The sequence below is a fragment of the Typopeltis vanoorti genome, chromosome 6 (assembly GCF_054136105.1).
Source record: "Typopeltis vanoorti isolate ZY-2024b chromosome 6, IOZ_Tvanoo_1.0, whole genome shotgun sequence".
In the NCBI taxonomy this organism is placed as follows: Eukaryota; Metazoa; Arthropoda; class Arachnida; order Uropygi; family Thelyphonidae; genus Typopeltis; species Typopeltis vanoorti.
Genome location: NC_143554.1, coordinates 73,596,559 through 73,668,647, shown reverse-complemented (window position 1 = coordinate 73,668,647; position 72,089 = coordinate 73,596,559).

Sequence of the window (72,089 nt, the reverse complement as noted above, 5' to 3'; positions counted from 1 at the left end):
GAATCAAACTTTACAAAGAAGTGCCTTTCATTGCAGAGGTTCTCTCAATATCAGCACCCTCTTCTATTCTAATATGAGTAGTATTTTGAAATATATTGTACATCATCGAAGATTAAAGGGCATCAAATCCCTTTGAACTGTCAAAATTATCTGCAGTAATAAGTTACAATGTATCTACCAATGAGTGTGACATAAACAGTTTTTATCTGTTAAATTGGTGGCATAAGCTAAACTGTTTGCGTCCTATGTCTGCCAAAGTTTTGATATTATTATCATACAAACTTGGGTATAACGTACACGATTTCTAATGCTGATTGAAAACCTTCCGATAAGTTTTCATTCCGTTTGAATTCATTGGTGTGAAGAAGAAATAATAGTACTTAGAAAAGAAGCTGATAATCCAGAACATCGGATCAACCTACATTTAGAACGTTTGCGATTTTCAGAACAAAGCCTCATCATAGCGTTTGTTGCATTCTCTGTACGTAACTTAGCCATCCCCGGTGCTTTCATTTATATTATAATACAAATCGTAAAGAGGGATTAGACATTAATGATTTTGTGCCCAAACAGTTTCACTGTTTCCATTTTTTAAGAAAAATTTTAGTGCATTAATCTCTTATTTAAAAATAATTTACAAATGATGCTTCCTTTTTATTTTTTGCACAGATAATGGCCTTATGTTTATTCTTCTCCCTCTCATGAATTACATGAAGGCATGCAAACAAATCACGAGATATATTGAAACCATGAATATAAATATTATAACTGTTCGCAAACATGTACATAAATAAAAAAAAACGTATATTTTTCTGTACTTTTGTCATATTTAAAAGAATGAATCTACATTATTCATCTTTGCACATAAAATGTACTAAAAATTCGGTAACAAGTTCTAATACAGATTCAGAGACTTTTTAGGATGTGTATGTTAGTAGCAATGTTTGATTCAAATTGATGATGTCTCCTCTCGACAAAGTTTAGAGTACTTATACATATAATTATCATCTGGTTAACTCTTAATGAGAATATTTTGCTTAAGATTTGTTCCAAGAAGTGCCATTAAGGTAGCGCTGCATGGGCATGGAAATAATGTTGAAGTCCAGAGCTTGAGATATGTTGGGGAGTCAAGTGGTTATACTAAACAAGAAAAATTTACCCATCAAATCGTTTCGAGTTGTTAGTAAAACTTGTCGATAACCAGTTGTTTCACGTAGAATTTGCTAATTAATTTTATTGTCTTTCGGTTCTTGTAGTTTTTAATTTAACCACATGTTCTTCAAAATAATGAAAGGACGAGGTGAATAAAGTTAAATGATTATACTCTGCTCACATACCGATAATTAATATTCTTTATGTTAAAAGTTAACATCCTTAAAAGATTTAAATTTTAGGATATCCGCATAAAGATAAGCTTTTTATTTACGTTTAGTAGAATTCTCACCGAAAGCCATTTACGTAATTTGGTATCTATTAAGTCGAAAATTGTTTAAGTCGAACGGGCCACGAAAGAAGAAATGTTTTATTGATTTGTTATCCTTAAATTCTCCGAATTAATTAGAATCTACAAAAAAGAGAACAACTTTAAATTAGAATATATACTATATAGAATTTTCGCTTTCTTTCCTGAATATTGTGTATTAGAAATGAATTTTTAAATCTTCGTACTGCCTCGCAGGAAGGGCGAAATTCTTCAGTAATATGTGTATCTGCCCAAATACACTCCTTTGAAGGTTGTAGACAAAGTTTCACATAAATACAGGGCGCCTCATAAAGAATAGCTCTCTAATAATTATCTCCTAAATTATTTAAGAATAATCAACAATCACACACCACTAAACAGAGAAAAATTTTAACCATTTTAATTCTATGTTAAAATTTTAAAAATTTTAACATAGAAAAATGTTAACCACTAAACAGAGAAAAATACCAAGTTTTGCTTTGCAAAACTTGATATTTTTCTCTGTTTAGTGGTTAACAGTTTTCTATGTTTAGTGGTTTCTCTGTTAAGTGGTTCTCTGTTTAGTTATTATTCTTTGTATTTAAACGTTTTCCAGACATATGTAACATATCCATATGCACTGATTCAATGGCTTCGCGAATGCGTTCTTTCAGTTCATTAGGTCTTCTTGAGAAGAGTAGAATGTAAACTTACTTGATGAAGTCTCGTACGTGAAGGAATTGGTCCTTTTCTTGAGATTGCACATTTTCTTCTACAGTAGCCATTTCGCATAACTAGCGGATGCTGCTCCATTCTTGACTGGAAGGAGAATTGATGCTTTAGCTGGGAACTTGATACTTACCTTCGCCGTATGACGTTTGTTTTGTTGCCAATTGTGAAGTAGCCTTAGAGGTATATAAACATTTGTAAATAGGTCTATGTTCCTCAAACATCCTGCTGTTTGTGGAAATGAGAAGCAAACCTCTCATTTGAAAAGTTCCTCCTTCGAATCCAACAAACCATGAACTTTTTTGTTGTTGTTCTCGTTGTTGTAGAAGGTGAATTGCAATCTCACAGAAAGCATTGAAGGACGTAAAATGTTGATTTTAATAAGAGACCGAATTTAACCATAAAAACTGGTATATGTGATAACGTTGCATATCGTACCATAGTACGGTCTTCTGATTGGCAATAACTGCTATAACAGTTATTGCCAATCATAAATATCTCTAAGGCTAGTTATATCAGTTATTGCCTGCTAATCTCTTCTCCGTGCAGTGCATGGAGAAGAGAATTAGCAGGCCTGATGAATGTAAGAGAATGGGGGGGGGGGGTTCCTGAGAAAACTCATGAGATTAATATAACGTTTTCACTGATTCATTGAAAACTTGTGACAGAAGGGTCAAGAAATCGCAATTAACGCCACTGGATTCTGCTGTAGGCGAACTTATTATTCATGTTTATCATTTCCAGTTTCAAGTGCTTTTAACGTTACAATAATTACTGAATTTCTGCATGTTTAGTTGAATTTTGGTTTATTGCGATTCTTACGACTTATTTGTTATTAAAATCGTTGTGTGTGTGTTTTAAGATATCTTCTTAAATTAATACCTCCTTACTGTGGTGATTACAGTTGTTGATTAGAACTTTATATATGAGTTGCAGATTTATTTGTTGTAAATAGTTCAATGAGGGTGCATTTTTGCTTCAGTATATAAAATTCCAACCTTTGAACACACACACACACACACCAGCACTACCAAGAAAATAACAAATAAGTCCTAAGAACGACATCAGATAAACCAAATTACGTAGCAGGAAGAAATGCCTCACACTTTTTCTTGAGAAACTATAATAAAGTCGTCTCTCTCTGCGTGTAGAGTGACGTAATCCTGCTGACCAATTTCATAGCTTCCTAAATGGACCAGATTAATTCATTTTAATGAGGTCAGATCAAACCTTGATGGGTACCAACCAGCCACGCAAGTTTTTTCCGCCTGAAGGCTAGGATTATAGATGTCACTTCTTCGATTAGACTGTGCCTTTGCTTTGACATCGTGTGTGGGCTAAATTAACCACTCGATGATCGAACGACTGGACGGCATGATCTACACAAATACAGGAAGAAAATTTGTCTTTAAAACTTAAATTTCATATACTATTTTTCAAAATGTAAGAATTGACTTTGAAATATAATTCCTGTTTCTCACGAGAGGTATTTAATCTGTGACACGCCTAGGTCGGTGTTATAAATAATTTTTAGCGTCAGCTGCTCTGGTTTCACATAATAAATACATAAATATCATTTAAGCATCTGAGCATATGTAAAATAGTAGAAATAGGCTAGATTGGAGTAATGTTAGTTTACAAGCAAGTATATTGGTTGTATTTGGGTGTTTTGAGCTCTCTTATATCAGTAGTGTCAAGATGTTGAAATAGCGTTCTTTATCAGGTGATTCCTTATAGTATTGATTGATTGCCTTCGCTGTGGTAGTGGTGACGATTAGGAAAGAATCTCAAATATAATTCATTGCCTAGTCTCTGTTCACACTCTGTATTCTAATCTGAAGAGATTATCGTTGAAATATTTAAGATGTTATCTTCAGATGCTGGTGGTACCTTAACTTATATTTTCTTTTTTTTTTAATGATTAATATAGACTGAGAACATACTTCTAATGACACTGCTTAAATAATATATTTCTTTAAGTAGTTTCATTAGATATATGCTTTTTTTTCTAAATTATTCACCATTAACGATACTACCAGAAAAAGAAAAATTTGCATTAAGTGACACCTTCAGATATTATTTGAGCTATTTCAATGGTGTTCTCTTCAGAGTAAAGAGTGTTGCCGCTTCTAATAGTGGTTCACCGACCTTCTGGTGCCCGTGAGTGAAAATCTAATAATACCGAACAGCGGAGCCGCTAGCCGGGTGTAAAAACCTGTCTGCCGTTGTCGCTAACTGTCACCTCTTTAGCCAGTCCGGTCTCTCGAAAAAAAAAAAAAAAGGTAGCTACGAAAACAATCAATTACCTCTGACTTTTGTGCAGGGGTCAACGGCCACTCATACACAGAAGAGCAAATGCCAATAAATTACCGTTAGTAGAATTGGTGTGATTGTTTTAATTATAAGTATTTCTTTATATTTATGTCTGTTATCCAATCAAGCTGTGATTGAGCTAGCTCAGGATTCAATGGTGAAAACTTAAAAAAAAAAAAAAGTCTTTCCATACACCAACCATAATCCTAGAATAAGACGTTAATTTCTTTTTTCTTTTCTTTTTCTTTCTTTCTTTTTTTTTTTTTTTTTTTTTTTTTTTTGTCCACATCTCAACTTCGGCACTACTGCCACCATCTCTGTACTAATACAACTACTTCCTACTTCATTTTTAGACTATCTTAACTATAAATATGTATTTCGATCATATATGTTTTTTAACAACTCATAAGAACTTTTGAAATATGCAGTATTATGTTTGGATATAAAATTTAAAAAAAAATTAAACTAGTCAAATCAGCTTAATATTATTCCAACTTGTTTCATTTTACTTCCCAAAAATGTTATTATAGGCTATATTTCAAAGTCTGACGATTCCCGTCCAGTTCTTGAAACAAGGAAATGGATTCGAACTCCATCTTTGATTAAAGAAATTTCTATCCCTCCCTTCCCCTGCAGTCATGGCTATTATGTGTGCTTATTGTGTATTTTCACATACGCTATCCCTGATATGCCTTCCAGACATTGGTTAAAATCACGTCACGGTTCGAGAATATTTTTAGGCCTTTTTAGCAGCGATAAAAGATGCTGTCCCGTGGTTGGAAAGAGTGGGTCGAAGAACTTTATGAAGGGACTTTATATGGGCTTTTTAGCTGAAAGTGAGTCTCAGACGATGATGGCAGGGTTTTTCTTTCCAGAAACTTAGGTTTTTCATCCTGTAAGAGATAAACCGACGCAAATAATCACAATTATCAGACATAATGCACTACCGTCATAGCGAGTATGCTGTATCTGTTAATTGCCACCAGCCTTTTCAGCTGAAGCCAAATTACTTTATCTCACATGGGAGTAGTTGATGTTTCTCCTTCCTCTCCTAGGCAACGTGGAGTTTTCCTTCAAAATAAGCGAGCGACGTGAATATACGTAGCTGAGAGACTTTAGGTGGCTTGACGTTAATTAAAAGTAACCCATCTCCTCCCCCTCCTCCTCCTTTAAACGAAAAATTCGCTTACAAAAGTATTTTAAAACCCTTTCTTTTGATTTGACGTTCGTATAAAAGTCTCTTATATATTGCTATATTATGTATGAAACGCCCATCGGAGTTTGAACGCTATACTTGTATTATTTGTCTGTTTTATACTTGTTTGATGCAACATATGTAAAGAAATCTGAAAATTGTTAGTATTTCTGTTTAAAATATTTGTTTATAAGTCCAAGTGCGATTTGTTGATAGTTGCTTATTATTATAACAAGGCAATGATATATTTTGTCTATAAATTGCTCTCCGTCTGTTTTGCATGTTGTAAAGGATGAAAATCTGAGATTTTGGAATGAAACCTTTCACATCCGTATAAAGACCAGTTAATCACTTTTGGTTGAAAAGCCGTTGTAAAGGTTCTTTTCTCACTGTGGGAATCGAAGCCACGTCTTTCCAACCAAACGGCATCATTGTCCTTGCTCCCGACTGTGCCGTGGAAACACACCGCACGGTGTGATGGTTACCTGAAAGATTGGATTAAAAATATACTAATGAATAAATATGTAGCTGGATTAAACTAAATTTGTAGTGACATTTGCTAAGCCAAATGGCTGTTTAGCTTAGAAAATATTATCTTTAGTAAGTAGTTCAAAAAAGTATCCGCAGTATATATTAATGAATATTAGCATGAGAACATCCCCCAGGTTTTGAATACACTCGTTCTAGCAGCATGTGTGGAGTTGACTAAACACAAAATCGGCCAGAGCAACTGAAGGCTCTGAGGCCAGGATCTGTTAATTGCGTGTTTTTTCCGGCCAGTTTTTTTTTTTTTTTTTTTTTTTTTTTTTTTTTTTGTTGTTGTTGTTGTTTTGTTTTTGTTTTTGTTTTGTGGATGAAAATCCAACGTTCCTGGAGCTAGAATCCTACCACCACCGTAGAAGACTAGCGATGAACATCGCTTGATAAGCCCTTATAAAGGTTCCTTGTGTTCTAGACAGAAGGTGAGGGACAGTTCTAGCGACTGTCCTATGGATGTGTTATCACATATGAACCACATACTTCGCTTGTTGATTTCTGTCGGAATGGTTTGTTTCAAAGTAATTTTCACACCCTAGAAGTAACTGTCCAAGAGCAAGGTCTGGAAAATCTTGGAAAAACGAGTTTATCTTTAGTATGGTATCGGGCATCGTCATGCGACCATACTACACGTGGTGTCAGCATTCTCTGACATTTCACTCTAAATTGCTGAGCAATTTATCCCGCAGCATTTCACCATATATTTCAATGTTTATTGGCGTACCTAGTATCTGCCTGATAATATTAAAAAATTGGGCTTTGTAAATTCCTAAAAAACGGGAACGTTGTAATATGAACTTTTTTTTTCTTAATATCTTCTGTTCCAATTTCAAACTCATTTGTTTCCTCTTCGACGAGTAGTTATGGATACATGTTTATTACCAATGACAGTATGCTCCAGGAAGACTTCACCTCCCTCATGGTACAGCACGAAACGGATCATATTCCGTTTCGCCACGATCACTGTTCAAATATCACGTGCTGATTCAGTATTATTGTTGGTTTCGTTAGTGCGCTGCTTGTATGTGATGAAAATAGCAGGAAAGAAATGCTCTGATCACTCAACAGTAACTTTTATTGAAGTGTGCGTGACTTTAAATTCGTTATGAAACATTTGAATCACCCTATTATAAAAATGAAAATTGACGTCATACAGTTGGAATATGAAAAAACAGAGTGCATAGTGCTAATTCATCTCTTTTCATATTGCATTCTCTTATTAGCGTTTAAAAGAACGAAATTTTTAATTAACCCTCTGCTAAAAATTGTATACATCAGTGACAAAGAATGCCAGCTGCTTTTGAACTCATCATATATAGACAATATTTACATTGTCTATATGTGATTTTTATTCCGGATTTTTAAGTTTTGCATTCTCATTAATTCTTAAGAATCCTAGAAGAATTCAAAATAATTTATGCTTGCTCTTGCAAATATGCACCACTTCTGTTGCATTGTACATAACAGTTCCGTTGTAAAATATTTGAGAAAAGGAAACTGCTATCAAAATTTAACATTTTTATCTTGCTTTACTGTTTGTCTTCAGAATTCAATGTGGACTTATTAATTTTTATTTTTGTTATATTACTGACCATTGGTAAAAGTAAAATATCCGTATTTAGTGTTTTTTTTTTAGCTTCCATTAAAAAAAATGAAACCTGACACAAACGTTCGATATTACGCGTATCATCACTAAAAGTGGAACCTGTCGTTATGGATTCTTGACGTTAAGGCCATCTGTAACCTCAAACGAAATCATGTCATATTATTATTATTCACTTGCATTCAGTTCTTCAATGTGCGAGCTAGTATTCCTAATGTCTGAACTACTAGCACATGCAACTGAAGTGTCAACAAATTCAGGTTGATCACATTATTGCAAAAGAATCAGAAACAAAAATCTTCCAGATATTAGGAAAATGTGTTCTTTATAAATCGACAAACAGTTGTCCGTTTTAGTCACTATGAGATTTAAAATTCGGTTATTGGGATGAACGTATTATTGAGATTTTCTCTCTCTCTCTCTCTCTCTATCTCTCTCTCCATCCTTTCAGACTCTCGTCATTATTAAGTTTCATATTAATATTTTGACACTTATATCGCCTGATTCATTTTAGACAGTTATACCTACCATCTAAGGATACGAAATATTCTTGCGTTTTGAAAAGTACATTATGATTTCGAATTATTATGAAATTATAAATATACTCATTTAGTTCGGTGTTATCGAAGCTCTGATCCACAGGCCGTTAACATTATATAGGTATATAATACTTATATAACTCAATCGGAGCGCAGTGTGGTCTGAATGGCGAAACACTGATTTAGTACCTTTTGAATCTGATTTTGACAACATTCATTAGCGTAGCTTTGGAACTTTAATCAATTAATTATATCACCGAACAATAATTACACGCTTTGCTGTATTAAGCAGGGTAGTAAAGCTATACTCGAGAAGACTTTTGTGTCTCCTTGAAAACATTGTTACGCTGTACACGTACTATTTGTAGTTACTTTCCTATTCTCAGATTGGTGACTCATACAAGAAAGTATGCCATCAGATTCTTGGCTAAGAATGTTCGAAAACTATGCTACATGCAACCCAAGTTATATACGGCTATTATCCAAACTAAGTACTAATCTGCAGTCATTGTCTCATAACTGTATTGCTATGTGAATTCATTTTGAATTTTAAAAGTGATATGACAAGATAATCTTTTCCCATTATGCAAACGGAGTTGATTGCTTTAAATCCAGTCTTGGGCTAGGCATTGCGTAATATCGTGAAATATTTCGAGTGTGTGAGTACACACTTGGAACAATCCTGAATTTGTACTCTGTGTCTTCTAGTTTTTTTTTTTTTTTTTCCTTTAGTGACTGACTACTAAAATAGTGTAGGTAATCAAAGCATTACTTTAAGTCGTATGTTTTTGTCATTGTTATAAAGTAATGATGACAACATTTAAAGACATTTTCATCATTGTGTTATAAAAGAAAAGAAGTAGATTAACAGTCTTAAGCATTTCACAAATGCGACTCTACAGTCAATTGTTAAAGGCAGGGTCGAGAAATTAATCTCGACTCTGCTGGCACGAGTGGTTAGCGTATCCACTCTCCATCCAAAAGGCTGTGGGTTCGAATCTCCTCGTGAGCATGGATGTTTGTGATTGTCTGTGGAAATACGAGTAGTGGTGGTCGGCGGCAGATGGCGTAGTTGCGATCAGTTGGTGGATTGAATGGTGGAGACAGAGTTGTAGAGCAGATTCCCTCCCTCGATGAGTCCTTGGACTCTCTGGAGGTGTCAGTTAATAATAATAAAATTTAGTGAAGCGAGTGATGGCATACCATGATACATACACCTCTGATTTATTTATATATATATTTTTTTCTTTCACGTTTGTCCCTTTTTTGTTTTTAAAACTACTTAATTTTGAGAAACAAATATAGGCAAGTCTTAGTTCGTGTTCTACAGATTGCGCACTCTTTCTCTTCAAATAATAAAAGCAAAAATGCGTTTTATTTATTTTAATATAAAAAGGTTTCTTTCAAACTACAATAATTTAGATTTCTCTATACGACAGAATAACCACCTAAAAACCTAAAAAGCAGAGAATATTACAACATATAAAGATAAGAGACGTTGTTAATAGTCAAATAGCTCCAAAACAGTGCTTTCGATTCCGCTAGTACGATTCGCAGTAGCCTGACAATTATCATGCTGTTGTTTTGTATAACTTATAATCTGTGCAGCTAATCTCAAGTAATACAGGAGGACTACATATTAAAAACAGTTTATGTCGAACTAATAATTTTGTTCTTAATTAATAGGCAAAAGTTGGCACATTTTTGACATCTCTGCTTTACTTCTTGGAAATTCGGATTTTTCATCCACAAAACAAACAAACCGACTGTATTAAATTAGCCTCATAACCTTTTATTGCTTCGAAAGTAAGTCAAAAAAAAAAAAAATCAATCCAACTCTAGATTAAAAGAGATCGCAAAAATTTCTCTCCAACAGTGTTCAGAGGTATCGCGAGCATTGTCAGCATACCATGAAGAAGATACTTCGTCTAGACTAGAGAGTCCGAGCATTGCTCATTTTGTTATATTAAATCAAAAACAAAAAATTAGTGACTGTAACAGTAAATTAGTATTCATATGTGCAAATGAATACGAATTGATGATATCGCTATGAAATATATTGGTGATCGTTTTTTTTTTTATGTGTGCTAATTTATTTACATCAAACTATGTTTATGCGACACATTTTTTTTCTTCTACTTTTTGAGAATTCATATTTTAGTCGGTCGGTCATATTAAGAATGGTCTTATCGAACGCTTTTCGTAACTTGATCTTTGTTATGATAGGATACATAGTTCCCTTCAACCCATGTGATGGCGATGCTATAACCTTTGAAGTGTGTCCTTCTTGGAAATGGATTTACAGAATAGTAATAAAAAAATAAAATAAAAACTTCTGCCAGTACAGCAATTGCGAGAAGCCATATTAAGCAAGTCGATACTTTTCTACATATTTTAATTATCAGCTTAAATATCAATTTTTTTAGCTGTCTTTATTTGATAATAGCGATTAAATTATTATTTAATTATTATAATACTGTACTATATTTGATTGCTGTTATTATCAATAGAATTACAGAAGATACATGCTGAGTATTGGAGATTATAATTGATTGCGTTTCATCTTACGATTTGGTTATTTCTGTACCTTACATTTAAAACATTTACATTTCAGGCCACACTACACGCAACTAGAGCTGTTATAGGCTGTTCAACGTTTCACGTGTTAGTGAATATATACATATTTCTCATTTGTCATTGTTTTAAGAACATTTGTTCTTTTCAGCTAGAGTAAGAACTGTGGTGCCGAAAACAAAGTATTAAAATAACAAGTTTTATTTGTGACATCAAGATGATGTTAGTTCAAAAGTCGGGTGTTTCCATAAAATTTTTTTTTGCATGTCAGTCTTCTGCTTCTTTCGCAAACCTTATTTTCCGCCATGCTGATTTATGAAGGAGAATAGAGGTCAGCCAGTGCGTGACCCGATTTCTCTCAGCTTTAGATATACAGGTATATAAATGATGACATTTCAAGGATGGTTAACCTCGCTCGGTGTTTCTTATATTCCAACTGATCATTAGTGCTTATTTTTGATAGCAATCTCTCATTTCTTTTTTCTCTTATATTTCGTTATCCTATGGGAATATCTTATTTCTCGACGGTTTTCCTACTAATGTTTCTCTCCATGGTAATTTTTTGTGCTGATTTCTTACTAATTCTTAAAAAAGAAAGAAAATAATTATTTTCATCAGATTATAGACAGCTAGACTATAAAGACAACTAGACTATATTGGTAACTATTAAAGGGCTGTTAATACAGAAAGTTGTAATGATACTGTTAGAAAGTTAATTAAGCGCTGAGATCAGTATACTAGTAAATTGGTGATTAAGAAACTACATGTACGTAATGTTTCTGCAACATTGGGAATTAGCCACAAACAAAATAAAATAAGCGTTGCGATATAATATTGTCATTACAAAATGGAATTACTTTCGGTTTTAAATATTTAAAAAGCTTTAAATCTTAATTTCAGACACCAGTGAATCAGTTTAGAAACAGAGCACTATAAAAAGGTAATATCATAATATTTCTTTGTGTTTACGTTTTAGGTGGAAGCTTGATATATTCATAGAATATTCTAAAATTTCAAATTCTCTCTCTCTCACACACACACACACACACATCAAGCGGGAATATAATTAGAAGTTTTACGCAGAACAAGGCGCCAACTACGTCTCGTGCAGTGCATTTCATTGCTGCTGTAACACACACACACACGAAAAAAAAGTTTCTCTTTATCTCTCCCTACCCCCAGCACGCACAAAAATACCCTAAGGCCACGTGACTTAAGAACGAACAACTACCACTTGTGACACGCCTGCAATCCAGAGGACTATTATTTCCGCCAACAAGCTCCATACGTTTGTCCCGCCATTCTTACGGGGAGGAGAGCAACGCTTATTACGATCGCGGTGTTGCGGGCGTCAGCAGGTTGCTGTGCCAGGAGTTTGAAGAGCCGTTGGTACAATACATTATAGTTGCAAACAGGTTAAGGAGCGAAACACGATATTGCAAACACGGTACATATCATAAAGCGGCTCTCGGAAACTAATAGACTTAACATAATTTTAACTAGTAGACTAATTCCCAGGATTTGTGTTTCCTCTCTTCTTTACTTTTGCTCACATCCATAAGAAGAAGAGAGAAAAAATAATCCATATACAGATTTTAAGAATTTCCACTACTTCAAAATATATAATTCATAATATCCTGATACAAAAGTGGTTATTAAAAAATTTTGCAAGATGCAACCTTTTAATTATAGGTAAAATTTTCCAAATATGTCTAAAACTCAGTATTGTCATTTGAAGCTCGGTTGCAAATCCTATACATATATTTAACTTTTAATTCTGAATTTGTTACATTTTATTAGTGAGGAAAATTCTCTAGAACAAACATAGCTGTTAAGATTTAATTAAAATCTCGTTAAAAAGAGAAGAGAAGTGGCAATAGGCTTAACATGTTAACATGATTGCAGTTTAGAAAACAGGTAAGACATGAATAGTTTTAAATTAGAAAGAAATTAACTTTTTTTTTTCTTTGTAAAGGCTGTATGAGTCCTTCCATGTTCTCCAACTATGCAACATTTAATGAGGTCAAGGAAATAGCAAAAATAAATTTTAAAAAATTTAACTTCAAAAATGCTACTCTATATTTTAAATTAGATATCTGTTTGACTTATTAAACTTAATGGATTTCGTTGATCCCCTTATGGTTGCAACTAAAATTCTCGCTTGTTCCTTTTTTGAACTATGAGCAAGTGCACACTTGTCGTAGCCTTTGAGATATAAATAAAATTTTTAATAATATTTATCTTGATTTTATTAGTATACATTAATATTATTTTAACTTTTATTTATATCTCAAAGGCTACGACGAAGTGTGCACTTGCTGATAGTTCAAAAAAGGAACAAGCGAGAAATTTAGTTGCAACTATAAGGGGATATCTACGTAATCCATTAAGTTCTATAAGCCAAATAGATATCTAATTTAAAGCTTTATATATCTTATATACGATCCATATAAGGTAAAAATATTAAAAAATAGAAATACTTGGGCGTATATTATTTGTTGTACGTTTCCATCGATGATTTCATTTAAGAGTCGTACCAAACTTCTCAGTAGAATTGTTTCTTGTAATGCTATAACATAAAACTAAATAAGGTAGAAGTAACTATCTTTATAGCTCTTTGTAAATATTTCTCCAAACAATCCTGTTTTTCTTTCATTTCTCTATCAAGTTTTTCTAAAACAATTTGACACCATTTTGCAATGAAAAGATTAACACACACCCTGTTTCTTGTTAGACCACCATGAAAGTAGGACTTACAGTTTATTGAGATTAGCCAACTTCCTTAGGCTTTAAATGGTTTATTTAGCAATGGAGTTGTCATTTTATGACACTCAAGTATTCCTAGAAATGCGTTTATCTACTTTGTCTTGTAAAGATAACCAAAAAGTCTGGAATCTCTGTTTTGATAACCGTATAACCCGCTTTAAATTTAATTAACCACTGGAAAGGATTTCTTACTCCTGCCCCCCCAGCCTTTTTCCCTTATTAGCAAAGAGGAAAAAACCTTCCGATACTGAAAGACGCTAGAAAGAAAGTAATTGTTGCAACTTCGCTAAATTCTATGATTCTTATTCACGTTTTTATGATGAATCAATATTGCAATTACTGTAAGCGCTAACATAATTATGGTTTTTTTTGTGATAAACATAATTTCCGATTTCCATCATCATGTTAGAGATAATCTTATTAGATCATTATAAATATTCGCTCTCAGTATTTTGATGTTAACAAGGTGCGGAGAATAGAGCCGTGAGAAAAAAAAAAATCAAAGTATAGTGATAGTAATGTTTAAGGGAATTCATCTTGATGGAGCTAATTTGTATTAAGCGGATTTACTGTTAATTGGGATTTTGAAGTGAGAAAAAATTCAGTGACCAGAATTTTTTTTCCAAGAACAATGAAATAAAAACTGCCCCATCAGCGTTCTTCACTGTGGGAATCTCTTCATTAAAATTAAATGTCACGAGAAATATTTGTGAAAGTTAATATGGAATGCAGTTATAACGGGCAGTTCAATTGTCTGAATGAAAATCGTTAAAAAATCTTTCGCCGTGGTTTCAGCTTTGTGGCGCAAAATCAGTAAGATTCAAACTTCTTGGATGGAAAGAATCAACTGGATTACTATTAAGAATTCCAAGAATATTTCAACCGTACAGCCGGAGACAGTTTTTCTTCTTCACAAGTTCTGTTTCTGAGAACAAACATAACACATGGGCACATCCGTTCAAGTCATTCTGGGCGCCAATCAAGTTTACTAATCTACTTTCAGTTTCATCATACAGCGAGAAATGCAAATAAAATAGAGCGGTATACTTTTACGGCTTTCCTAAACCGATGCATGTGTTTTTTGGATTCTAAATACTACGTAGTTACGACATTAAGTTATAAATTGGACGTTTTGAAAGTTGGACACTTATTCATATTGCCGTCATGATGTGTACATAAATTGCTATCGATGCTCGATATTCCTGAGAAATCTTGAATTTGTCGAAACATATTGGTTTGTTTGAAATAATTGATTTGAAGTTTCAAGCTTTGAAGAAAAAAAAACGATGATGAATATATTCCATTTTATTTGATTTTTTCCCCTTTTCGTACAAAATTCATGTTATGAAGCTACCGTCACGTGATCTTTTTTTAAATCTCCGAACTTCAATATATTTATTTGTGCTGATTAGCTTATGCTTTCCTATTATCCACTTCATTTACGTGTGGCTATCCAGTCAATTAGAATAATTTATGTTTCTTTGTTATCGTAGTTGTGCTCTCAGTTTTAAATTTGTGATTGTGGGTTTTCCCTAGACAAATATGTTTTACATATTTATTTATTTATATTAACCCTTACTCTCCCTCCAATGAAACATGAGGATTTCGAGAGTAGCAGTAGATGAGTATTCTGCTTACATACCAAGGAATTCTATCTTCGCTTTTTCGAATAATTCCGGTGTTTTATTTTCATTTTTTTATTTTCACGTATCACCCAGAATTCATTTGCTTCTTCTAACACTGAGTCATTCGTTAACAGTCCCTTTAAACTGAATTCGGTGTCCATAATTTTCTTGGTCCGTAAATTGCAAAACATTCTGAAAAATAATATTAACTATGTGTGTTTCAATATTCACGTTGTTACTCCCGCTGCAGACGCAAATATTTCTCCCTGTTGATTGAAGAAAGCTTTGGAAATTTTTGTAACATAGCAGATCCACATAATTAGTTTATTTTTTGCATAAATAAATAATAAATAAAGGAAACAAATCCTTTACTTCATTTTTCATTCTTCAAAGGGCCAAGCTGCATTGTTTTTAGCCTGAACATTTTAAAAATCATCAGGTATTCGATTTCTATTTTTCATCATCGCCACGGTTCGGTGCATTTCTTCGGAGTAAGAGAATGTTATTAATGCTGACTAGTATTTATTTTTATGTATCAGCGTGTGCTTTACATTAGATTTTGGTCTTTTGCGATTAAAAACACGAGTTTCTACCTTGAGAAAAAGCTCTACCTGCCTACACTAGAGGTCAACTAACTCTGGTATCGGTTTAAAAAAAAAAAAAAAAGGCCTAGAAAAGTTTCTCAGATTGGTGACTAGAATCAAACTTGTGTTTTTTCTTTTGCATGTCAATTATATCTGTTTTCATAATGATTCTATTCTAAATGACCATATACTGATAATTTAGACTCAAATATAAGGAGGTTACAGAATAATTTACAATATATGTAGTGGCTTGTTACCTTTGAAATAGTATAAAACCACTCTCACTTTACGTATGTCAAGAAAAATAAAGTGGTCTTTCTTAGTGAGCTCAGTCAATTCAGTAATGAACAAAAATCCCTAATCTTTAGATTCTAACATAATCACATTCATTTAGACCATCTATCCAAACAAAAATTGCTTCTTTTTTCTTTTTCTTTTTCTTTTTTTCAGAATGTTATTGTTGGTGCTGTTACGACTTCCTAAAATATAATGTAATGTATTATAAGATTGGTAATGTTAAAACACTAGGATAAGATATAGTCATATGTAATGTTTTAATGATAAAAATAAAAACAAAATATTAGTACTATTCTTACACTTTCCGGACAGATATTTCAGGAAGAGAACAAACAGAACATATAACTCTGATTGAGTAAAGCACTGAGATAATCATTTCTGTAGTAGAATATTTTATCATATATTGTATTACTTATTTCTAATACGTAATTTATTGTTAATTTGATATCAAGACGTTTACTGGCTTCCAATGACTATTGTAAAATACGCATGATAAATGTCATATAAAAAAGTAAAAGCATAGGGCAGTTTTTTCATTTGATATGTGTAACTGATTTGTTGGAATCCGTGGTTGTAATGGTATTTACTAAGTTGTTTAAATCATCTCTATATTAGTACAGGATTTTTTAATACATCGTTTCGCAACAATGGATTTGATCCACTGGAATCTCATTGCATCCTACAGAAATTGCGGATTGTCTTGGAAATATCACCATTAAATTTAAAAAGAATTTCTCCAGTAGTAATTACCGGTTATGGATAAACTAGTTTTTGAAATCTTTCGTTTGGTAGTAAGCAGGTTCGAATCTATATTTTAATCTTTTTTTTTTTTTTTTTTATTTCTTGCAAGTTCAGTAGAGCAGAGGATTATGTTTTCCTTTATAATGAGTTTTAAAACATTTTACAACCCTTTGAATATATATTTTTCTTATCTTAATATTGATAAATAGCTAATCTTTTTTATAAATAATCCTATTCCTCATAATTTATGATTGCCTTAAATGATATGTAATTATATAATAACGGCAGATTCATGATATCTTCTGAATTAGAGTAAAAATAAAAACCATCTTAGAAAACTTTTTAACGGATTAAGAAAACAAATGTCGTTGATTTTGGGAAACGAGAAGACTAAACATTTTTTGATAATGCTTCCCGTATCTTCTGTAACCATATGATATTAATACGAAGTTTAGTGCAATCATACGTGTCTTCAGAATTTCTACGAAAGGGAGGGAAAAGATAAGGTATATCAATATATTTAAAGAATTCATTTTGCTAATCGATGCTTTGCTTATGTAAAATACTCACATATTGATAACTGTAACTTAAAATATATTTTAAAAATGTCTTATTTTAGTACTCCGCACATTTTTTTCAAATTACGGAGATTTTATTAAACTGTCAATATCTGCAATTTCTCGTTTTGAAATATTTACATATATCATGTATAGTTGATTTGTATATGTGGGACGTTTTTAACCAGATACTGATAATTTAGAATCAAATATATGAAGGTTACAGAATAATTCACAATATCTGTCGTGGCTTGTTACATTTGAGATAGTATAAAACCACTGTTACTTTACACATGTCAAAAATAATGTAAAATGGTCTTTACTAGCTTTGTCTTTTAAGGTTTTTTCGTGAATTTTTTATAATTCACGAAAAAAAGTAAGGTTGGGTGGTGAATTATAAATATCATGCAGATTTTAGTAAATAAAAATCAAAGAATAGACCCATCGCCCTCATAATGATTATTCTCTTTACTAATGTTTTATGGCAGCTTAGTATATCCTCTTCTAAAACTTGAATTTCTTCAATAAATGATGCATACAGATTTAGATTGTGACAGATATTTATACAGTTGTACAGGTTAATAATGCACTCAGGTAAGGTTGGGTGGTAAATATACTTGGTTGATTGAAAAAAAAAATCATTTTATATTCAAATTTAGTGTATATAGTTCAGCAAGCTTTGACAGATCAATATAATTTACAGATCCGAGGATAACACACACACAATACGTCACAAACCCTATTTGTAACCCATGGAAGATTTAGACGAATCTTTGCTTATTCACACATTTATCACGAATTGAAGATATCTGCAATAACTTAGGGCTATCATGTGTAAATAAATTCTTGCATATGAATGATATGCAAAATTTGTGTTATCTGTGAGATAGAGATTTCTCAGTACCCTATCTGCTGTAATATTTAGCCTATCGAAATAGATATTTTCGGTGTCGCTCTCACTTGCATTTTCTGTATTCTTTGTACTGAAGGAAAAAGTGAATTAAAAAAAAAAAAAACTATTCATACCAGAGTTTTTGTTTCATTTTTCAGTTTTTCTTTCATCTTTCAAGTAAAAAATGAAAGTTTACACTTTTTTTTTTGCTTCCAACAGTAAATAAACTTCGGTACACATAAGTACACATTTCACATAAGTATATGTGAAACGATTGCTTATTATTCTATATATAAGTTCACTTGTGATTCTGATCTGTAACTAAAGCAAATCAATTTCAGGAATGTCTAGACATCCTTTATCTTATAGAAATTATTACTTAAGCAAAACAATTTCTCTTAGCTGTTTTTGGAAGATCATCCTACATTCTTGTCTATGATTTTTGACCTTTGATTCTTAAAAAATTTTACTAGTGTGTATATGCTGCGCTGCATATACTGAAAGAAGTTTAAATATGTATTTCTAAACATGTCTTATTTTAACGCCTGCTGCGTCCGTGACTGAAGCATGGGGTCACTAGCCTCTCCTCTATTCTTGACTTTTCACTTCATTTGACTGAAGTTGACGAACGTCCCCTTTTGTCTTCCCCCCCTCTTAAACCCCTTTAGCGGTTGTGTATCTAGCAAAGGTACAACCCTTCCGGGCAGAGGAAATCCCGTTTGGGTGGCTACTGGTATGTGGAGGAACAGTGTGCTATAAATCAAGCAAGACTGGTTGTGCCCTGACCGGCTTCACCATCGAGGTTGCTTCCCAGCATGAGGATATCACAGCTGATACTTCAAGACAGGAGAGCATCTCAAGTGTTTTCATTAAGCTATGCTCCTTTCGTATTACGGATGACTTTGGCAAAGCAAGGCAGTGTTTATGAGGTCAGTGTAAGAAAAAAGGAAGTTGAGATATTGAAGTGGATGAAGCCTCAAACTTTCAGACTGATATTAGAAATCTTTCTTTCTTTATCACATTTCATGTATTTTCTTTGTGATTGATCAAAATAATAAAATTAAATTCCATTACTATATCTTCAAAAAATAAGAAAGTAGTTACCTTATAATGCATTTATTTTCTGAGGTACTAAGTGTGGACTTACAAAGTGCCAAGTGTGAACCATTCAGACTGAATCGGATTAGAACTATTTTCAATCACATAAGTACTAGGTTATAAATGCTTGTTTGAAAAGGCATGCAACATCTTTTCTAAAGGCGTGACGAAATCGAAGTCGTATTAAAATTTGTATAGGTTTTCTCTGATCTTTTCATGAAACTTCTTCACCTGAACTCCTCCTCCACCATATTTGGACAATGCAAGAAGTGCGTTTAAACATTAGCGGTCTAAAATAGGAGGTTCTTTTCCTTTCTGGAATAAGTTTTTTCCCTCATGATACGATCATTCAGAATTATGAGGAATGAATTCTACTCGATTCTGTAATCATCCTCCAGAAGAATGAAAAAAAAAGTGTATAAATATGTATATTGAAAAGTTTTTCAAGCATTTAAACCTCTCTCTTCTGGAATAGACATGCTGACACTCGACATTTACTATACATAAACGTCGCTATTCGAATAGATAGCTGCATTTATGTATGTTAAATGATTTGCCGACTCACATTTTTCTGCTGTTATTTTAAAGTTTACCATAGGCCTGTTCAAAATCACAAAAGTTTTAGTTATTTATTACATTTCATGAATTTTAAGAATGAGTTTGTGTACGGTTGTCTGTGTCGCTTTCAATTCTGTGGTCGGAGAAGCGACACAAACACTTTAGTTGAAAAATCTGGGATAGAGTCCCGCCAAGAACATGAAGAACTTTTTTACGGTCTGTTCACTCAATCGAAGCTGATCGCGAAGTGTAATGTCAATATATCTTACTCCCGAAACTCAGGTTATGCCTTTAGTAGACGACACCAACCGTGGCTACAGACATGCATTTCACAGATATAATATACGGGCTTTTTGCAGCCTTAGTTCAATGCTAATTCTAAACAGTGAGAATTGCCATAGGTCTTACTGTGCTGTTCTGTTCTGAATGTCGGCTTTAGTTTACAGTCGCTGACGCAAAGAATGGCTTGCTTTCATTACAGCATTTTTGTTGACGTTTTCCTCCATTATTCTAGACCAGTACGCTATAGACAAAAATTGCATCTTTCCTCCTCCTGTTAGAAATAATAAACAGATTTGTTATTCCTTTAACAAATAAAATAATAACAAATATTCCTTTTTTTTCCCTTTTCTTTTGGGGGGTCAGGGCCCTTTGGCTCCCATTCCCCTGGGTGCGCCACTGGATTCATTAATTCTCACAAAATTATTGCAAAAATTAGCAATACAGCTTTCTTCAATTAGTCTAGAAATCACTATTTTTAATGATTTCTATTAGAGTAATACTAGCGTCGCATGGTCTTTGGCCTTTAATCGATGAGGCTTTCTGGTCTCCGCTCAGAACAAAATAAATTTTAAAATGACTGTGAGATCAAATTTTTCAAGGCTTATTTTGTTTTCATCGTAAATATACAAAATACGAAATACTATCTAAAATACTATCTTTTAATCAAGTGCAGCATTGGAAATTGATATCTAAGGAGTTATTCATTTATTTAGTTTATGATGATACACCATCCATCAGACCCATACTGGAAGGTACGGCACGATCTTATTAAACCAATATACTGTCGAAGTAATTCTTGGTCGCAATGCAATTTTCTGTGCAAATCTTGTCTATTCTTTAGCTGATTTGCTTATTTTGCGGGATGAAAAACATGGTTTCCGGGAGGAAAACCGTGTCCTCCCCTACCCCCCTTTCTTCCATAAGACTGGCTAATTCACCTTTATAAGGAATTTGTGAACCGCTGTTGTTTTATGAGAACTCGAAAATAATTATAACAATTTATAAAAATTATTAATAATGGCAAACAATTTTTTTGCGATTATTAGATTATTTGGGAAACGGGTAGATTTTCTAACGCATATTATTACATTTTGCTAACATTTTCCGAAAACAAATCAAGGAAAGCTAATTGAATAATTAGCTTTCTTCGTAATACTAGTTGGGACTTCATTATAAGTAATTCTGATTTTAAAAATGTAATTATGCATAAAATATATATAAAGCAAAAAAAAAAAAAAGATGCACATAACAGTGGACCTTTTGGTCTAGTATGCCGTTCCTTATATAATGTATTTTCATATTAACAAAATACTTTTATGAATGAAACTGAGTTTTGTAATTTATGTCATAGTAGTGTGGAGTGGGCGACATCCCTCGACGAGGTATCGTGCAGAAACAATTGAATAATACCGGCTGATTTCATGTTCTTATATTATTCGTTTTTTTTTTTTTCTTTTACTAGCTTCATACCGAAAATTCCGTTTTTTTCAGACACTTCTTCCATTCCTAACTTATCTCTTTCTATCTTACCTCTAATAAGTTAGAAATCTGACTTTTTATAATGTATTTATTTATTTAGTTTTACGAATGCACTCGTTTATTGACTCGTTTTTATACATTATCAAAATTCTTTGATAATGTATAAAAAATATAAAATAAACTCGACAGTTCATTGTTGATTGTGACAAAACTATTTCTTAGCGCTTTTATTGGTTTCTTCTGTCAAGTCAGACTCACTCAGATTACACTGAACGAACTCTGCAGTAGTTATCCTGCTGTCCTTAGCTGCTGTATATAGCAGCAGGGGGGAAAACGAATTGGGTGTCGTTCTTTTAGCCAAAAAGGATGGTTGTGGTTACTGCGGGCGAATGTATCGTTATTTGATGGTATGGGCCCATCAGGGGCGAGAGAGAGAGCACTGTGCGTGTATGTGCGGATGTACGAGTTCCCGCAGTGTTTGTCATTACATGTAAAAGTATCCCCTCCCCGTCCTCACTTAAGTCTCAAGCGATTATAGTGTGATCTAAGACTAATGTATGCCTCTGAATGTGTTGCAAAATTATAATATTAAACTATCCACAAATCCTCGTCCTTCCCTAATTAACTGATGTACTGTTTGTTTGGTAAAATTATGACGTGAGTTTCAGTACTGTTCATTCATTCATTAAATAATAATAACTAATTAAATAATAACAAGTAATTTTCTATAAATAATTTATAACTTTTTTGTCCATATATACAATGGGAAACAGTGTTGACGATCTACTGAATGTCCCATTTTCGGTCAAAGCTTTCTCGGATTGTATGATTACAGTCGAATGAGGTTGGAACTTGTGTATAAATAAGTAAATAAAACGAGTTATTTCAGCCTTTCTTTGGTTCAATCTGGACAAATTATAATTTCCCAAGTGATTACTTTTCCGATTTCTGTGCGTATTATATGGCTGTATTTAAAAATCGCATCAATATTCAAATTACCCATTATTTACTCTAGTATTTGCCAATGATAATGTAATCTCACCACTAAGTATAAAACCTTTGTGCTTCTCACATAAACGTCTGTATGACCAATTAAGCGTTGGACCAATTACGCTGATGCACTATCAAAACTTTCATACATCAATAAAAATGCAATCATACGGTCAAATTTTATAGAGCGGGTGGCATAAGCCACACGACAGTCCACCCAGCTTAAATGGGCACGCGACGGCACTGGTACAGAGACTCTAGATGTGAGTACAGAGTCTAATATAATATAAGTATCATTCGGTGTAACACACTCAATGTAAGATTTATCTTGGGTTTCTCCCCCCCCACACACACACAAACACCCCCTTCCATTTTTTTAACAGCTTGCAATATTCTGTATCTCATCTTCAGAAAATCGGTGTAGGAGATATACAGGGTGTTCGGGATAAATTTGACAGTTTCGTAAGGAAAAAGAAAATCTTCTTTGTATCTATTAAATTTAATGAATTGACAAAAAAACATTACAGGCAGAGTTAATTACAATACTATCAACAAGATTTACTCAAAATAACCACCATTAGCATCGATCACAGCTCCAATTCTGCTTCGGAACCTCGAACAAGCTGATGCTACAGTCTCCCTGGGAAGGGCCGCAAAAACTGTTTTAATTTTATCCATTAACTGGGCTTTTGTATTACTGGAAGTGCGATTGGTGTCTTTTTCAACTGCGCCCCATACAAAATAATCCATGGGGTTAAGGTCTGGGGAGTTTGGAGGCCAAACATTTGGACTGGTGAAGTCGTAGAAATTTTCAGACAACCATTTTTGACTTTTCCCAGAGGTGTGGCAAGGGGCCGAATCCTGCTGCCATACATACGGCCTACCATTGGCTACCCTTGTTATCCAGGGCTTGACTACAGTTAGCAACTCCACGAACAAAGCCCGAATTCCAATGCCAGGGTTCTTCAACACCTGTTCCTGCAGATTTGCGAGGAATTCTGCTGTACGAACGCAATCAGATCGTCTGCTAGGGATCTTTCTTCTTGCTACATCCTCGTAGTCACCATTGCAAGTCTCTAGTTCATGCCTGATTGTTTTTACTGTATTCAGGGAGCATTGGGCAGCAGTCGTAATATCCTTATTTTGATGGCGGGCACGAATCATCATGATACAAGTTATTCTCTTCCATGATTCAGGTGGGTTCCAGCTGTCCATCCTTTCTGACATCTTGTATATGAATGAAGAAGGGTCCAAACTTTTAAATGAAGAGAAGTGTGTGTTAATACATGTAACTTACGGAAAAATATAATTAATTATAAATATGTCAAATTTATCCCGAACACCCTGTATATATGCCCTTCCGCGACGACCGAATTTTTTATATGTTCTGCTGTATCTGTTTTTCCATCAGCGATTGAAAATAAATATGTGTCTTTATTGCGAAACTCCTTGATATGTCAATGATTTCTGAAAAATACTTACATAAAATTTAAAGAAACATGAATGTTTACATATGTAGTCATTATAGGTATGTGGAAGACATTGAATTTATCTATCAAATTAATGCGCTCTTCGCTTTTTGCTTCTCTACGTTTAAGACTGTTTCGCACTACAAAACACAGGCTCTTCTGAATTTAGACATTTTCACAGCATGAAATTATCCTTTAAATAATATAATGTAATTATCACATTGAAGGAACTTAGCAATGAATATGGAATGCTGGTAGAAGTTTCTGAAGAAGGCCAGGGCCCACACAGGGCTGTAGTCAATGAAAATGATAATGATGATGATATTGCGTTGCTAAACGGTAATACACAAACTTTACAAGCATCACATTTCTAACACATGGCCTGATAATAGTATTATTACTACCAACTGCCAAAAAAAATAGAAATATGCAGAAAGGTGATTTGCTTCATGTTTTCTGCTTCCATTTACATTGATACATATCTTCCTTCATACAATAAATCTTCTACATTTAAACTACATATATGTGACATTAATAGAAATTGTAACTATCACTTTCTTTTTTGCATCTTCTTTTTTTCCCCCCCCTTTTGCATCACTTTCTTTTTGCATCTCTAAAATAACTCCTATTAATTATATATAATGTGCATTTTGCAACAATTTCCTCTCTCCCTTTCTTTTTTTAGCCCACACATTCATATATCATTGGCCGAACAATGATATAAAATATCAATTCAGCGTCCATTTCTTGAACAAAAATGTGCATTTTCGACATCATGTGTTTTAAGGAATGAATTAAAATCAAAAATAAATTATTGCGTGCCATTTTTCTTTTTCTTAACTTTTTTTTCCCTCGTTGTTTTCATAGATTAAGTGGTTCCAGTTATTACTTTGTACACTTACGAAGAACGTCTGCCATATATCGCACTAAAAATAGCCTACGTTTAATTTTAATAGTTAATTTAATGATTTATGTGTTACTGCATAAATTACAATAGTATTCGTTTTCAAAATTTTATGTGAATATGTACAAGTTTTCTCCTGGGGTATTCTTTAATTCAGTATTTCCTATTCTTCGTTTTCAGTAACTTTTCTACTTCGATCGCTCAGTTCGGTAAGCCATTTCAAATGAGGTGACGCAACTTTGTGTTCTGCCATACTTGAATCGACTAGTGATGCAAAACAGTTATAACTTTCTGTCAACAATACGCTCACTTTTTACTCATCAATTTGGCAAAGACTAAAGACTGAGACCAAAACTGGAAGATACTTCATACATAATTGAAAACATAAACTGCCAAAAGACCAGGTTATATAAACTGGCAGAAATATATTTCTCGTTTAAAAGTCCCGTAAGAGAAGTAAACAAAAGAGTAATATTAAGTAAATTTTTAAAATATAATTTTTTTTTTGGTAATTCCATTTCTCCTCACTAATGGTTTCTCTTCTCTCTCTCTCTCTCTCTCTCTCTCTGTGTGTGTGTGTGTGTGTGTGTGTGTGTGTGTGTGTGTGTGTGTGTGTGTGTGTGTGTGTGTGTGTGTGTGTGTGTGTGTGTGTGTGTGTACAGGCGACGAAATACATACACAACAGGTGGACGAAAATCATCTACCATTTTAAAGATTTTTACAGTGGCAATTACAGTGGATAGCATTGCCTTGTCTGACCATCAATATGTTTTACGTTAAATACGATTTTATTTTTCATCACTTACAGTAATGTTGAGAACACGCATCAAGTATAAATGCTGATTTTGTGTTGCTGCACATTTGGCTCTAAGTAAATTCCAACCTAGCGTCATAGATGTTCGATGTCTGGCCTTAAGTTTCTAGAATAACAATACAGTATTATCAAGAAATTGTTATTCTTTCTCCAACTGTGTCTTTGCAGTGGCATCCGTTTACACAAATAGCGTCTGCTAGCTGCATACCAACTTTTAATATTGCCACTGCTATGAGCATATCGTCTCAATAAATATTTTCTACTATGTTAAAGCCGTTCTCGCGTCGTTAAAATCTCTTGAGACGGTATTAAGTTTGGAGTCTTCGTAAGTTTGTTATGCATCTTAAATAAAGTCGTTAAGTTAGCATGCAAATTTCTGCACAGAAAGTTCTCCAAGACTCTTGATAAGACTTTTGTACTGTTTGCACAAAACTTGGATATAATGATATCCAAGTTTCGTATTTAGTTGAGTTTCATGTATGCAGTAGCATGTCTAGCTTATGCGTAAATTCGCCATGTTTTCGGCAGGGTTTCTGGATTATATGTAAAAAATAAATAAAAATATAAAAAAGTATATAAAATTAATTTTAAAAAATAGAGAAAAAGCCTTAGTCTACCCACGCTACCAATGTACTATAGGTGGCTGGGAGTCACCTAAAATTTTTTGATTGCATAGTTTTCCAAATAGACGAAAAAGAGGGAATATGATAGACATGTAAGTTGGTGGTGATTTTACAGTGCGGATTTTTCAATAATTTAATAATTGTTGTACTATCATTTTTCTGGTTTAAGCCAATGCAGAACACAATTTAGTCGGCTAAGTTCAAAATTACCAGCCAATCGTCGTTCATTCAGTATATGGATAACTACTAATGGGGTGCACCACGTGAAGTTCAGGATTGGACATTAGGTCCGAAGCCAGCCCAGTCTGTTCTCCGCATTCCTTGAAAGCTATGCGAGAGTCTCCTCCCAGTTATCCGACTTTGACCTTTAATCGCATAGTACCGTCCTGGTATACAGTACACCCCTAAAGAGTATGGGTATATCAGGAATTTGATTATTATTATTTTTTGAAATACGTGGTAGTGGATGGACAGAGCAAGATATCACATAGAAGTTCACTAAGAGTATACTTAGCAGGGGGGGGAGTGAACAAAAGAATTTTTCATGCTCCGAGTGGTGAGTGAGCGATACATGTTGCCTCATGATGTGGTGAATACACTATTGGCAATGACTTTTAAGATAAGTTCGGCTGTTATTATATCAGATAAAATAGACCTCCGTAGGACCATGAAGATACCCGATTAAAATGGGGATATAATTTTAATATTAGATTATCAAATAAAATCTTAAAATTGTATTTGATAATTTGGTTAACCTGATAAAATTCTGCTATCCAAGTGATTGCGTTTTATTATTTCTGTTTTTTTGAAGAAGACGCTGAAGATCAGCACTTCCTTTTCTTTCTACTCAAGATTAACAAGACTCGACAAACAAAAGAAACCAGTCGAGACGCGACTGGTTTGCTTACACATTCACTTATTTATAATGATCCATCCAGACATAAGTTTTAGTTTCTGATTTACTCGTATCACGAAATGATCATATGTTCATAATATTTTCAACTCGTTCATCACAGGTTTGGCAGCGTACTTCCATTATATCCTTGCCTTCCTTATTAGTGTATGTGTGTGTTAGGGGAGGGGTTGGAATTAGTGTCGAAACAGCTAAGGGTGTGAGGTCAGTGCATTATATCTATAACTTACATGTGTTTTTCTCGTTGGTTTCTTTGTTTTGCGAGATGAAAATCCTGTTACCCCGTATGAGAGAGGCTAACTCACTTTTAGACGAAAAAAGAAATGTCATTGTAAAGGTTCTTCGCATTCTAGACGGGATGGAGAAGAAATGAAATTCCCATGCTAAGTGACTTACAAAAAAAAAAAAAAAAAAAAAAAGAAGTGAATAACATGTAAGGTTATTTTGGTGCAAATGACCTTCAGTAGTCTTCAGGCAAGTTCACAATAAGAAGGATACCTTACCGAATGGCGGCAGACACTGTTGTTAAATAAACAATAGCAAGTAAACATAATGACGAAAATCTTTTTTCTTAATTTCAAAGATATCGCTTTCCATTTTCTGAAATCTGAATAGCCTCCTCCTTCTTCTTCTTCTTCCTATTATGGATATTAGGCCAAGTGACTTGTTCCGGTTCTCATGCCATCGCTTTCTTGGTCTTCCAATTCTTCTTTTGCCATTTATTTTATATCCATATAGTATTTTTGGCAATCTTTTTTATGCTCCATGTTTCACTTCCATGTAATAAAGGTTTAGACAGTACGTTATATAATCAGATTCTGGTGTGTTTTTGTACCAGAGATGGCGTAAATAAATGTATTATGCCATTTGCTTTAACAAAATTTTATATTTTAATGTCTATATCTTTTTCATCTTCATATGATCAGTCACATTTTAGATATTTGAAATATGACAGTTAAAGATTTTACTGATCTTTGTAAATCATCTTCTGATGAAATTAATATAGGTTGATCATCTGCAAATAATAGACTTTCTTTATTTGAATACCATATAGGTTATGCTATTTCCAGATTGTTACAATTTTATTTAATCCTTGCCGTACTTCTCTTGATATGTCTTTCCATTCTGATATATGTTCTAATTTGACTTCTATTTAATTCTTGTATATATTTCTTGAATAGACTTGCAGGACCTGGTTTGGCATATTTAGATCGGTCAATATTATAAACAATTTTTGTCTATATTAATTATAAAATGCATATTTTATAAAACCTTAAAGTACAAGCCATTAGGAAAAAGAAAACCAGGACGTGCTCTTAAACGATTCAACGATGACTTCTAGGCCGGAACAGGCCACGCTAGGCCTAAATCCTTGATACGCATGATGATGATGATATTTTATAAAAATTATAAAATATATATTTCGTACGTTTGCAAAACATCCACAATAAAAATAAATTCATTTATTTTAAATGAATCATCTAAAAAGTAATCTTCTGGCAAGTATATAACGTTTGACAAAGTAAGAAAATTAGCGTAGAAAGGGTACGTTTCGCAAGTCTTCTTACAGAGCGATCATTTATTATCGCAATCTTGAGCCGATTTTGGCAGAGAGAGAGAGAGAGAGAGAGAGAGAGTGTGTGTGTGTGTGTGTGTGTGTGTGTGTGTGTGTGTGTGTGTGTGTGTGTGTGTGTGTGTGTGTGTGTGTGTGTGTGTGTGTGTGTGTGTGTGTGTGTGTGTGTTGTTGTTGTTGTTGTTGTTGTTGTGTATGTGATTTTGCCGTTAAAACGGTTCAGTTGCAAAATATTCGACAAATTTTAATCGTAATCCTAAATATCGAGTTTCATTCAATTCCATCCTAACGGAATTATTATCATTTCAAATCGTTTTTCCAAAACTCACGGTCCGTTTATGGTGAAGAAATAGGAAATACCATTATTATCATTTCAAAGTGTTTTTACAACATAAAAAGCTCCTTCGTGGTGCATTCATGTGGATAACGGGACATTATCCTTCTGGTCGAAGACCGGTGTTCCAATCCTGTCTAGAAGTCCTACAAGGAATTTTCAACTACTAAAGTTTAGCCGGCCAAATGCGAAGGTGGCTGGGCTTTCCCTTTTTGAAAGTTGGGATTTTTTGTTACAATTTCATTTTATTGATTTTTTTTTATTGTACTTAGGACTAAAGCAAGTAAGCTATTTAAACCTGCACATTATATCTATTGATACGGTATGTGCTTCAGCCGGTGTGTCTGTTTTTTTCGGGACGAAAATAAACCATATTTCAGGGAATAAAAACCATGACTCCTAACTCATTTTAAATTGAAAAGTCCTTATACATTATAAGGACTTTTCAATACATTATCCTTATAGGTTTCACGCATTCTATACGGGATTTGAACTCAGGTCTTTCAGCCGAACGGCCTCATTTTCGAATAAAATTCCGATAAGTATCTCAAAAGTTATAGTGCATTTATTTAATGTTGATCTGACGTTTATACAGGGTATCCCAAAATTCACGCAAGAAGTAATTTTGATAGAAAACACAGGTTTTTAATTAAAAATTGTAATTTCTTATTGATTCATAAAGTATACAGTATAGGGTTATGCGTGGAATAGCATATCGGGTAAATGGCCTCCACGGCTTTGCTGGCACATACGCACTCTTTTGTCGAAATTTTCCATGACCCTTTTTGCATAAATGTGGCTGACTTTCGTTGATACAGCGCTCAATTTCCTCCTTCAAGGCGTGGGTGGTCGTGGGCTTGTTGGCATAAACCTTAGACTTATGGCAGGTTTATGCTTTATTAAATCTTGCATGATCTGGGCGGCCAATTCTGATCACCAAAACGGGAAATTACACGACCAGGAAATGACTCATGCAGTAATTTAATTGTTTCTCGGGCTGTATGGCATGTGGCACCGTCTTGTTGAAACCACATGTCGTCCACATCCATATCTTGCAATTTAGGCACAAAAAACTGGATTATCATGTCGCGATAGCGAGCACCATTAACTGTTATTGCCTTACCAGCCGCATTTTCGAAGAAGAATGGACCGATGATGCCTCCAGCCCAAAATCCGCACCAAACAGTGACACATTGTGGATGCATTTGTTTCTCAACAATCACTCGTGGATTTTCTGAACCCCAAATACGACAATTTTGTCGATTAACGAAGCCATCAAGATGAAAATGAGCCTCATCGCTGAAGATGATTTTGTTCGAAAAATAAGCATCCACTTGTTGTTGTTCCATAATCCATTCAACGAACTCTATTCGCTGTGTGTGGTCATTTTTAATAACCCTGAACTGTCAGCTGTCACGCTGTCTTTTTTTTTTCTTGTTGGCAACACTTTACCGCACAAATGGCGCTAAATTTAAATCTTGCGTGAATTTTGGGACACCCTGTATGTATATATATATATATATATATATATAGACTACGCACTCGTGACAGCGCGTAGTCTACGTTTATTTGGAACTCAAGCTCGCATTTTGTTTTCAAACACGCTACTGTCTTTTGTACCTCTTCTGTTAATGCAATTTTAAGTCTCTGTAATTTTTTATATATTTCTTTGGTTGCGATACCTGAAGATGTTGATCAATTCAACGAAGCTAGTAAACTAGTAGTATCTTTTCAAATATACCATGTCATCTCTTGATCTCTCGGTATTAGTCATTAAAACTTTTTAATAATATTTCCCACCGAGTAAAATGAATTATATATATATATATATATATATATATAAACGTCGTATTTGCGAACATTTTTCTCTTTTATACACCTGCATGTGTTCAGATGGAAATAAAAATCAAGATTACTCGACCAATTTTTTTGTAAACTACTTCAAGTATGAATAGAATCGGCTCAGCTAAAGTGAGGGTATAACTTGTAACAAATCAAATCTATATATGTTCAGAAAATTGAAATCGACATGCGAAAGATATCGGAATGTACAATTGGAATGCCAGTTGTAATTTAAAAATTTGTATTTATTTGAATTAATCTTATCAGGATGCTATGTTATACTTATGCTATTATTGGTATAGAAGTAAGAAGATTAGAGTAATTGGCTGGTCACATTTCCAACTTACAGACATCCGCAAGCCACGTCCATTGCTTTTGCCAAAAGTTAATATTTATTTACTTTTGGCGAAATTTTCTCATTTTCAGTTTTTCAGGCATATGCTCATAAATAGGAAGCTATTTTGGTCCACTCAAGTCGGCTACAAATAGTGTCTATAGTCGACATATTTCACGCATATGAATATAGAGCGCAATTTCAGGAATGACGGGTTTTATATTAGTTTTATTTTATTTTATTTTTTATTTATATTTTATAAAACGTGAGTCATTTATACCGGTATAGTGTGAGATACTGTATATTGATCATTAGTGCACCCGTTTCTGTTTAAATTAGTACCAGTGTGTCCACAATGCATGGCGAAGTAACTAACTGTCGCCCATTGTGTTCTGTCGAGTTGAGCTCGTTGTTAATCTTGGAGCATGTTCATGTGTTTATACTCCATGTTTACGTGGTTATTTGGTTAGTAGCTTGCAGACTGTCCTGCGTTTTGTAGGCAGATTTATTGTATTTAGATTTGAGTGAAGATGGTTTTCACTTCGCAGAATCCACGTTATAACAAGTACAAATATCCGTTAACAATAAATATACAAATAAGTAAATTTGCTACGTGATAACCAAACCCCAAAATGGTTGAACAGAAATGTTAAAGCGTTTTTCTCTTCAACCACTTCAGTTCGAATCTCTTCAAGTCTTTTTCAACTGAGTTAATTTGTTTGGGAGCCTCCTTAGCTCAGTCTATAGACGAAGCCCTTTGGTCGGAAAGGCCTGGGTTCGATTTTTGTCAGTGATGTGAGGAACCTTTATCTGGTTCGACGAAAGGTAAGTTATCTGGTCTCATACAGAAGTAGGTTTTTTTTTTTCACTCGGAAACTCGAGTCTTTCGTGTCTCAGAACAGGCAAACCGGTCCCGTGAACACACCTTCTACAGACATAGAACACACCAGGAGGCATAGGACTACCCGCCTTATCCTCGGTTACGGTTGTAAGCATAATTACCTCGACATCGTAAAAGGTACAAGAGGAAGGATTAAGTAAAGTATTTTGTTTGGCGGAAATGGAGGATTTTTTCTTTAGCTTTTTTTTTTATTGTTATATCCAAATACCGGTCTAGTTGGAGTTGGCCGAGTGGATAAAGTCTCGGCTCTCCAACTCCATCCAAAAAAGACTTTTGGATCAAATCCCACCGTGGCATGGTTATGAATGTCTTTAGGTTGTAGATGAATATCATCAGCCGTGGTAAAACCAACACGATGATTATAGTTGTCATAAAATGGCTTGAAAAAAAGTTTCCTGTTTGTTCTCTAAAGCATAGTTTCTCGATTATCCAACTTTTAGTTCGTTGACAGTGCTAATGTACGAAAAATTCTGAAATAATCAAAATCTAAATTTATACTTTTATCTAGTTCAGGAAGAGGGATGTAGTATAATGAAAGCTTTCGCTATAACTTTACAAATTCATTATACTGCGGATCGAATTAAAATACCTGCGATATTTGCTTGACTTGTATATGAGGACGATCTTTTCTTGTTGTTGTTGTTTGTTAGTTTGCTTGATATGTGTGTGTATTCCCCCCCCCCCCCCCACACACACACTCCCGCGTACATTGCATCTCTTAAATAAAATTGAAAAAGCCTTTATTTTAAATCTTGCTATACTCATCACTTGTTCGTGCCGTTAGCTGTGCACAAATGGATCATCCATCCTTCCCCTTCCCCGAAATAAGCGCACTGCCGACGAGCGAATGACTGGACACAGCTCTAGGCAACCGTGTAGGTCTCATTGTTAAGCGTGGACGTTGTACTATGCATACTGCCAGATTTGCTGAGCTTAGTGGAAGTGAATAAAAGTCATTACATCAGGTGCAACGACCGTCAACGAACTACGGATGCACCCTGTCACTGTTGGTTAATTTCAAATCATGAGCGTATAGAGAGAACCAGGAAATAATTGGATGAGCGAAGCTGTACATGATTCCTGCATAAAACGGAGGCCACAAATGATGGGTCAGAAAGAAGTAATTAGGTCTTTGTTAGCTGAATAAGTAAGGAATTTGATGTTATCGTCGGATTGAACCAGTTAGAAAATAAATGCGACATGAACCAGTGCAATTCAGAACAGGGCGTGGCATTATGACCAAGTGTAAATGTAGAAATCTTAAAAGTGTCCTCATTCTCAGAATGCATGTATAACACAGGTTTATTATTTTTTTTGTTTGTTTGCAATATTGAAATGAGAATCATCTATAACCGAATATAATCACGATCACAATAATTGATTTTCAACTAATTTCAACGATATTATAGAGAAATGTCTACCTACTAAATGCTTTACTTCGTTTTACTGTTAAAAATTAACCTCGAAGTATTTTATTTTTATGTATTTCTTTCATTCGAACATTCTCCTTCTTCTCCTGATCAGTTCTCGCTCAGGTTGACTATTTTTCTATTTAGTGTAAGCAATTTTTTTAATTTCCCATTTATTATTATCGTTCTTCCCAGAGCATTTGATATTGCTATCATTGTACCAGAGTATTTGATTGCCTCTAGCAGAGGTTTGCTCAGTAAATTGCCATCCTGCGGTCTTTCTACTCTCTGCATTTCAGTAGCCAGCTTTCGCTCTGGCTGTTCACTGAGTTTAATGGCACATGGCTTCACTCTCTTCGAGTTTCTCCGCCAATGTAGACGTATTTACGGCTCTGTTCTATTACCTTTCGTCTTTTTCCTGCACATAGATGACCTTCTCTCACTGACCAACAACCCTATCTATCATGATGATAGCACACGCACCTCTTTCTACTCTTTTGAAAAAACCTGCGCACATGCATCCCATATACACTGATCTCCATACCATTCTGCAGTGGGACGAGACATGATCACCTTGTGTGCTGCAAAAACACAATCTTGCCGTCTTTCTCGCAGACACGAATCACCAGACAAGTTCATATCTTCCTTCTTGGAAACATTTATCTTTTTCCCCTCCTGTCATAAACACATCATATCAATAGCTTCCCCAACCTCTAAAATTCTAGGCATCCTTTCCCGCTCAATGCGCTACTTTTCATCCATCCCGATACTAACTCTGTACAAATAACAAATTTACCACTCAGAAGATCTGCGACGTATTTGGTGTGTTGCATTATAAGCCTCCCTAACAATTTGTAATGCTATCCAGAGGAGGGCTACTTGGCTGATAGATAATCCCTTTCTCACTGACTCACTTCACCTTCTCTCTCTCTCTCTCTCTCTCTCTCTCTCTCTCTCTCTCTCTCTCTCTCTCTCTCACACACACACACACACACAGACTGCCCGTTTATACGTTTGTTCTCCAGATACTTCCATGAACACCGCTCCACCGAAATGTCATTCATTATTCCCCCGTTTTCCATTGAGAGTGTTAAAACAAGAACATCAGCTGCCCATTCTTTTATACCAGACTCATCGAACCTGCTTTCCTCCTGTATTCCAACTGCTTATGTTCTTTAGAACAGCCCTTCTTACAGAGTACTCGTAACAACTAATTTCCGGCTATTCAAGAAAAATGTCGGTAGGTTCCTTCTTTTCCCAATCCTCGCCTCACCCTACACGCCGCATATTTACCTAATGCATGATTGCCGCACACATTCCGTTCCAAACCTGACTTCGAATCCAGTATAGAAAACTAAGAACCGTTAGAAAGGCTTTTCAGCTGAAGGTTAGTGACCCAGTCTCATCTTGGGCTGCAAAAATTTTTGCTCCCTCGAAAGATACAAAACCGGCTGGAGAAGACACGATTTTAATCCAAATGCATAATGTAGCTCTGATTTCTTTAGTTGCTTCCAACGTAATTCTAACCAAAACGATTGCGCATTATAAAATATAATTAAAAATAAAAAGTAAGAAATAAAAAAAAGTCACATTAGAAATAAACATAATATGCAGTTCCACATTTAAACAGTATATAGGCTGTATTGTAATCACACAGTGCATAAGATATTTAAGAAAAGGGGATCTAATAAAACATATTAACCGTAACAATTTGCCATATTGCATATGCAGTTCGGAAAATAACCAAATAAATAAGATTTTAATAAATTCTTATTCATTTGCATTAATTCTGCTGTTCGTGTCACATCGCTTCGTTTATTTTTTGAAATATAAATTTCAAAAAAGTTCAGTTAGAAATCAAGTAGGAATTGAGTCATTCGCAGCGTTTATGCTATTGCTACCCTCGATAATCTTACTGTAGTCTCCAACTGGTAGGTTAATCATAGTAATAATAATATACATAATTAACTTATATTCTGTAGGTTTATCAGGTCTCGCCTTCAGTATTGCCTGATGTTATGTTTCAGTCTTCTCAGTCCCAACTGCATCAATCCGCTTAGATTTTGGTCTTCATCTTTCTCCGAGTGGTTTGCCTGTCATCTTGACATCAAATGCCTATAGCTAATAATAATATTTCTTTAACAATTTATTATATCTCAAATAAACTTTAAAAAACATTAAAAACATTATACTTTAAAATTTTGACATCAATACTAATTTTGATACAAGTTATTCTGCACAGATTGTAATTAATATCATTATGATTATTTTTATGTAATTGACCTAATAGTATATATAAAGTTATCCGCAACTCTGCTTCTTCTTCTTCTACCAAATTCCAAATAACATCTTTTATTACCAAATTAGAATTGTTAAAATATATCCTAGCGTTAAAACTTTCCGAATCAGTTCAGAAACTCTATATTCTAGCTTTTGCTAATGTTGACTGAATTGCTAACGAGTCCCATATATGCTGCTTAAGTTATAATAATAATATAATAATAATAATATTATTATAATATAATAATAAAAGAGAACATGTGGCATTAGTAATAAGGGCAGTATCATTTACCGTGATCTTTTTTTATTCTTTGAATTCACTATATTCATAATTTTATTCCAAATTAAAATAAAAAATTTATTCTCTTATGACATAAGGTTTAACCATAATATCTTTAAGTTAAAATTACCTTTTGCAAGTATGCGACTCATGAGTAACTGTATTCCAATAAACATTAGTATCCCAAAAAGGTTGCACGAATATGTTACTAATCATACTACTTAATTGCACAGTCACACTGTCTTTCATACGTAACGTAATTCTTTTCTTTTCTTTCATTTAATTTAGTTATAATAATACGAAAAAATGTTCGCCTGTAAATATCACTTTATTATTTTTAATCTTAAGTGCCTTTATCATTTCTACTCTCAGTTCTTTCGTAAGGGAATATATCTTTTTGAGTAGATGAATGCGACAAACACTAAAACGTAGAAGAGATGACTAAAGAAAAAATAAAAAGCATTATCAAACGATAGACCGACCTTCTTCACAAGACAAAAAAAATTATTCATGTTTCTCTATGACAGCACTCATGAGAAAAGTATGAAGCAAACATCTTTGGAGCATAATGAAAATCAATAAAAATGAGAAGTAACACCCAAAGTACCATTGAGTAACTTCAGTTAATTTCATCTTTAGTTGTCGGCAAAATACCATTGAGTGAAATACAAATACTAATTAATACGAATTAGATAAATATTCGTGTTTTTCTTTATTCCTAGATTATCATACCTATATGCTTAGATAACACTGGCCAACACAATTTTTGCTGACTTTTATATGAAACTTGTTTTTTACTAATTTGGGTGCGCTGATTTCAAATATCAAACCCATTTTTCTCTATCACGTCAGGTTTTTCCTCTATGGCATTTTCTTTTTGCTAATTTGTAAGTTTTTGATAGTTTTAAGGAGTCAGTACTATTTAGAGGATCAAAAAATCGATTTTTTAATATTATTTTCTGAAAGTATGTATTTTTAAAAATCTGTTCCTAACTTTTTATCAAGAAATTCGAAAAATTCCCGAAGATATAGCCTATTATTCAACGCGGTGCGCAGATCAGAATTGGAGCGCTCACCGCTCTCGCTTGTTAGTAACCGTCCTTTATAAATTGGCACGGCTATTTCATTGGAATGAGCAACTAGCCGAATTGCTGAGTCGAGATTTGGATAATAGGCTATATCTTCGGGAATTTTTCGAATTTCTTGATAAAAAGTTAGGAACAGATTTTTAAAAATACATACTTTGAGAAAATAATATTAAAAAATCGATTTTTTTTTTTATCCTCTAAATAGTACTGCCTCCTTAAAACTATCAAAAACTTACAAATTAGCAAAAAGAAAATGCCATAGAGGAAAAACCTGACGTGATAGAGAAAAATGGGTTTGATATTTGAAATCAGCGCACCCAAATTAGTAAAAAACAAGTGTTAGATCATAATCAGAAGAAAATTTTTTTTTTTTTTTTTTGTTGGCCAGTGTAATCATAACGTCTAGGATGCAAAGCGCAATTCTAAGGTCCGCTTCTGTATGAGTCCGTTCATCTGAAGATGAGTTAAACGGACTCATACAGAAGCGGAAGGTTTTTTCACTTCCAGAAATTTAGACGACTCTTCCCTCACTGGGTAAGAATCCTAATATCAATGAAATGCAACTAATATAGTAACATTTCTTTGGTACATAATATACCGGTCAGGTGTTAGATGCCGCGTTGTAACTTACCCTTAACAATAATAGTTGTGTAATCTGAACATCTTATGCAAAATCATTACCCTTCGAACAGTACTATTTGCTTATAACTCTCCTCAGAGACTTCGCAAAATAAATATTTTGTCTTATTCTAGTAAATTATGCTAATAACTCGACTTTTTTTTAGTTCGCTGAATATGTGGCAACAGTAATATATTAAAAAAAGGGTAACAATCACAAGTCAGCAGACTTGTGATTGTCACCATTTTCTATTGTATTTTCCCATTTATATTTTCTTGTAGCATGATCGCAATGAGAAATGATTGGAATTACTGCATCACAGTGTAAATTTTATGTTAAACTTGGAGTTTTTACCAAATAAATGTTGCGAAATTATGGAAAAAACCTCTCGTGGACTGTATTCAAGTGGTCTAAATGTTTAAAGAGATTTGGATAGCCTTGAAGATAATGTGATCCTTCTAGTAAACAAAATGATCAAACTTCTAAGGTTGGTGCATGCTGACATACGATGGAGTCTTCTTAAATTATCATTATTGTTGAGTGTTCCATATGAAAGTTTCCAGACCACGCTTGCCGAGATTTCTTGTAGCATGATCGCATATCACGATGACAAGTGCGTCTGGCACACTTGACCGTTAGTTCTGTATGCTGGAACGTGTTCTGACTAAGTAGACGTTGCACGTTTACAATACCCTTAGTACTCACCAATTTTCTCTTAAGAACTCATACGTCTACCAAAATAAGTCTCGTCTTAAATTTTCATATGCGGAAGAAGTCAAGGCAGCTGCGACAATTAGTATTCTAGAGGAAGCAAAAAAAAAAAAAAAAGAAAGAAAGAAAGAAAAAAGTGGCCTCCAGAATTGTTTCCAGATGTTTTCCCGGAGGAATGAAATGTTATTGCCAAAAAGAAATATTTTAAAAATGATGTATTGCCATAGACAAAGATTAATTACACTAGAAAAAAATGTGTGTGTGTGTGTGTGTGTGTGTGCGTGTGCGTGCGTGCGCGCGCGCGCAGTATAGTAAATATATATACACCATTTGTATATATTTCATCATAAATCAAATAAGTTTTGGAATGAAACAGTGCTCTGTGTATAGAGCTTGCCGATTTCGAAAAATGGTGTATTATCAGTGACCTGCTCATTCGTAACATTGGTAAAAGACACTAAATCACTCAGAATCATTCTTGGACAACATTACCACTCGATGGAAATGTGAAGGTTCCACGTCAGCTAAGAAATGCAATGAGCCCGAGTAAGCTAACAGCAAGCGACTATAGATGCCGGAAAAAAATGGTAATGATGGATAGTCCAGTGTGGACGATCGACCAAAAGTTCAGATTCTACATGAACATGCGGGTTAATTGTAGAACACTGCCTTGACTATGCAGCTCTTAGTAGTGGCGACTAAGTAGAAATTGAGACTACTATTCAGCTCTTTAGAGCTGAATAGTAGTCTCAATTTCTACTGGACAGCTGCACATAAGTGAAACACAGTATGGCAATGAGCAGAGCAAGAACTATACTGGCATAATGAATATTGCGACTTGTCCGTCGAACACAGGAAATCCGTGATAATATGGAGCGGTGAATCACCGTTCACCTTTTCGATTGGATGGGCTGGTGTGGTTGTGGTGCATGTAATGTCGATAAAGACTATCCATGGTTTACTCGGTATGGCAGTATGAAAAAAAAAAAAAAGGGAAAAAAAAACAGTTACAACAATAATAATAAACGTATTATAAAGCATTCCGGTCGAAGTTCCAGCGCAGTATTCCTGTCTCTCCTCCCCTACACACATTTTGGCGTGCGTTATTATAACTGTCAAGTAGTAGTACCATGAGCACTGAGAAACTGATTATAGAGTATAAGTAATTCATAAATTTTGTTTTAAAACAAACGAAGATGGACGGGGTGATTTTAACAGTTCCATATATATATATATAATTCTATATCTCAGTGATTCACACATGGGCCTGCTGACTGATAATAGTAAGTTGCATCTATTAACCTAATGAAAACATACTAACCATGTACCTTAATACTTTCGATAATGGAGAATAAATAATTTAGCACAGGCAGGCTTCTCCTCCGATGAAAAGCAATGCGCTGTAATTTTCTTGATAGATAATACTGCAGTATATTCATAGGTAATGAAATATTTTATGATGATATTTCTGGCGTCCATCTCGGTCATTGTTCTGATCGTTGTAGGAGATTATCCATCATGCACTACAAAAAACCTTATTAAAAATCAAGGGCATTCACCCACTTTTTTAGTTATTAGATGTTAGAGAAATAGTCAAGAATCCTTCCCATTTTTGAAGACGACCTAATCGTCAGTTCTACAATTTGTATGGTTTCCAAGCATCGAGCAGGAAGAGAATGAAAACTCGTCAGTGATCATCGTATGTGCTTTTTTTTTAATCTACAGGGTGTATAAAGTAGTTTTTATCTTTTACTGATATCCGAAACCGGCAAATACAGCAATAACTATTAGTATGACAACATAAAAAGAGATGCTTTCGTTAAGAAAGTTCACTATCTTTCTTGTTGATAGATAATTGCTGGCATAATAATAATTAAGAATTATATTGCCATCTTGCTGGTAGTTTACTTTCAAATAAAATGACTGAAGTAGTTACGAACTTTTGCCTATGTAAGTATTCAAAATGATTAGATAATCTAGCTGTTAAAAATGTCGCAATTTTTAAGTCGCCACTACTAACTGTCGTTGCTATTAATTGTGAGTGGTATATTATTTGAATGTTTAATCAAACAGCACTTCAGAAATTCGAAATTTTTAGCAAATTATTAATTATTGCATGCTGACGCTACAATGAGACTTTTCAATTAAGCATGCCATGCCGCGCTGTTCTGTTTCGTTTTAGTTTGCCTTACATATTATTGCTGGAAATAGATTACGGCAGATAAGGTCAGTTATGTGGTGGAAACGTCATTCATATTACCAAGCTGATAAAAGGTTCGAGCTTACTTCAAAGTTTTTTGATAAGCTCCGCAGCAAAGTACGAAGCTCGACATGCAAACAGAAACCAATCAGTAAAAAGTGGCCCCATGAAATTTCCAGACAGTTTTAAAACTTGGGAAACCAAAGCAGTTTGCTGTATTAAAGTAACTTTTACTTTATCAAATACCATTAAGGTTTTTTTATTTCTCTGTGTAGTTCGCTGATGTATATGTTTGTTACCTAACCAGCTCCTGAAGTCAACGGGTTATCGCGTTTATCCTTACTTTATTGCTACTTGCTCCGCTTCATGTGTAGATAACACCATCTAAGAGTTTTAATATATGTTATTCATTTTTAACTATAAAGATCCGGGTTGAAGAGGCCTCACTGAAGGTCACAGACTAACGTGTGTTCGCACAAATAACTGCCCTGTTACCCAATTGGTGTAACTTATTTTTTACTTCATTAAGTGAAGGAAAATAAGTGCTTCTTTTAATTTAATGAATGACTATATATTCGTTTTACACTAAATAATATAGACATTTATACTCGATAAATTCATGTTTTTGGAAGGGGAATTTGTTAGTAGACAGAGGAAATAACAGTGATGAATCTTCTCTTTGGACTGATTGAAACTCCCAGAAGATTCTTATTATTATGCTGATATTTAGTTATAACTTGTGTCATAAGCAATGGGAAAATTGACGATGTTTTGTGGAAGATAAAATCTGACAAATCCTCCCCCACCCCTTCACCCGAAGATGCGTGGTTCCTTCTTCATTTTTGAATTTAATTTAACACACACATACACACACACACACACGAATATCATATGAGTCTCAGTTAGTTCTGGATTATCCAGAACTCCGGAAATTCTGCTCTAGAACACCCAAACATGGATGTTCGTTTTTAACCCACTTTAAGCCTTCAGTAAACAGCGTGGCGGTTTTACATAGAGCGATGAAATTCATCTACAGCCTAAAACATTCACTAACGAACATACCCACAGTCTGTTAAAGAGCGGATGCGCTATCCAGTCAGCCAACCAGGTCTGCCAAATCATTATCATCGCCATCTTTTATGTCCTCAAGCCGTATATCAGATACCATAATAATGTAACACAATTAAGATTTCATTACTAATTTCCTACTAACGATTTTTTTCCAAATTACTCTTATTTCATCTCTTACATTTCAGTATTCTAAAGCTATAACCGTAATCAATCCACCTATATCTTAATTGTTCTCCTGGGCCTTTTCTGCCATTTTATCTCAAACAATTTTTTCTTTATTTTTTTTTCTTCTAATCTTTCATCTTAATTCTGCTTAGGTGACCATACCATCTTAGATTACCTCTACTTACACATTCTTGAATATTAATGATGTCAAATTCTTTTCTAAAATTTCCATTTTTAACATTTTTCTGTCATCCGAATCCGACGGAATAGGGCGGTTAATCCTTGTTCCCATAGTCCTATGCCTATATATTGCGTGCGTTTTCTTTTGACCGGTTTGTCTGTGTTTGAGGGACGAAAAACCAGGCTTTTCGGAAGAAAAAAATCCTCCACCACGTATGAGACTGGCTAACTCACCATCTGATTGAAAACATCTAATAAAAATTGCTATTGTATTTTGGATCGTTCTGAAGACATCCTTATCACCAATATCATAACCGATAAGATTTTACTCATTTTGTGCGTGTTTTCTCCAGCTCTACGTTTTTTCCCTTCAATGTCTGGGATTCATCTATTCTCCTGTGTAGATCTCCATCAAGAAACAGCTTTTCTGTTTTGATATTAACAGATATTTAACCACATTAACAGTTATTAAAATGCCTAATCTCATCATTATCAATTCCAAAAAGCAGGGATCATATCAACATTAAGAGCCAAGCATCATTCTTGTTAATGATGAGAAAGAAATAACTTCAGAACTGAAATTTCTTTAGAAGAAGAATAGCCAAATTTTGAAGAATAGCTATAATAATAATAATAATAATAATAAAAGTTATTATTATAAAACTTACTAGACGTTTGTTCCATGCACACAAACACGTCATGAGGTTATATTTCTCTACCAATACATTAGCTCCATTATAATGTAGTTAGCGACAATTCTCAAGAAACACAAAATCATAACCACATTAACCTCCAACCAAACTACGGCGATAACTTCGTCCAATAAAACTAAATCGTGAATGCCTGAATCACAGTGCAATTGCAATGTCCCATATTACGGAAAAATAGGGGTGGGAGAAAGGAGGGCGTTGGACAGATCGCATTTATGAGAGATCCAGAGCCTTAGTTATGTACTAAATTCTGAGATCAAAATATTACAAAATAAGTAATCAAAAAATATTTTGATTACTTATCTTTTAAACAGAGTTATATTGTGACAGCTCATACTGAATGTTCGTAACTTTATATGCGATTGATCGTTTTCTAACCTTCAGTGCGTAAACATCTTTGCCTATCTTGTGTGTGGTATTGGATATTTATTATTCTCCCTTTTAATGAGATTTGATGTAAAGCTGAAGCTTTTCAGCTAATTTTATGACTTTTCCTTTAAAAAAAAAGGCTGTTTTTGTTCTTGCTGCTCTTTTAAGAGATGACATATCTTACAGGCATTCATATTCTGAAGTTGATCCCAGTACGAAGACATATTCTGAATATCTATTTATCAGTGAATTAAATTTATCTAGCTAGCATTTTTTTTTTAGGTTTTATACGAGAACACCAATAATTTATTTTATTAAAAGAGCAAAGATAAATGTAAGCAAGATACAATATATTTTCATAACGATTCATCTATATTTGTTTATCGTTTATCAGCAGGCTAGAGTATTTTTCTATATTTACATAAAAAATACTTTATTATAATCACCTGTCTTCTACCCCCAATGATCCAGCTAGTAAAATAATATAGAAGAGAGTATTCAAGACAGTAAGTATATAATAAAGTTCCCTTGTCTCAACAGACCGTTATCAGAATATTTCTTATTTTCTTTTGATAATTATGCTTATATTTTTCCAAGGCTTGCCTTTTATAATCATTGATATTATATAATTATAGGGTAGCACTGCAGTCCTCTGTATAATGACATGGTATTTTGTTGTTTGAGAACCTCATATTCTATTGCAGAATGTCTAGTGAATGACTTAAAATACTCGTTTTTTGTACTAATAGGATACGAGGCTCCCAATTACACCATATCATTATACCCTCTGAACTGTTATGGTGCTTTTCTATAATTATGTAATATGAAAGGCTGTAAGAGACAAGCCTTAAAAAATAAAAGATCTGCTTAATGTTTTATGATAATGTATGTGTCGAATTGTGATACCTTAGCTTAAATTACAAAGCATCTTTCCTTGTGCTTTATTTTTTTTACTCCGAAAAACTTGCTAAGGTAAAATAAAAAACCTACTTTTCAACCATTCTAACACAACTAGGCCGTTAAGAAGAACAAAACGTCAGCTATGTTTTGTTAAGAAATGATTCCAAATTTGACTATATTGGAACTAGTATGAAATAATTTACACAACATGTGTAAGTTATTTGACAAATGACCAGTGTGTTATCCCAATTTCGTTTGATATCAGAAATACCAGTTTTTCAACCTATACGTTTTGGAATTAAAAGCTGGTCTTTCTTCACCGCTTATTGATAGATTCTATAGAGAAATTAGTTATAGATAACACAAGAAAAGATCATCAATCCAGTAAAGGCAAATTTGCATCGTGGGTGCCCCAAGGGATAGATAGGAAACTAAACTAATGACTTGTTTAAGTTAAGGGATATTACATCCCATATCGTTTAAGTTAAGGGATGTAATATCCCTTAACTTAAACAAGTCATATGTCGCCGAATTGAAGCCTTTGACTCTTCATATATCTAATAAACTAATGACATTTGTTTTCAATAATTGCATATTATTGAAAACGGATGGAAAAATATTATTTTATTAGCTGCTCTTAGTTCTGAACAGTGATTGTGGAATCATCTAATAGAAGGGATACGAAAAACTGGGCGATATGAAGTTGCCTAATCTGTGTAACCGAACAATTGTCATTTGGTTAAAGATGCATACTGAATGTATTGCTGTCGTTTAAATTTGCAGTCTCGTGGTGATGCGGTTTATTTGTTGTGAAGAAGCATCTGAAATTCATCACGTGCTTAATGAAATTTAGGAGAATGTTTTAAACCAGAACAATGCGACGGAATGATGCTCATGCTGCTCGTTGTAATACTTCATTCTGTATGTCAGAAGCGAGACGCGACAACGATTTGGTTTGAAATTCTGCGGATTTTCTCAGCGGTCACGATTTCACTGCAGTTTCTTCGCTGGCTTTGTTTACTAACATCCCATGGGGTATTCCTAATCCAAATAACAATGCGATTTTGAACCATATTCCCATAGGTTCGCATGTAGATAAATTCCTTGAAACCGATATCAGTAGCCGGGTTTAAATCTGGGACAAATGACATGTAAAGTGCTGTAATTGGAAATCGTATCCTATCGATAATTATAACATAATTTACCCGAAAGTATTGAGAAATACTTTAAAAATTTCAAATAAACACTGATTTATTTGAAATTTTCGGCATGGACATTGTCGGCCGTGTCGACAATGCCCATCGATGTCGACGCATTAATGATCTATTAGTTATAGATACTCAGATATGTGAACTCATTCCATGGGCTTGTCAAATAAAGCTGTGTGAGCGGGTCCCAGGCGGGATTAAGGTTGTTTGTGATTTTAGCAATGTATCTCTTGGTACAAATAAATATAGTAAAAATAGTAAACAATATACCATAAAGCTATACCATTAGTTTTTATCTTGCATCATATAAAAAGCCAGTGGTAGTAGTTCTCAAAATTTTATTTTGTCCTTTAACCCCTCCACTTGCTTAATTCGGGTTGCAAGTCCTACATGCTTGACGTAAAACATTCGATCTTGTATCAAAGTGCGATTATTTTCTGCAGAGTATTTTTTTTAAATGGTTAATTCTGATCTTATATTTATATTACTATCAAACCTATTCGCCATAGGTAATGGATAATTGAAGAAGTTTTAAAAAAAAAAAAAATGTCATGCGCGTCTCTGAAAGCATCTTGTGCACAAGGAGAAGAAAGAAATATTTAAAAGTAAAATTAGAAATATCGACTAATAAGCATCTGTACCAATACCGACTAATAAGTATCTATACATCAGGCCGTGTCGACAATACTCTTTGAATCGAATCCGGTGAAGGGCACGGGGGACTTTTATCAGTAAGTTAGTCTCAGAAGAGGTGGCAGGGTTTTCCCTCCGAAAAATTCTGGGGTTTTCATCCCATATTTAAACAATTTCCACCAGGAAAACACACTCAGCTTACATATAGAAAATATATTTATCATCAAACACTCGTCATTCTATCCTATTAAAATTATTGTTCCGAAAACCAGGATTACTTGGCAGATCTTGGGTCCAAGCCTTTGGACCCAAGATCTGTTTATTTATTAGTGGTAGCACCACTAATAAATAAATTCACCAAAACAGAAATGAAAGGTGAAAAACTATACTATATATGCCGTTTTCACAATTTACTTTTCAGTTTAAGAAGAATGTGACACATTATTTTTAATTAACAAGCTAGACATTTTGTAACCAAACATCAAATTTCACAAACTACGTCTTTTCTTCAAAATCTTCTTTATAATTGTGTATACAAAACTTCACACGATTGTAGATTTGATACTATAATTTTATCTCTTACCGTTGGAGAAGATCACGTGATATTCATATTCAAAATATACATTTATTAAACAGTGCAGTAGTCCGATGCATCTGTACCAATACCGACTAATAAGTATCTATACATCAGGCCGTGTCGACAATACTCTTTGAATCGAATCCGGTGAAGGGCACGGGGGACTTTTATCAGTAAGTTAGTCTCAGAAGAGGTGGCAGGATTTTCCCTCCGAAAGATATAAAAGAATAAAATGATAGTAAAACTTCAAAATAAATTCCGCTATTCGCTATATTGAGGCTATTGATGTCAATACACATTCCTGTTTGTTAATGCATGTGATAACTGGATCAATCATAGTTAAAGAAGCATTACAGCAAATGAAAGATTTCAGAGCCAGCTAAAATAGAAAAATATGCAGACATTTGCATTGATGGTGCATGGAAAATGACTGGTAACCTTGAAAATCATGCAAATATAAACTATTAAAATAATCACTACATATTGGGATGTCGCATTACGCAGTTAAGAACTTTACTTAGTATCATATCTGGCATTCTCCGTTCATGACCTAACAATGCAAGATTCTGTTCTGCCGTATATTATGAAGTCATAGCTAATCATTCGCCTGTATTATTTGGTTGTAAAGAGCAGTCGAAGTCAGTTTATAAAAAAATTATGAAAGCCCCATAAAATCCTCTTAACCTTGATGCTGACTTTAGTTTAGAAAGAAATGACAAAATTCACATTGGGTAGATCTTGAGATTATTCACGTTGTGTAATATGATCACTTTATAGGACTACTGAGGGAAAAAAAAGTAGTGTCATTAGTGTAATGTCATTTCAATTTTTAATTGATATTTTCCATATCTGTGTAGCAAACTCAAGATAATTAAAAACTGAAGGTGTCAAATGATACCCCTCAGTTTTTAATTAGATATTGAACATGCATACATACATACATGTTCATTCCAGAAGAATATACATGTAATAATTTCGTCTGCTTGCATACCCATAATATATATATATATATATATATATATATATATATTTTTTTTTTTTTTATGAAATAACAAGGAGTATTCATACTTTGGTGAACCGAAAACACGAAAATATATTTTAGACAAAGAAGGCAAATTAGAGTTTCAGTCGAAAATTTTCTTTCGGTTAAGTTACAGGATTACACATCAGGTCCTCCTCCTTTTATTGTTGAGTTATCCGCATTTATTCAGTAGGTCAGGGAGGCCAGTAAATCTCTTTTGAATCTTCGGTTGATTGGCGGAGCCGACCTACCGTCCGTTACGGACTAATTACCCCCATCGTCGACACGCCCCTGTGTGTGTGCTGGCCAGGTTCTGCGTTGGGGCCTCTTTGTCCGACCGTTACGGACATGTGTCGTGGTCACGTACACACGTTGGCTTTCCTCGTAATGAAGCAACAGGACGGACGACACGACGATAGAAAAATCTCTTACGTCAACAGAACTGGTTTGTCTCTCCGCTCTACCTGCCGCTAACTTGCGCCTGAATGCTGCGTTTGTCAACGGCGAAGGGTCAATGTCGAGGTGCTGCATTTGGCGCGAATCTGTAGGCGGCGGAGCGGAACCTAAAGCAGATAGAACGTTGGGCTGAGTAACATAATAGACCTCCCCACCGGCGAAGCAGGAAAGAGACGGAGATGCTGCTTTATTTAGACGACAAAGTGGGTTATTAGAGGTATTCACCACTTCCCTGCTACCTCAGGGATCCAATTAAAATGTAGTTTGGCTGTCAGGTGGTGGCCAAAATTGTTCACCTTAAAATTGGATTCACGAAGCTGTTGCTTGGCCTGGCTTCGGTTTGGGCTGAATAACCTGATATTAAACCAGCCACACGTTCTCGGCGGCTGTACTACTTTTTCTTAATCTTTAGTTTTCCAATAAATGAATATATATATATACTGGAGTTCTAACAGCGAAATTCCATATATTCTACTATTCATCTTTTCCCAGCAACATTTCCTTTCATAATAATCGATATTATTTATTTATTTGATGAAGACAATGAAATTCATAACGACTTCTCAGAGTAATAATTCTTATAAATTGTGTTTCTCAAAAATACTATTTATTTAAATGTACAAAGCAAATAAGAATAATAAACATTTTGTCCTAACCGCGCTTTGGTGATCTGCGAGTGAATACTATTATTTACCAAAGGAATTTTAAACTTCTAGGGGAGTTTATAAAGATCCTTGGGTTGTATGAAATTTATATATGTAAAATTTCATCGCTCTTGGAAATAATTGTTTCGTGAGAGTATTCCTTCCCGATTGCTTACCCTGTATTTCAGACTTTTTCCAGATAACTAAGTTTCCCAACAGAAAAATAAGATTAAAAAAAAATCTTGAATAATAATTAGCGAGTGAATATCTGAGTACTGAACTCTAATTAAATAAATAAAAGAAGATATTCCTTTTATTTAAATTAAATATCTTAACCCATCAACAACTTCTATTGAAATGGTATTACATTTAATATGATAGCTGAAATGCCTTATATATTAAGTTGGTATAATTATTCTTCTGTTGATCTATTATTCTTTATTATTCTAGAAGAAAGGGCATATAAATCCTTAAAATTCGAAAACGTGATTGTATGAATGTGCTTTTAAAGGCGGAGTAATACTGAGGTGTTTTATTTCGAAATTTATTCTTCTCAATTCAGTAATACCCTTGTTTGTGAAGTCGTAAGCAATTTCACAAAATAGTAGCAACTTATGCAAGTTTGGCTGGCTTACACAGGCTTCATTATATTATTGGAACTAAATGTATTTGTTTTTGTTATAACAAATATTTAAATATCGTCTAATATATTTTATTTAGTCCAACAGATTGAAACCTCATTCATTTATCATAGGTACTTTTTTAAATCAATGGAGTCAATACATAAAAAAACCCTTAAAATATTACTAATATTGCTAAAATACGCTCGTGCACAAATGCATAAAATGAATAATAAGAGAGAGTTTCTTGCAAATTACTGTTGTCACCTTAGCTCCAAGAAATCATCCGGCTAGCGACACTCCAAGAGAAGTGCAATGCATACATGGCATCCCTGCAACCACCCTTCGGGACAATAAACGAATAGGTGGAGGGCGGAAAAATTATCTTGCACCCAGGCGAATGTCGACCTTCGGATGCTGTTACGCAGTGATAAAAATAAATATGAGATGTATATTTTTCTTCATGAACCTTTTTCATTTATAACAGTGGCCTATTACTGCAAAATGATATTAGTTTATCCTGAGTCTCCTTCTAGTTCAGGAAATCACCCCCCCCCCTTCTTTCTGCAGGTACTGTGGTAACTAATTAATGGTCGGCAAAATATTGAAATTTTGGTACTATGAATAAATATCAAAATTCAGAAACACTTGGAATTAATAGAACAATAAGAAATTCTGAAATTTGTAAATGAATCCTTTACTCGTTACTGAAAGATGCGTAATGATCGTAATTGTCACTCTGGAAGCATTTAATATAATTATCCCATTGCGCATATTTCAAGTAAGGAAGTTATAATCTTCACTGATTTTTAAAGCCTATCAAAAATTAAATATGACTCTTAAGTAGGTAAGAGGGGGGGGTTGATTTAATCGAGATTTGTGTAATAGGAGAATATTACAATCATTATAAATCTGACTCCATAAAATTCACTCAACAAAGAACAGCATGTTTTTACCTATAAATAAACTTAGTTTCACTACCATATAGTTTTCATTTAAAAAATTATGCCACTTAAAAATATTTAAATAGTGCACACTGTCTGTGTAAAGTAACTTTCTAGATACAGTAGTATTTCGATTATATACTAGCAATTTAATTTGTCGGACATAAAGAAACATCTAATGACACTTCCAATTAATGTCACCGTTCATTTATTTCGACGAAATTCTCGCTCATCTCTATTCTCCATGTTTTTTTTTTTTTTTTTTTTTTTTTTGTTGTCGCTTCCACCCCCACCACCCAACCTTTGTACATCCATATTTATCTACGAAACTTTTCTCACTTTTGATCCTAAGTTGAAGGGAATGCCATGTGTAAATGTGTGTGTGTGTGCACGCACACGTTTGGAGAAATAAATTTTAAAAGAAGATGTTCCATGCATTATTAATGCATAAAAGAAGACAATACATTAAAAGGTCCGCGTGGTTAGCCTAGTGGCTGTACACTTCGCAACCCTATGCCTGGGGAAGGAGTGTCCTAGGTTCGATTCTCGTCGGTGACGTGAGTAGCTGAAGGATCTTCCTCAGCCATAGCCAAGTTAGCCGGTCTTGGGCGTAGTAGACAGTAGGGTTTTTCCCCCAGTTTATTCTGGGGGTTTTCATCTCGCAAAGCAGGCAAACCGGCCTTGAGAACTCAATACTACAGGACATAGGATACACCGGGGCGTAGGGATGATCTATCCTGTGAACGGTTTGAGGTCGGATGATTAATAAACCCTCGACACCGCAAGGTAAAAGATGGTAAAATGAAGATGAGGTGAGATACATTAAAAGCAAAATGTTCACTAAGAAACGAAATCTTTATTTATTTCGAATTGAATGAAGGATCAGAAGACTACGTTAGATAAAAACCATAGTACTGACTATACACATCTTGCAGTAGGCTACCCGTTGGAGTTCGTAGTTAACTCGGAAACGCAGACATCTGGGGACTGCGCGTGCAGACACATGAGAATTGATTGCGTGATGGTTCTTCCACGGAGTCCTTAAAAGTCAATTCGTCAGGATGATATATCAATACATGTCACAGCGCCTCTTCCAGAAAATACAACTTCTAAGAAGAGGAGGAAAATGGAGTTGTCTGAAGCCATGTATTAGAGAAGAAGAATAGCGGAGTTCTTAGTGAGAACAAACTGTATTTATCAACGAATACTAAATCATCACTAATAATCTTGTTCGTAGCACTGATGCTTGAATTCGGAAATCCGAAATGGGCGTTCAATAACACTGTGTTTGATCACACAGTAATCCTGGGATTATGTGGTTATTCTTGTTACTCATACAAGATACAAGTTAATCATAGAAACCAGTATGAACAAACAGAATGAATCTCATATAATCTTCAGTCTTGCACTCTCGCAGTTGCAAATTCAGCAACTGTAAATTATTTTTAATTAAATTAAATTATTAAATTTAACCAAAAAAAGATCAGTTTTGCTATGCAATTTTCATACTAATTACTTATCCGAAAACGTTGTTAAAAGCACATTACAGGCAAATCTCGCTTAACGCAATTAATTAATCCATCAATTAAATGCGCGCTAAACGAAATCGCATTAAGCGAATGCAATAAACAATAGGAAAAATATCAATTCATCCATAAGTTAGCTTAAACAGTATAAGCTATATTACAGGATAAAATGATCAAAGTTAATAAAAATCAATTTCTTAAATTTTTATTTAATGTCCAAACATTTGATTGAGCTACTTTTTTACAAAAAAATTAAGTAAAGATGTTTGAATCGTGTTCGACTTTTTCATCTTGTCATGCAATTTGCGATAGCTGGTGAACGCTTTATCAAGATTTCGGCGGACTTTGAAGCTTCGTTCCATATCAGAATCAGCATCAAACGAAATTTCCTTAGCATGCTCAATGTAATTGAAAACTAGCTCAAGTTCTTTCTCAGTTAGCTTCTTAGTCGTAACACTCTCTTCTTGTTCGCACTCATTATCTTCTTATTTTCATATGCACGCTGTTCTGAATGGGAATCGAGCAAGTTTCTCAGATCTTTATTATCCAGTTTAATAAAATCGAAGTCCTTTTCCAATTGTGATGATTTCTTCGAAATATTAGATTTTGGATTTCGCGCACGATGAGCTCACGTAGGCTTGATTTTAAAGTTGCCTTTGTATTGCCTCTTAATATGAGCGTAAGACGATCTTTAGATACTTTATATTCTGGTTGAGATGATTTAGTTTTAGCTATGAACGTTTTTGTTGACATACGCTTCCAAAAAGAGACCAATTTCGTTCGTCGACGTTGACTATTTGACCATCGTCATAATCATCCTCCTGAATTATCGTTTGCAATTCTTCACGAAACTTGGCCGCAGAATCTTTATCAGCACTAGCAGATTCCCCAGTTATTCTTATATGTAGTCCAATTCGATTTTTTAAAACGGTCAAACCATCCTAAACTCGCAGTAAAGCTTTCACATCCTTCTTGAAATTTGGTCTCTTTCATTGAGGTAAAAATATTGAGAGCTTTTGCCCGAATATTCACTGTACTAAGAGGTATTATTTTTTTATTATAATCCTCAATCAAGAGTGATAGAAGCCGCTCCATCTCGATCATTAAATGGCTTCTATTTCGGGTGATCTGCATGCTTAAAGAAGCCGTAGCAACTTTTCCTTGTTCTTTGTATTCTTTGCTCTTATTTAATATAGTCCAAATTGTTGACTCGCTGTATCCCAGGTCTCGCACAATCATTGTATTACCAGCGCTACTTTTACATCTCTTGATGACTTCCAGCTTTTCTGTTCGTTGCAGATTGGCGACAAAAAAATTCGCGTAACATAAAATTTCGCATAACGTAAAAAAATCACGTTAACTGATTAATCACTCATGTAAAGCGGGAAATAGTATCATTTCACTCAATCGCGCTAACTGATTATTGCGCATATCAAATTCGCGTTAAGTGGGGTTTTCCTGTATACAGATTTAGGAATACGAGCCCTCTTACGTGGATTAATTATTTATATTGATTTCCAAGATGAAAAGGGAGATAAAGTATCTGTTATTTTCTACGCCAAATAGATAAACTTTGTTTTTTCCTCAAGTTGGGAAGTTTGCAATAATACATATGGAAACATAACTTCGCCATGCGCTACTTCCTTACCATCCTGCCTACAAGATATGATGACATTCCCTATCCAAGTATCTGTATATCACCTTTTAGTAGTTAATTAGCTTCCAACCTTTATTTGAAGGTTCTGTAGTAATCCAACACAGCTTATGCGAAAGGCTATGCATTTCGGTACACTATCAAGAAACTTCAAAAATTACAGTTGTTTCAAGAGCGAAACTGGCAAGCTTAACTCTGTGATTGGTGTAGACAATAAGGAATATTTATTCCGCAATTTTTCATAGAGCATTACTAGTTATTGAAGCTTACAGCGAAAAATCGCTTTTTTCCTCTGCTCAAAAAATATTTTTGATGTATGTTGAACATAGGACATTTGGAAAAAGTAGTACTATAAGCATCTTATCACTGAGGTACTAAAAGCTGAACCTGTTGTAAAACGCATTACGCCATGGACGTCTGGAGTTTTTTTATTCACCATTATTATCTTTGATTTCCTGCTGTTAATATGCTGCAGTGGCGAGTAGTACTATTAACCCCTGCTGTGAAAAATAAGTGTAGAAATACGCGAAACCAATTATTTGTGAAGTGCAGAAATTCCAAAAATTTAAATTTTATTTATATTTTATTGATTTTTTTATGTTTCTGAATAACAGAACTATTATTGTGAACAAAGCTATTTTAAAGTAACTTGCCAAAATACATAGTTTAATTTTGAGTTGGATTAAAAGACAATTTTCTCGTTGGAGCAATGAAGAAAGATAGTAGCTGGAGTCATTTTGAAAGTAAAGAGGGATAACGGGAAAAAGTTTAAAAAAAGTATCTGGAAAAATACAAGAAATAAATGAAAGGGAGAATGAAAACTCTTCGCACTGAGGCCAGTGTAGAAGGTTGGGATAATGAGAAATCATGTGCTCTTTAGCTCAAATGGCTATCAAAAAGGAAGAAGACGCACAACTGGTTATGATTTTAAATTTTAAAAATCATGACTAGAATATATATTAAATTTCTTTAATTTGTGTGTGTGTGTGTGTGTGTGTGTGTGTGTGTGTGTGTGTGTGTGTGTGTGTGTGTGTGTGTGTGTGTGTGTGTGTGTGTGTGTGTGTGTGTGATGTTAAGAACATTGCGACCGGCTCATAGAGTTGGTGCGATATTGAGAGACGTTATTTAGCTTGCATTTAGAAATTTAGAAAAGAATTCTATTTTGCTTTGAAATTTGGTCCTCAAAATACTGTTGCAGAGATATATTTGACAAACGGAAAGCTGCATATTTTGTTGTGATTCTGTTTTGGATCTAAGTTTAGGTTGTATAAGTCTGTTGATAATGATGTCCTGAAATAAGGAGGAAGGGTATGTGCCTGTTAGGAAGCTATTTGCCAAAAGCGTAATTTCTATTGTGATTGAAGGCGTTCAGGAATAAGTCGTGAAGTAATATGATGCATAGAGAGAGCATCAAATTCATAATGCAAATAGTTGATTGCAGTTGTTATTTCTGGTAATTTGGAATTTGAGGGCTGTTGATGGTTCAAAATGTATGTTGAAGTTAACTTCTGATTTTTTTTTTAAGCTCAAAAGATAAAACTTAGCCTACTGTAGAATAAGTAAGCATAGAAACGTTTCATTGCATAGTATCCGATACTTATATCATGAGGATATCGTCAGCATACCTATAGTAGGCAATATTTCCAGGCATTGGATTAAGAAGGGCGTTTCATGATGGACTATGTAGAGCTCGGCTAACTGCAAGAACAATGTAAGGAACATCAGTAGGCCAAAGATAGATTTGTTGGTTGATTCTGTTTTGGAAGGTTAGCTGCTGACTGATAAACATACCGGCCACTTAATTAGAAACTTTTATTTAATTCCTTGTTGGACTTCCTTGAGTGGCTGCCAATACCTATCTTTTTCAATTTCCTGCATGTAGTTCGGTGAGATATGGATCAGGAACAGCCTTTAATAAATGCTTCGGTCAATTGCTGCACACAGGAAGTTATGTTTGTCCGCAAAAGCCATCTCAGACAACGGCGATCTCGTTCCTGACAGATTGTTCTAGGACACCTCTTAGACAAGTAATGTGGGTTATTTCCCCATTGATTAAAAACCGGGATATCTCACCTTTTGAGAAAGCAGTCAGCTCTGCTGTTTTCAAAATCGTGGTTACAGACAGACGGGCACCCACAATAAGCCTTTATCGAACTCCGAAAGATTCCTTTTTCCCGCCATTATAATCGACACTATTGACGATTACTGACCAGCAGCATTCTTAAATAATTGCCTAGAACACGTGGTGACGCATGTGACCAAGTATTCTGCCTTTACGCTGCGTAAGTGATATTTACGTATATCTGCATAAAGGTTTCTAATTCAGTGGCCGGTATGTGAACTATGACTTTTAGTATATTTATTATATGATTTGAGGTGAAAAGACCTCTTTTTTTGTGAGGACATCTTGGTTGAGGTGATACTACGCTTCCTAAAGAAATGAAAGGCCTTGATAGACTGGTGCTTTTATCATCTGTTTAGAACTATAAAGGAGGAATTTAGCGGATGCTGGAACTTTGTGGATAGGAGGGAGATACTATTGACCTTCTCTAGAACCTATCGCATTGGTCTTTAGGATTTATAGATTCCGATTATTCCAATAGAGATATTTTAATCTCAAGGTGCATGCTGTAATTTGTTGGATGGCTGTTTTATTTAATTTAAATTATTTTAGTTTAAAATGTTGTGGAGGCTAGACTATATTTTCTGTTTCGTTGGTTATATTTTTTTAAAGTATCATCGTCGATGAATTCAAATGTGTTGCCATCATTAGTGAATTCTGTAATTTGATGATATATCACACTTGTTCATGATAACTGTGATATCGTTTTTGTCGGCGCGAACGATTTCAATTATGTTTGGATTTATTTTAGCAATTTAATTATCTTCATCTATAGATATGTTACGTTTTTAAGTTTATGATTAATTTTATGTTTATGATTTTGATATGTTTTAAAGAATTTATGTATATACAGTAGCGAACAAAACGAACATTCATCAAGTTTTTGGTTTGGGTTTAGTTCATTTTGGTTGTGTGCTACGTGTTTTAACTGTCTCTACCATGTTTATTAATAGTGTTGTGCGTTTTTAATAGTGTAACAAGTTGAGATTCGTAATGTTTTATTCATTTTGTGTAGCTATAAAATGGATACATCTCCAAGAAAGCATTCAAAAATATCTACTCTTTCTCGGCACACACACATCCATGACCGAAGGACAAACTGCCAATGAGTTTGGATACTGTTAATGCGATTTTAAAGAGGTTTAGGGAGATGGGTAACTTATCTCCTGACCGAAAAGAAAAATGTGGGCGATAAAGGTAAACTACACTTACTCAAGATCGTTAGGAAAAGGAAAATTAATCCAAGAGTGTCTGCTGTAGACTTAAATAGAGAATCGGCAGCTAGCGGAATTAATGTTTTTGACATGACAGTCCTTCGAAGATTGTTAGAAGCAGGGAGGACTGCCCACAGACCAAAAAAGAAACAACCGTTGACGAAGGCTATGCAGAAAAATAGGCTCCAGTGGGCAAAAGTGTATACAAAGATTGGAACTGTTGAGAAGCGGAAGAAGGTCATATTCTCAGATGAGAGCCATTTTTTTTTTGTCCAAGGAGAGTGAGTATCCTATGTTTGCAAATCAGCGGCTGCAAAGATCTCTCCCACCCACTTTCAACAAGCTCCTAAACATCCAGCTAAAAAGATATTCTGGGGTTGTTTTACACATGACGGTCGAGGATCTCTTGTATCTGTTGACGGTATGATGAAAATTGACTAAGACATAAAAATATTGGAGAAAAAGACTGATCCTACAGATCCAGAAAGATAAAGAACTCGTTTTCCAACAAACTTATAATCCATTACAAGAAGTATGGTTTCGAGATGCAGAAATAAGAAAAATTTGTTCTATGATGGTCGAGTCCACGCATAAGCAATTAATGAATTTATTAGGAACATAGGAACACATATAAATTATTAGGTAAAGTTGGAGTTTCATTTTTGTACTTAGTTTTTTTTATGAAATTGAATTTTTACTTTAAAATGTAAGTGTTCTGATCAATTTGTTTGCTACTGTGTATATATATATATATATATATATATATATATATATATATATATATATATATATACACACAGTAGCAAACAAATTGGAGTTTTCCAAACTTATCAGTGATTCTGCTTCAACAGTGACGCCGTGTGCATGAATATCTTCGGTCTTACGACAAAATTCGTTTCGGATGATTATATTCTGAGAGGTTAATATAAATTATTTTGATTGCGGGTGGTCTCAAGTGGTAACGCGTTCCATTTTATGTCTTTATGTCACATATCATTTCTATTGTTCTCTGGTTTTTCATTTTGAAAAGTTACATTGTATGGAGGACAAACATAGCAGTTCAGCTTTGCAGACGAGGTGGTAGTGCTGCTTATTATATGAATATTTACAGTTTCTTCTGGTACACCTTTAGTTAACTATTGAGACTCTTCTACATATTTTGTTGTCACATAGATGGGAAGATGTCGGTATGGCGCATGAGTGTATGCAGTTCTTTCTTTTTTTAGAAAGTTATCTGCTATTTTATTTATTCATTTTTTTATTTTTTGTTTGTTTTGCTTTGTTTAAAGTGTTGCGACAGACTCATCGGTTGTGAAATGGGGAAAGACAGACGGCATTTCGTTTACTATTCATTCAAAAAAGGTTGATACTCCATGAATGAAATTATTAATTAATCCAAATGAAAATGTTCCTCACTCATAATTGCATTACTGTACTGAAATAGCATGTACCTTATAACCATCTGCTGTATATGGCGTTTGTTTCTTCTAGATGCAAAGGACTATTGTCATGTTGTTCATTACTGCAGGATTCGACATAAAATCAGTTTGATATATAAAGGTAAATATTAATGTTTTAATTTTTGCAGTGCAGATTTAGGCAAGTTTAAGCCACAGGCTGCTGATCATTGAGAAATAGTAAAAACTAAACTTGTTTTATTTCATGACGATTGTTATGGTGTCTAAAAGTACAGAACAACGCTTTCTTCTTAACTTTTGTTTTAAAATTATTAAAACGAGAGAAGAACCTTAGCCGACAGTATTTCCGTTCTAGACTATCATCACCTTCGAGAAATGATTACTATGGAAAAAAGTGCGTAATTCAGTTCGAAATAATCGACGATTTACTGTACGCCAGGTAACAGAAGACATTTCGATTTCCATAGCATTGTTAGACTCAAATTGAACTAGTCTATGGAACACTATTAGTACAGCAGCTGCTGTAAGATGAGGCCATACATTTGAACATCGAAGCCATCGACGAGGGGCACTATTGACATCCCAAAGTCGAATTTCATAAATACTGCAGTTCCTTTCCAAGAAAACTGTGAGAAAAGTGTGTTGTTGTCGAAATGACTTGTTGCGATATACGAGTAGATTAAACTCTGAATCCTGCAAGTCTCTTATTCGTTGTGATCACTTTATTTCGAATACATTTTTCTTTAACATTTCATTTTATCATGTTTTATGTTTATAGAAATGCTGATTTCTCTTTACTGTGTGTATGATTATGATTACTGTTTACTGCTGTATGCTACCACAAATCTATATTATTAACTTTTTCTCAAGATTTTCAATAATGCAATGAAACTTGAAGTCAGTATGCGTAGAACAGTTTTATATGGAATTTAGTTTAAAGTTTATTTTTATAGTTGCAAAAGTGATCATAATCTGAAGCAGAATTCTCTTGCTTTCTTCTGTTCTTAATAACTTGCTTCATTTTTTAAGAAATTCTAAACGAAATAAGCTCAAGTTGATAAATCGATAAGTACAGTATTATATTCTTGATTTCGATTTATTTTAATGAGGTACATACTACTGAATTGTCACAATATCCTAAGCATTTAGCCTCTTTTTTTATTTCTGTGGATGCCGTTTTTTTTTCGGGTAGTTTATCAAGTAGCCTATATTGCGAATAGTTTGCTTAATGACAGTGAAGTGAACTTGAAGTTAAGGTAGTTCAAAGGTTAAATAATACACAAAGTTGTTTTACTGATACGATTCAAAACTATGGCGGCAACGTTACAAATTTCTTGTATAACTGGTTCAGTTTTATTGCAGACTCTTACATCATATTTATTTTTTAACGCGACTATCTCACAAGTGGTTCATATTTTTTAGTAGCTTTATCATGCAACAAATCGGATGATATGACTGGTTTGATATCGTTCTTTAAATGTTTTCGACTCATTCTCTCAATTTCATAGCCTTGACCTGATTGGAACGTCAGTTAATATACAAGTAACGAAGTACACGCCTTGCGTGTAACATCATGGCATTTGTTGCTAGCTTTCTATGCTGAGCTGGAAAACATTTCTTCCTTTATTACAACTAAAGATACAGATATTTTCCATAAAAATTGGTTCAAATCGTCTCTGTTGTCTAAAATAATAAATGATATGCCAGAAGACTATTGTAAACGTTACTCTCTCGAAGTAAAAAAATAAATAAATTTTATATTATTTTGCTTCATAATGAAATCACTTAATCCTTGATGCTTTGAGCAACTGAAAATTATTTATATTAGAGAATAGCGACATGAGCATCATAAGAATCAAAAACTACATATATTTTTAATTTTTTTTTTCACTCACGTTGCGAAATTCTGGTTAAAAATTCTTTATTCAGTAGCATAGGAAATTGTGTATAAACCAGACCAAGTATATCTGTATACGTAAAAAATGGATGCCTTTAGGCGAAATGAAAGCTAAATTAATTTAGACGAAATTAATCCTTTAGGCTCTATCTATATTTCAGTAAAAAATGGACTTTTATTCAGATTGGTGTTCCTTATGCTATACTATTGACTCCTACGATAAGATTCAGCCAGCAGACTGGCAGTTGCGAAATACTGATAATACTGCCAAGCAACATAAAATGAAATGATAGTGGGTAGTGATATACCGTTATTCCTTACACTTTCAAGAATGGGAGGGAAGGGAAATAGGATGGATAACAATAACCAACATCGTTTATTTTTACGATACTGTTCTCGTGCAAAGCTTCCTCTATTTGTCCAGACACGAATGGGTGTTATCATTTAAGGTCGCGATCCCTCGTAGTCACTCTCTGTCTGTTCAGTATCTTTACAAAAGAAGGTAATTATCGTAATGTTTTGCATAATGACATGTTACTTGTAAATAACAACAACAAAAAACAACAAGCGAACTTTCCATTTAGCTCTTGCTATTGTAATGCCGTGAGCAAAATTTCTGCTACTCCAAATCTATGTAAAGTTCCGAAATTTAAATAAGAAATACTAATTGATCTAGTGGTTTTGTGGTAATATTCATGCATTAGTTAAAACGTAGATTTTGATTGAGAAAATTTGCATTTCAATTTTGGAGGTTTTTTCCTCGTAGACTGCGCCACTTTTTCCCACAAGAACAGAGAAAACATGCTGCTCTTGCAATTTTCAGACAGATAGACAGACAAACTGGAATTTACTCTGTTTTCTATCTGGAAGGGCGGTTTGATTCTATAAATTCCATTCGTAAGCATTGTTAGCTATCCTCTGCGAAGTATGAGAGCAGATTCCGAAGAAGACGTACATAGCCTAAATAAAAATACATCTTGTGGTATAATTATAATAATTAAGTGAATTTATATTTTAAAGTGAATTTCATTTGTCGAATTAAATCATATTAGTTCAGTTTACTTGTTTTTATAAGTGAACTGATTTCAGAGAACATCACAAAAAGCAAAGGATTTTTGGGTTCTTCCTAAACCTCATTTTTGTATTCATTCCGCATAACATGAAACCTTATAAGAACATACGTATACGCACACATGCAATCCTTAAATACTAATTTTCTCCTAACAGCTTTAAGTTGTTTGGTATAATCTAAACAACCAACCAACCATTCTTACTTGAAATTTTTAAAAAATATAAGTTATATCAGATAAGTATGAAGCTAGGTTTGACGAATACTATGAATGATTGAAATGCGTCCTTCTTTCTCTCTCATTCTCTTTCTTTCTCTCTCATTTGCTAGACGGGCTTGACCGACTGTGTTAATGTGCATTGCAATTAAGCGAAAGAGACGAGTTTGTTATGTCTGTGAATTGCAATGTGTTCTCCTCTGATCGGTTTGTAAAGCTGGAGGAAAAAACCGAGTTTTCTGCAGCATAATCCTTTCCCCGCCATCTAAAACCGGCTAATTCACCTTTAATTGAACAGTCGTATAACTATTTCCCGCCCCCGCCCTTGCTACCACGGGATGCGAACGCAGGTCTTTCATCACTGAGAACTCTGTGTGCAGGCATAAGCAGATACATTGTCATAAAGAAAACATCATCCTTGTCACTCAAAAGCATTAAATCTTTGCTCAGTCATTTCATATGTCAGACTTGATTGACTTGACTGACTGACCTGTTCATGTCAGTCAATCAAGTGAATGATGCTTATGCTATTACATGCTCATGATATTCATGCAATTACATGCTCATGATATTCATGCTATTACAGAATGTGATAAGCATGGTTTTATGTGCGAGATTTTATCTTATTTAAAGATGTTAGCCATCTATACAGGTATCCCTTGCTTAACGCAGTTTTGTTTAACGCGGTTTTGCTTAACGCGAGATTTGAATAAAATCTCGGCAGGAGTTTTGATTAATGCGCCTTTAACCCTGCGGAGCTCGCAGCTGATCTGACAGATACATGCAAAATGTTTAATATAAATATTCTTACACAATTCAGTGTATAGCTTGGAGGTCATGAGTAGCTTTGCATTCATATGTTACGAGTGATATTCCGCATTGTTTTTTGCTGTCACTTTGATTTAACACATGTTATGTAAAGGTTTGTGATATTTGACAGTAAATTGTATCTGAGAGATACCGTGACCTCCGATGTCAATGTAATATGTTTTTTTATTTTTTATTTTTTTCAGTAATTTCTAGATTGTAACTGAAAATAAATAAACCATCATGTATTACTGAAATAGAGAGCCGAAGGTTTATTTATCATACATGTCCTCTAAGAGATGTGCTTTATTTTTATGGAAAATACTAAGGAAAGTGATCTGAAGCTTACTCCACTTTTATTACGAGTTGCCCATAAAGGTTGCTTATGCTTGCATCCGCCGAAACTTTTAGTTTCCATATATTCGGCACGAAACTCTTGTAGTTTCTATATTCGGCTATGAAATAATGTTGGGTTCAATATTAACTTAATTTGTACCATCATGTATTATATTTGCAGTGTTTTTTCTTTATGTTTTGTTGCTTGTTTGTCGAGGTCTGGAGAGTCATTTTGCTTGTTATCGTAGAATTTATGCCGATAAGAAAAAAACTAAAACTGTTCAAACGACTCTTGATAACTTCTTTTGATAAAAAAAAATATTGCAGTAAATAATGTAGGTACAAGTATTTATTAAACATTTACTTTGCATTCATTTTTTATCTTTCCTGAAAGAGTACCTTATAAAACGAATTATTAATACAGTAATCGATCATGGACAAATTGTAATTTTTACCATTGATTATTAGATTTGATTAACGCGATTTTGATATACGCGGTAACATCGAGGGATTAATTAACCGAGTTAATCGTGGGATACCTGTATATGTTTTATCTTGGTTTCCGGATCACATTGAAAAGCGTCATCATCAGTACAAAATGATTTGTACAAATGAAATTACATAGACGCAGACGTGAAAACACATTATGAACATTCTGATAAATATAACGAAGAAAGCTAAACATCGCAACTAAAATTATTTTGAAGTATGTTTTCAAAAAGTGTACAAACGCTGTTTTAAGCTTGTAGCTTCTGAAGGCAGTGTATGTACTGCCTATTAATTAGAAATAAAGTATGAAATCTAGTATTACGATACATTTTATACAATGTCAAAAAAATAAATAAATAAAGCAAACAACACTTTCACACTTTGCCTAGTCATTTCATAACTTCTTATTCACTTTGTCTGAGTCACTGTCTAGGGCAGTGCTTCCCAAACTTGTGGGTGTAAAGGACCCCTTGGAAAAATTAAAATATTTCACGGCCCCCATCGAAAAAAAAAAAACAATCGTAATACAGACATATTATTATAACATTTATTGTATTTATATTCAATACAAAACATAGACAGCGAATATTGCAAAAATCAAATGCAAATATTACATTTTTAGCATCTTACATGCACATTTGACATGGCACACTTAGTCTTAAAACATTTTAAATTTGTTTTCATTATTTCACGGCCCCCCCTAAACAAAACTAGCGACTCACAGTTTGGGAAACACTGGTCTAGGGTACTTATATCTCCATAGCATGAATTGCAATACTGTTAATCGGTCGACCAGTAAATCGAGCAAAAAAAAATTTTAATTACTGAATTTTTTTAAAATTCGGTAATTTAAAAATTTTCATGTTTTCTACCGGTATTTCGGTAAATTAGAAATATTTTTAATCTTCTTCTTCTTCTTCTGCAGCTTTACCCACTGTTTGTGATGAGTCTCCTCCACAACCTCCTGTCTTGGGCTGTAGCCACATCCAAGTTCTTCATCCTCAAGCCCTCCTCCACATCTCCCTCCATCTCTTCTTTGGCCGTCCGCGCTTCCTCTTCCTCCTCCCCCCCCCGCACATCCATCTGCATGACCTTTCTTACCACATACTCTTCCTCCCTCCTCATCACATGACCAAACCATCTCAACCTTGCCTCCTGTATCTTTGCTCCTAAGTTCGTAACTTTCACCGTTCCCCTTACATAATCATTTCTCAGACGATCCATTCTGGTCACACCGCACATCCACCTAAGCATTCTCATCTCCGCTACCTCCATCCTGCTGATGTTATTTTTTCTCAGGGCCACAGTTTCCATAGCATACGTCATAACAGGTCTCACTACTGTCCTGTAGATTTTGCCTTTAAGATTGATCGGTACCCTCCTATCGCATAGCACTCCAGCCATCTCTCTCCAGTTCCTCCATCCTGCTTGTATCCTGCATCCCACTTCCTTCTCAGCCTCACCATCCTCTTTCATTGTTGAACCTAAGTATCTGAAGTCACTGACCTTCCTGATGACATTTCCTTCCAGCTCTAGATCTGTTTCCTGGTTGCCATCCACTTTGCAACACATATACTCTGTCTTACCTCTGCTCAGTCTCATACCTCTCTCTTCCAGTACTTTCCTCCAACTTTCCAGTTTAGCTCAGTCTCATACCTCTCTCTTCCAGTATTTTCCTCCAACTTTCCAGTTTATTAGAAATATTTTTAGTACATGTAATAATTTCATTGTTGACTAATTTTGTAAAATATAGTTCCTTGTTTGAATAAACAGGTTGGGAACAATGAGTGAGTCCTGGCTGTGTAGCCACATGCTTATGGTAGCAGTTGGATGCATTCATTATTACCTCAAATATGTGGTGATTAATTTAACTTTGTACCAGCAACTCGCAAAGTTAATACGTCACACTAGGCTGTTGGGCACATTTCTACAACTTGTTAAATACGTATGATATGCTAGTTTTAAATTCAATAGACCTTTATTTTTAAAAATAGTATTTGTGAACCACCTTAATGGTCTTGAAAATTCCAAATGTAACATCATCTTATCTCAAGTCATTAAACAGAAGGAAAAAAAAACTATTTGCTGTTGAAAAATTTAGTTACTTATATCTTTGTGTCTGCACTTAGTGATGTATATATGAATGAAAAAAATAATTCCCCTATCAATTACTTTGAAATATGTTGTTAGGACATTGTACTAATTCAGCGATACAAATAAACTTCTAATTTGTTTGGCTTACGTCTGTGCAGTACTGATTCTGGGGGAAGAAATGTTTCTCGCTATACAGAACCATAAATTTCAGTTGTCTCTAATTACTCTAAATACTGTAATTACTCTTATTGTCACTAAATGCCGTACTCTGGCTCCTGTATGCTATGCTGTATTTAATGCTAAAATAAAACTATTTCGCTTGCAGCACTGAATACTGTACTACTATATACAGGGTGTTCGGGATAAATTTGAGTTTCGTAAGGAAAAAGAAAATCTTCTTTGTATCTATTAAATTTAATGAATTGACAAAAAAACATTACAGGCAGAGTTAATTACAATACTATCAACAAGATTTACTCAAAATAACCACCATTAGCATCGATCACAGCTTCAATTCTGCTTCGGAACCTCGAACAAGCTGATGCTACAGTCTCCCTGGGAAGGGCCGCAAAAACTGTTTTAATTTTATCCATTAACTGGGCTTTTGTATTACTGGAAGTGCGATTGGTGTCTTTTTCAACTGCGCCCCATACAAAATAATCCATGGGGTTAAGGTCTGGGGAGTTTGGAGGCCAAACATTTGGACTGGTGAAGTCGTAGAAATTTTCAGACAACCATTTTTGACTTTTCCCAGAGGTGTGGCAAGGGGCCGAATCCTGCTGCCATACATACGGCCTACCATTGGCTACCCTTGTTATCCAGGGCTTGACTACAGTAAGCAACTCCACGAACAAAGCCCGAATTCCAATGCCAGGGTTCTTCAACACCTGTTCCTGCAGATTTGCGAGGAATTCTGCTGTACGAACGCAATCAGATCGTCTGCTAGGGATCTTTCTTCTTGCTACATCCTCGTAGTCACCATTGCAAGTCTCTAGTTCATGCCTGATTGTTTTTACTGTATTCAGGGAGCATTGGGCAGCAGTCGTAATATCCTTATTTTGATGGCGGGCACGAATCATCATGATACAAGTTATTCTCTTCCATAATTCAGGTGGGTTCCAGCTATCCATCCTTTCTGACATCTTGTATATGAATGAAGAAGGGTCCAAACTTTTAAATGAAGAGAAGTGTGTGTTAATACAAGTAACTTACGGAAAAATATAATTAATTATAAATATGTCAAATTTATCCCGAACACCCTGTATATATATATATATATATATATATATATATATATATATATATATATATATAGTTTTATGAAAAAAATTGAATGACTAGAACCGAGATTTAATTAAAAAGGTTTTAATATAAACACACTACTAGTTTCGGCCTGTAACAGCCTTCTTCAGGTGACATTATAAAAGAAAAAACACTAAACATTGAGGGTTAAAAGACTATGAACAACATAGACAGTCTTTATACATAATTAGCATGAAAACGTTGCAGCAAGCACGCACTCTCCCAACAATGCAACAAATGAAAGAACAGCTTCAAATACAACTACAACGTTTTCATGCTAATTATGTATAAAGACTGTCTATGTTGTTCATAGTCTTTTAACCCTCAATGTTTAGTGTTTTTTCTTTTATAATGTCACCTGAAGAAGGCTGTTACAGGCCGAAACTAGTAGTGTGTTATATTAAAACCTTTTTAATTAAATCTCGGTTCTAGTCATTCAATTTTTTTCATAAAACTATGTATGTTAACCGAGTCAATGATCATTCTGTCATATATATATATATATAGACGTGCTTTTTTTTTATTTATTATTGGTTTGGTCAGTTTTAATATCCAAATATAGAATTCCGTATATTCTGAAATAAACAGATTTCGCCTCTGTACATATATTTGGTTTCGGTGGAAGCACTTGTTCCCGCACATCGCGAATATGTTGAGTATCCAAGTATTCTGATAATATACTGTATATATATTAGCGGCAAAATTATACAGATATTCTGATTCTGTGTTCTGATTAATTGATGTGTGTGAGAGAGTAGTGTCGAATTGTTTACATATTGTTTCAAATAGTCAAAAGTAAGAATTAGAATATTTCATACGATTCGATAAATGGAAGTATTGTAAATCGATTTTTTTTTTTTTTTTTTTTTTTTTTGTAGCCATGAATAAAAGTTCGTGGTATTATTTTATATGTACTGAAGAGTGATGTTCGTTTAAACAGTGCTAAAAATCAAAGCAGTTGGTGGACATACTAAAGGCTTACATAACCATCTTAAAACATAATTTGTGCTAACTTATTAAAAAGAAGCAAAGAGGGAAACTGATGATGATGATACAGTCTTTAAATGAAATTATTGATGTTAAGACTGATTTGAATTTTAGATAAAAAATTACATCATATTTTAACAAACAGTGGCTTTTTCTGCTATAGTAGCACACATGAGACAGCAAGGGATGGATTATTCTTTACGATAGGGTACCCCCTTTAGTAAACAGATAATATATTTATATATTATATATATTTGTAAATATAATGTATATAATATATACGTCTGCGCGGTTAGCCTAGTGGCTATGCGCTTCGCAACTATATTCCACTGGAAGGAGTATCCCAGGTTCGATTCCTGTCGACGTGAGGAGCTTAAGGATCTTTCTCAGACATACTGTAGCCAACTCAGATGGTCTTGGGCGTGGACAGCAGGGTTTTTTCCACCAGTTTATCTGAGGGCTTTCATCCCGCAAGCAGGAAAACGTCCCCTTGAACATATAGGCTACAGACATAGGATATAGTACGGCAAGGAAGTCATTTCCCTAGATGGTGGCATATATATAGCTGCCCCTAAACAGCCAAAAGGCTATAACCACAATTATATATTGTGGTTATAGCCTTTTGGCTGTTTAGAGACGTAGTGGAAGTCCTTTATAATAAGGGAAGGGCTTTGAGGTCAGTGTATTATGTATGCTAATTGCGTGCGTTCAACCGAAGAAGAAAATTCAGCTGAAATTAGCGATTCCATAGATGGCTGCAACTTCAGATTCATTTCTTTCGACATCAGCCGAGTTAATTAATGGAGGAAATATTTCAACTGAAGATAAAAAAAAAAAACTGAAGTAGTCTGTGTGATCCAACTCCAAAGCAAAAAAAAAATCTGCTAAAGAACTAACACATGAATGGAACTGACATATTTTCAAAAAGAAAAGAATGAAAGAAAACTATTTAAAAATGGCTTTTGATTGCCTAATGACTAGTCGACTAATGAGCATCGAATATCTGAGAGAGCTTTTCCACTGCTGAATTATTTTGTACTAAATTTAGGTCACATTTAGAGGACCACAAACACAATAAGTTTTCTACGCGAACATTCTAAATAAAAATAATAATAAAGAGTTAATTTTGTTATCTATACGTCTGTGATTTGCTTATCTTTAAAGTAACTATTCTGTTTTGAATTAAAATTTTTGTTTACTCATAATTTATAATAATAATAGTAATATTATATCTTTTTTTAGAAAATTTTTCTGTTTTTAATGTCATATTTTATGTTTCAATGCAATTTTTGTTTATTATTATTTATTGACTGTCTTTCAATATAACTTTTTGAAACTAAAAAATTATTGGTAAATTATCGATAAACTGGTATTTATGAAAATTTTTACCGAATTACTAGTAATTGGAAAAGTCCAGAAATTTGCAATCCCTTATCTATATTTCTTTAGCAGTCCATATTTCTTCACCCTCAAAAGTTTTACGATTCTCAAAAATCTTAGTTCCAAGAAAGCAGAGAAGGTAATCTACACCTTAATTGACATATTTACATTTATAGAACACTTCCATATCACAATATTGTCTTCATCCACAAAACAAAAGAACTCATGCAATTAGAATATATAATACATGGGTCTCGTAGCATTTGCTCTTCGGCTGCAATTCCAGATAATAGCAATAACATTACAATATTGTCAGGTTACAGTAATTTGACGATGGCAGGGAATTTTCAAATAAAATAATTTCTGAATTTGCAAATAAATTTGTATATAAGTATATAAGGCTTGAACTTAAAATTGTGCACATAGGAAAGCCCGACATGCCATTGCAGGTTAGTGTCGAGAAGGATAAACAGGATGCAGAAAATATTGTGCTTTGAGTTGCAGTAAAATCCATATTGTAAGGATCCTTTGAAACTATAGATTGTTCTGAAGAGAGAAGGAATGATGTGACTACTTCATGTCTATTATAGTAAAAAGAAAAATGTCCTGAATGCACGAGAAGTTGCCAAAAATAAACTAACAACTTGGAGATTTTTTTTTAATTAATTACCATACAACTTCCTTCTAGTAAAACAAAGCTCAGCTCTTGGGGTACCGATTCTAGAATTTATTAAAGGCAGAAGAGTTACTCCTGGCATTATCGTGGAAATGATGGATTCTATTGCTTGGACTTACGAGAATCTGTTACAGTTCCTATAACAAGAATTAGTTTTTATAAATCTCTAAGTGCCTAAAATCTGATTGTGTGTATGAAAACGTTTTATGTCATCCACTGTTAATCACTTGTGTTCTTCATAGGTTTGAAACTTAACCATTTTATGATTGTCACCTTGTTTGTATCCATCTAGTTACACTTACCTAAATCAGTCCAGGAAGTCTATATAATTCTTGGATATCCTATAGAATGCTTAGATGAGGTATACAAGACAGTAAAAGCTTGTTTATTCATACATTGACAAATATTTCCCGTCTTGTGAATTTTATAGCGCGATGGAGTCTACCACAGCTTATTAGAAGCCTAAAGTTGCTTAAAAAGCTACATCTTGCTTCCTAAAGTAAGGTTTCCGGATGATATAACCATTAGCGACGCAATAATTAGCTTAGGATAGGTTTACAACCTTTCCTGGAGTAGAATTCACATAAATAAAAATAAATAAAAAATTTCAGGCATCGTATGAAATGCTACATGTTTCCAACCGATAAAGGTTAGGTTAGGTTAGTTTATAATGATTTCTGATTTTATTGAGCGCAAAAGAAGTACTTTCCTTACTTTTTTTATTATAAACTAACCTAACCTAAGCTGTTATAATTTCTATTGAGAATGAAAACCTATAAATATGTTTTTATTACATTTACCAGACTCCTCTAGGCTGTTATAATTTCTATTGAGAATGAAAACCTATAAATATGTTTTTATTACATTTACCAGACTCCTCTAGGAATTATTCACTTTAACCGGTTAAAGTGATTAATTCTCCTAAATTATTCACTTTAACCGATAATTATTAATAATAACCGGATTTATCACTTTAACCGTAACACACACACACACACACACACACACACACACACACACACACACACACACACACATATATATATATATATATATATATATATACTTGGTATTGGTTTTCTTAATTTATATATATATATTTTACACATACAGTGTAAAACTTTTATATATATATATAAATTTATGTAAGCTCCAGATTGATGGGAAATCAATTCCATTTGAGATGTGGATGTTTTAGCTGAATATTTTCCTTATTATTTTAATCAATTTATATAAGTTTGAAAATCACTCTGGCGACTTTTCGTTAAATATACATAATAATAAAATACTCGTGCTCATGCAATCTCTATCATCTTCTCCATCAGCTTATACTTAAATTCCTCATTTTTCAACTTCCGTGAAGTTAATTACGTGAATATCAGTAATTTACTAATATCAAGTTATCGTGAAATGAATAGTTCAAGATAGAAATTAATGCTTATCTTTCAATATAAAAAGAGTGACTAATCTCTCTCTCCTGATATTTAGTAGGTGGTTTTCCTTGAGGGGACTCAGATGTTTTTATCATTTTTTTACGTATGTTTTATTTATTTTTAGATCAATTTACGCGTTTCAAAGGGAGGAACCATTTCAGCTCAGAAAGAGAGTGATTTAGACCACAAAACCTCGATTTTTAAGAAAACTAAACACATATATAGCTTTACCTTCAGCGAAGAAAACTGGTTTTTAAACTCGGTATGTAGAAACCTAGTTTTACGCGTACGTGAGTTGGAGTTTAAGAATGCAGTAACAACTGATTATATGCAGATGTTTTCTTTTTGTTTTAATTAAAAACAGAATGATTTTTATCCGACCCACATAGCTATCTTGTATATTAAGGTAAAAAGAAAAAAAAAGGAAAGTTGTATTTCATTAATTTAAACTATGAAAATGTATTTTCTAATGTTTTGCAATTGAACTCAACCAATTCTTTCTGAACTCTGATAGGAAGATTTCTTCCTTATAGATCAAAATTTTACTTAACACATTTTATTTAAATGAGCACAGTTAATGTCCTCCCTATACGACAGTTAAAATGTGGCACATTAAATGATGAGGCATTGACACTTGTAAAAGCAGCGAGTATTTCCTTAATCTGCAATGGAAAGTTCGTGATTTCATAATTTTCAGCATACTTCTCTGACAAAAGAAATAGTATACATACGTGTGTGTGTGTATGGTGCGCCCTCGCGTGGAAAACAGTTTCGAAATAGTTTCTTTGTCTGCTGTTAGGGCAGAATATGCAAGCCAGTGGATAATGTTATTTGACTGTGTTGCCAGGTAATAATGAATTCTCCTCGATGTGGTAA